Below are 63971 nucleotides of genomic sequence, written 5' to 3'. Positions count from 1 at the left end.
CTACATCGTTCCCTCGCTCACCTGGAGACCGCTGGAAGCACTGTGAGAATCATGTTCTTTGATTTCTCCAGTGCCTTCAACACTATTCTTCCCTCGGTTCTAAAGGACAAGCTGGTGAACTCTGGAGTGGACCATCACCTCACTACCTGGATCCTGGACTACCTCACCGACCGACCACAGTATGTGAGGACTCAGGGCTGTGTGTCGGACAGGGTCGTCTGCAGTACGGGGGCCCCACAGGGAACGGTTCTGGCTCCGTTCCTCTTCACCATCTACACTGCAGACTTCTCCCACAATTCCACCCAGTGCTTCCTGCAGAAGTTCTCTGATGACTCTGCAATAGTCGGCCTCATCACTGATGGGGACGACAAGGAGTACAGAGGTCTGACCCAAGACTTTGTGGACTGGTGCCAGCTGAACTACCTCCAGATCAACGCCAGTAAAACCAAGGAACTGGTGGTAGACTTCCGCAGGCACAAGCATTCTCCACTGCAACCACTGAACATCCAAGGTATGGACATTGAGGCTGTGGACAGCTACAGGTACCTTGGTGTTCATCTGAACAATAGACTGGACTGGACTCATAACTCAGACGCCCTCTACAGGAAAGGGCAGAGCAGGCTGTACCTGCTGCGGAGACTCAGGTCGTTTGGAGTGGAGGGCCCACTCCTGAAGACCTTCTATGACTCTGTGGTGGCTTCTGCTATCTTTTATGGCGTGGTCTGCTGGGGCGGCAGCATCTCTGCTGGGGACAGGAAGAGACTGAACAGGGTGATCCGAAGGGCCAGCTCTGTTCTAGGATGCCCTCTGGACCCAGTGGAGGTGGTGAGTGACAGGAGAACGGCGGCTAAGCTGTCATCCCTGATGGACAACATCTCCCACCCCATGCAGCAGACTGTGACAGCACTGAGCAGCTCCTTCAGTGGGAGACTGCGGCACCCACGGTGTGGGACGGAGAGATTTCGCAGGTCTTTCCTCCCCACTGCTGTCAGACTCCATAATAAAGACTTTAACTGATCAAGCACACACATCCATACATATGCAATAATACTAAGTGCAATAATCCTTTCTGTCATCGTTGTATTTTTACTCAGTTGTATATAGTATTTGTATTTGTATTCTATTTTTATCTTATTGTATATTTATTTTATTTTATTCTACTGTATATAGTATTTTATTTTATTCTATTCTGTACAGTTGTGTACTGTATTTATTCTTATTGTATTCTAATTTTTGCCTCATAACTTTTGCACTGTCCACTTCCTGCTGTGACAAAACAAATTTCCCACGTGTGGGACTAATAAAGGTTATCTTATCTTATCTTATCTTATCTTATCTTATCTTATCTTATCTTATCTTATCTTCCACTCCTTTGTTTGTTACAGCCAGCTTTATAGAAGTGACCCCATCATAAAACCCCCATGGTGTGCTGCAAACTCTGTGTTTGTGTGTGTATGCACGAGGACGTGAGTGCCTGTGTGCGCGCGTACCCGTATGTCTATGTAAGTGCACGTAAGTGAATGTGTGCGCGTACCTGTGTGTATGTGTGAGTGCACGTGAGTGAGTGTGCATGTGGATGTGTGAGTGTTACAGTTTAAGCACTGTGTGTGTGTCTCTGCGTACGTGACTTCCTGACGGTCATAAAAGTAATCTCACCCAAGCTACACCAAATTCCTCTACACAACATAGAAAACAGAGTTAACATATTACAAACACTGAGACCCCCACTCTGCATCCACTGGGCCGTTGGCCTCTTGCTGTCTTACATTTACAGATAAGCATGTGGAGAGTCTCCTGCAAACCTTCTTCCAAGTTATGGCAATTATGAACTTTAATTAAAGGTACAAGCATCAGCATCAACAACCCCAACTGTAGCTTCCTGTCTCCTTTTATGACAGCAGACCCCCAGTGTCAATAAATTCCTTTCCCTCTAAACAATTACACACACTCACAAGCCTACAGCTAACCCAAACTGAAACACAGACCAATCCTTCCTTATTCCTCTGATCTAAACAAATTTAACACATCATATTATAATAATTATTTTCTTGTACTCACACCTGCAGCTTTTTAACAGATTAATTGGTGGCAAAATGTATTATTTCTGTTCCTCCTTTAAAACAATATTACATGCATCGATGTCTTTGCAGCACTGTGTCTATGTACCTCTAACATGCCAGCTTAATTAAATAGTTCTTAAAAAGCTCAGGGTTTTAAGTGTTATATGTAACAAATCTCTTCTGTAAAACTCACACAGTTTGTTTGTCATATTTTCTCTCTCAGGTCTGAATGTCCACAGCATGCTGAAACATGAAGCCATCGTCCTCACTTTGGAAACGGTTAAGTTTCTGGAACGATGAGCGTTACACACCTCTCTACCCGTTTAAACTAACCTACTCTGACTTTCCTTAAAATAAATGACCTGTAATGTACTAACTGACTTAAGTGAGTCACATTTTCTTTGTTTTTATTTTTTGTAACAAGAAAGTCATTAATAAATAACTTGAATGATAAAAAATTGAAAAGTTTAATAAAAGTATGTAAAAACAGCATGCAGAGTGTAATCATCAGCTGAATTTGTATAGAAGGAGACCACTGGCCAAATCATTCCTGATCTTCCAGTGAAGCGCTGAATATTCATGTTTGCTGCTACCAAAAGCCTCTTATGAAAGACTTCCTGTATCTTATTGACTGTTTTAATCTTGTTCACCCATGAGCATGGACATACTTTGGATCTAGTTTTATCTTGTGGTCTGCAGCTATGTGACATTCAAATTTGCAAGCTCAAGTTTTCTAATCACATGCCTGTTATAATCCAAATTTCGGCACCATGTCCTCCAGTTAAACCTCTTTTGCCTGTGCGTGATTTCCACATCATCGCTCCTGCTACTGCTTGACATTTCTCTGCTGTTTATCAGAATATTGGTGCCCCTTCCTCGGACAATTACTTCCTTAAGCCACGTGCTGATCATCTGCTCACTTTGTTCAATGCTGCTTGTTCAAATGTGCTTGATTTGTTACTCCTTTTAAAAAAACTTAGTGTGCTAGACCTAAACCTGATCCCTGGTTAAACAATGTCACTCTGAAAGAAAATGGAAAAAAGATAAACTCCAGATTTCCTTTGATATGTTAAGGGAAGCCCTGTAAAAAAGAAGAAACTATTTGTCAGATATCATCTCTAATAACAGCTACGGGCCCGTGTCTAATTCAAGACCTCTAATTTTGCAATCAACCCTCCACCCACCACACACTTACCAGGGTCTCCAGCCACCTGTGAAAACTTTTTACATTTTTTTTGTCGATAAGGTTGCTACTATCAGGTCTCACATCACTCCTCCAGCTTACAATCCCTCTGTTCCCCCATATTCCTCAGTTGTGTTTGATCACGTTGAGCCTGTTTCTCTGTGTACTCTGGCTGAAATAGTCTCCCATCTTAAGCCTCCTGTGTTTCACCTTAACATTATCCCCTCTCGCCTTTTCACAAAGAAGTCTTTGACATTATTGGACCTAATGTTTTAACCATTATTAATACCTCTTTTCTAATGGGAACCATCCCAGCTAATCTTACGCGTGCCGTAGTGCACCCATTTCTCAAAAAACCCCAAAACAAATATTGATACAACACTTCTCTCAAATTTTAGACTAATCACTAAACCCCCCTTCATGTCCAAAATCCTGGAAAAATTGTCTTCCCTCAGCTCCAGGTTTTTCTGGAAATTAATGACATCTCAGAAACATTTCCACCTGGTTTCAAAGCGCTACATAGCACTGAAACTTTAAAAGTTTACTTTAAAATCTTTTATTAATTTCTGACTCTGGTAATGCTGCCATTTTAGTGCTTTTAGATCTCAGTGCGGCATTTGAGTCAGTGGATCATGTGATTGTCTTATCAAGACTGGAGAGTGTGTGGGTATTAAAATAACTGCACTTGAATGGTTTAGATCCTATTTAACTGATAGAAATTTTTCTGTCAGTTTTGGTGGCTCTTCATCCACATCCACCCCCTTCCATGTGGGGTCCCTCAAGGATCTATCATGGGCCTAGTGCTTTTTTCCCTTTACATGCTCCCATTAGGCTCTATTTTCAGAAAATAGAGAATCTCATTCCACTGTTGTGCCAATAATTCTCAAATCTACTTTCCTCTTAAAAAGGATTCTACAGACTCTATAAAAGTTTTACTAGACTGCCTTGATGACATTAAACCATGGTTTGCATTAAACGTTTTGAATCTAAATGAGATTGTACTATTTGGACCGTCTGACCCTCGTTTATTTTTAAGGGTGACCGTGGCCCTCTGGAAAAGTCCAGAATTCCCTTTGCAAAAAATCTGGGATTGTTCTTTGATGGCAGTTTTTCATTTGAGAAACAAATAAATTCTACTGTAAAAGCAAGCTTCTTCCAGCTCAGGGCCCTTGCAAAAACTAAGAATATTTTGCCATTTGCTGAGTTTGAGAAAGTGATCCATGCATTTATTTCATCCAGGCTTGACTACTGTAATAGTCTTTATTTTGGTATCAGCTAGGCTCTGCTCTCTCGTCTTCAGCTTGTTCAGATGCTGCAGCCCGACTCTTGACAGGGACACATAAACATGGCCATATTTCCCCAGTCTTGGCTCATTTAAACTGGCTTCCAGTACATTATATAATTGATTTTAAGATGTTATGGTCTCTAAATGGATTAGCTCCGTCATACCTCTCTGATCTTTTAACTAAAAATGTAGTCACCTGAAATGGTTGCCATGGTGCCTTGTTCACAAGGTCAGTTTTGGAAGAGATAGACAGCAGAATGAAGGCAAAAGGAAATGTCATCATGAAAATAAAGACAAACCATTTGGTAGGACAAATGACTAATGGAAAAAAAATATCTGGGAAAAGACTTACTCATTTATTTTTCAACAGCACAATGACCCCAAACACACTTTCAGGCTGGAAGTGTGTTTAAGGACTATTTGACCAAGAAGGAGAGTGATGGAGTGCTGCGTCAGATGCCCTGGCCTCCACAGTCACTTGACCTAAACCCAGTTGAGATAGTTTGACTGTGTCAATACCGAAGGACAAATGACTAATGGAAAAAAAATCTGGAGAAATACTTACTGGTGGAGGCTCGTATGCAAGCCATTCCTGAAAAAATACATACAGTCATAAGTTCTTCCAACAAACATTGCTGCCCAGTACAATGAAAAACAGGAAGTTTATAACTCAGATGATTCTATTACTTAGAAACTGACTGTCTCATCCCACAACAATGAAAACAAAGATGGCTGAACATCTATGCGAGGAGTGCCAACATTGAAGTTATATTTTCTAACTTTATCTCCTACTTTGCGCAGTATGTAGGGTCTGTTGGATCTTTACCTTACAATAAAAAGCTCCTGCTATTGTGATTTTTCTCCTGCTATTGTGTAAACTGAACTGCTTGCCAAGCTGGATCAACTCTAACCAGTCGCACAGCATAATTGAGCAGGAATCCTGGTAAACCTACTTTGTCATGATTTCAAGAAACCTATTTTGTTTTGGAACAAGTGGAATGTTATCTTGAAAACAGAGTCGACAGAATACTTCTCTACAGCCAAAAAACAAAAACAGAAAGAAAGAAAGTCGAGGTGTCAGTGAGTACAATTTCCTTCACTCAGAACCTGGGGCAAACTCTGACAGGAAGAGGTCTGGCAGACCCAAAGCCACAACTGAATCAGAGGTTTCTGAGAAATAACAGCTTCCATGGCTCACAGGAAAACTCAAGCTCAACCACAGCTTAATAGTGGTTGTAGTAAACAAGTCTCAGTTTCGAGGATGCTTCCACAGTGTGTGGCATCAACTTTCAACCGTGGAGGTCGAAGTGGGCGCCGGTTTAGCTCAGTGTGTTGAGCGGGAGACCACATGCCATGCATCTGACAGCAGCTGGCCCGGTTTTGAATCTGACCCGTGGACCTTTGCTGCATGTCTTCTCTCTTTCCTTGCTTCCCTATTCTTTCTTCACTGTGTCTATCAAATAAAGCTGAAAAAGGCCAAAAAGAAAAAAGAAAGGAGAAAAAAAAAACAGGAGGAGGAAGTGTGATGGTCTGTAGCTGTTTTGCTGGATCCAGGGTTAGTGACTTATACAGAGTGAGAGGCCCCATGAACCAAAACCACTACCACAGCATTCTGCTGAGCCATGCAATACCCTTTGGTATGGGCCTGCCTAGTTGGTCAGGGGTTCATCCTACAGCTAGATAATGACCCAAAATACAAGTCCAAGCTATTCCAGAACTACACCAGGAAAAAAGAACAAGATGGTAAGCTTGAAACCATGAAGTGGCCAGCACAGTCTCCAGAGCTAAACCCCATCAAGCTAGTTTAGGGTGAACTGGACCGAAGAGTGAAAGCAAAGCAACCTACAGGTGCTGCATGTTTATGGAAACTTCTGCAACAGATATGGGAAGAACTCTCTCAAGAATATTTAATTTCTATTGTTGAAAGAATGCAACGGGTGTGTTCAGCTGTTATTTTTGCCAAAGGTGGCTACTTTGATGAGTCAAAAGTTTAGAATACATTTGCTATATAAATTGATTCCATGATTTCTTTCTCTTTTTTGTAACTCCAATTCTTTATTTGCTTTCATTTCAGAGTGCTATGAGACATTAAACTGCATAATTTTCAATTAGCTGAAAAAAAATGGGGTATTCTAAAACGTTTTAGTGTATCTATATATATAAAATTAAAAAAGACAGAAGTATTGTCTTTTTAAATTATTTTCTTGTTTGTTTTGTCTGGAGATGTTGATCGATTATCAGTTATTGTCTAACGTTTTTCTTTGTTTTGAAGTTGGATGGTGAAAAAAAAGCTTTTTGTCACTTTAACCACGTCCAACCAATGACTGTAGAAAACAGTCTACAGTCATTGCGTCCAACCAATAGATGGTGCCACTTTACTTGAGTGATGTCATCAAGACGCGCCACAAGCACGCCACACGGAAAAGCGTCCTCGACCTTTGATGCAGCCTGTCATCCCCCTTATCATGTTGTTTTCAAATTATTTAAGAGCAGTTTAACAGTGTAAGCTTGTAGAACAAACAAAAAATAGCCGAAATGCTTCGATTTTCTTTCATATTTCGTGGCAGAGGAGTCGCTAAAAGGGTGAGTGACGAAAAACATACCTCAACCGCGCTCTGTATCCTCAAATCACCCAAAGGCAGATAACAGCGTTCTGTCCAAATGGTTGCAATAATAATCTGGAGCCATTTTTGCTGTTATTTAATTTCTTTAGATATAGAAAAAAACGTCCATAGTGCAGCATTATATCTGAGTATGTGTGTATAAGATTAACATAACACCCGTTTGTCTTTGTTTTTAGTGTTTTTTGTTCATCCTCAAGTTTTTCTCTCCCTCTCACTCCTCAGTTCGCTTCCTCGTTCTCTAATGAGAGCGCTCTGCCTCCAAACTTACTGCTGCCCACCAACCTCGTGGATCCTGACAGATTAAGTATGAAGCTTGTGTACTTGATAGATAAATGTAATGTTTGAAAATGGATTTTAAATCAGATTTATTCAGTGTTATTGTTTGTCCTCCAAAAACCAAATATTGTGATTTCCCTGATAACACTGATATCATTGTGGGTGGGATACATGAAAATCTTCCTCACTGACTGCTGCTTTATACCCTCCTGCAGAGCGTCCACCACCTCCTGCAGACTCCTCTCTGCCTCCTCTGAGGAAGTGTGATGCTGCAGTTCCTGCTCACTTGACCCCTGTGCAGATATGGGTGGAGTCTCTGGAGAGACAGGACAGCGAACCTTTGGGTGTGGCTCAACTTCACCCTGATGTGTTTGCAGTTCCTCCGAGGTAACCAAGCTACTATTGACACTTTCCATTCAGTTCTACACATTTCACAGCACCTACTGAAATGTGCAAGTTAATCTTTGTTGTCATTCCTCAGGCTTGATATTCTACACAGTGTTGAAACATGGCAGAGAAATTACAAAAGGATTGTAAGTTACTATTTAAAAATGTCAATTGCATTTGAGTTTTTTGTAATATATATCACATAATCAAGCACTTTAAGCTTAGGAACATTTTATTCATCATGTGTTGCTACATTGAGCTAAGATTATGCTATTACATTTAAATTTAATTTGATACTTTTACAGTTCACATCCGTGGAGAGTAAACAACAGTAAAATTAGAACTTCTTCTGATTGGTTGTTGCTTGCAAAGATGTGTTTTGAACAGCAGGCAGGAGAAACTTCAGCTCAGACAGAGCTCTGTGTCTGAAATGACCACATTAGGAATACGTAACAGTGCATATATGACAGAGGAAGACGATCAAATGCAGAAAAGTTTGAGCTTTATTGCGGCTGATAAAGAAAATGAAAAGTAGACTAATGGCTGTCTTCACATCTCAGAGTCACGCCCACACTAAAGTCAGGTCAGAGGTCAGCGGTGGAGGCAGGAAACCCTGGAAACAGAAAGGAAGTGGACGAGCTCGGCATGGAAGCATCCGATCACCCATATGGAGAGGAGGTGTCTCTTTTTGATCTTATTGTAAAACTTCTGTTTTCATTTTTTCCATGTCTGCTGTTTTCCCTCCTTTTTTCCAAATATAACTGAAAATGAAGATCTTTGTTTCATAGTCCAGCGTGTGCTCGTCTCTGTGTCATGACTCCCAGAAACATGATCACCCTTCAGTGGGGTTGATCTGGAAGGATTCCCATGCTGGAGGCCAGTATGGTCTGACTGGTTCTGTGTTTCATTCAGGTGGAGTGTCTCATGGACCCAGAGGTCCCACCAGTTACTACTACATGTTACCCATGAAAGTTCGAGTGCAAGGACTCAAAGTTGGGCTGAGCTCCAAGATGGCTCAGGTAAGAGAAACCCCTTTGTTTCACCTGAAGAGCAAATGCAGCTGCTAGTGATGTTAGAGGCTCATAACATCTGTAATAAGAGTTGTAAAAACATGCAGTGACATATGACGGTGTCCACAAGCAGCTGTTTTTGTCACCCACTTATCACAAGTGCTGTTGTTATGATGTCACAGAGGCGATAACCCGTACAGATATCTCACACGTGTGAATACAGAAGCCCCACCCACCTATTGTTCAGACCCTTTGTTTGCAGTGGTTAGCCACTTAGAAGAAAGTTGGCTTAAAGAGAGGAGGAGATAAATCCACTTGTTTTAAATGGAGAATTTCTTCACCCTTTATGTTCTCATATCATTTCGTGAGAGTATTTGGTTTGTAGCAGATTGGTGACACTGATGAACTTGTAAGTGTTCAAAAGAAAGAAAGAAAGTCCTTTCTTTATCTGTGACACTATAATTACAGCACATAACAAATGTGAGAATAGGATACATGATGACTTTAACTACATTATTACGTATCCGTAATATTTCTTGACAGCTGAATACTTTCCCCCCTTTTGAACTGCTTGCTGACACAGGATGATCTTCACATTGTGGACTCCCTGAACATCCCCACACCAGACTCTCAGTACCTGCTTGACCTCATCAGACACAGACACTGGGGAGAGTCTGTGTTAATAGTGGATGTGTGAGTATCTTTAGCAGCACTTCTGTACAAATGATCAACTTTCAAATCTGTTTGAATATCCACCACTGGACGCCCACTGTTGCTCAGTGCTCACGTTTTTGTTGTTGCTTTCAGAGGTGAAGACTTTTCTGAAAACATCCTTCAGGCCACGGCAAACTTGAAGACAGTGAACGTCATTCCAGCAATCGGTGAGTTCACACTGAGTGTGACTCAGTTTTAACAGATTAATTGATGGTAAAATGTATTATTTCTGTTCACGCTTTCAAACAATATTTCATGCATTGAAGTCTTTGCAGCACTGTGTCTTTGGACCTCTAACATGCCAGTTTAATTAAACAGTTGTTAAAAAGCTCAGGGTTTTAAATGTTATATGTAACAAATCTGTTATATAAAACTCACACAGTTTGTCATATTTTCTCTCTCAGGTCTGAATGTCCACAGCATGCTGAAACATGAAGCCATCGTCCTCACTTTGGAAACTGTTAAGTTTCTGGAGGATAAGCTGCTCTGGCACGATGAGCGTTACACGCCTCTCTACCCGTTTAAACTACCCTACTCTGACTTTCCTTAAAACAGATTACCTGTAATGTATTAACATAAGTCATATTATCTTTGTTTTTATTGTTTGTAACAAGAGAGTCATAACTCGAATAATAAAAAATACAAAAGTTGAATAAAAGTATGTAAAAACAACATGCAGAGTGTAATCATTAGCTGAATTTGTATAGAAGGAGACCACTGGCCAAATCATTCCTGATCTTCCAGCGAAGCGCTGACCGTTTCTTCTCTGTTGGCATGATGTGGGCGTTAGGCACGTAAACTCTCTGAGGTTTAGGCTGCAAAGACGAGGGGTAAACTGTTTAACCTCTAAAGCTGATCAGGTTTGGTATGTTTTGAGACATGAACTGTGTGGTGGTTCTCAAACTTTTCACTATGAGTACCACCTCATAAAATATGTGGCTCTTTAAGTACCACCCTTATGACCAACATTAAAGTACAGTAGTATAGGCCAGCGTTCCCCAATCTTTTTTGTGCCACGGACCAGTTTAATGTCAGACAATATTTTCACAGGCCGGCCTTTAAGGCGTCGCGGTTAATACAACAAAATAAAATGATATGACCAAGACAAAAACTGTGGTTATTTTGTAAATATAATAATAAATGCAAATTTGCTGTGTAATTGTGTAACTTTATTAGCAACATCCTCCTGAAATGCACCAACAACATTGAGAGTAACATCCTCCTCTCTGCCCCTTAATGCTCACTGGTCGCTGTGGTAATGCGTAAATAGTTCTTTCAAAATAAGACACACAACTACAACACCGGTAAAGACCCAGGGAAACAGAGTTAATGATAAAAACCCTGAAAACCATACATTTCACTCCCGAGCCTCAACTCTCGGGCCCAGTACCAAACGACTCACGGACCAGTACCGGTCCGTGGCCCAGGCGTTGGGGGCCGCTGGTATATGCCTATTTAACACCATATACAGTTGACACAAGACAATTTTATTTCTTATATGAATGTTATTTTTGTGATGTGATAATAACAGCTGTACTGCATTAAACCACATTCCCCTATAAACAGCTGCCCATTGTGTTCTTGGAAAATATTTGCAGAATGTGTAAACATCCAAAGGTAAGATCCAACCACAGAGGGTTAAGACTTTAAAGGACGGACATAAAACAATTAACTCTTGTTTCAGACAAAATCTGAAATAAAGAGCTGCAGGTCATTGCACTGGGGGCATTGCATATTTTTATTTCTTACAAATTAATTCACACTACCAGTCAAAAGTTTGGACACACTGTCTTTGTTTTTTGTTTTTTATTTATGATATGGTATACCATTATATACACAGTGTTTTATTTTGATCTTTGTTTCCACAGGAACAGGAACATTAAAAGCAGCTGGAGTAACTGCTGCTGTTCTCCTGCCAGTCATATTCTTCTGTCTTCCTGTGGATTCAGTGAGCAGATCTGTTACATTATTGTTTGTGAGATAAACTTTGATTTTAACAGTTTATGAATGTCATTATTTTGTTCTACATGAATTGTCCCAACCAGAAAAAAAGAGGATGTCCAAGGAATCTGCTGAATCTGAAGACAGAGCCAACAACAGAGAACAGGTGAAAACAGTCACATCAGTGTTGCACAAATAACCAACATTTTGGTTTTACACTTCCTGTTGGACTCACAAATACTTCTTTGCTGTTGTTCTTTAACTGAAATACATTTGATCACATTTGTAGCTGAGATTTTCTTTTTTCCTATACAGTGTTTACCTGATCAGAGACAGCCAGAGGAGCAGGATGATCTTCAGTATACCAGCATCCACTTCTCCAATAACCAGGCAGATCCTCTCTACTCCAACATCAGAGCAGCTCAGCCTCACAGACACATGCAGGAACAGGAAGTTACTGAGTACACTGCTGTCAGATTTAACAGAGGCAGTGCAGCCAAGAGGTGAGACAGACTGTCCTCTCATGTCTAAGAAACAAACACTGCTTTTACTGTTCTTTTTCACCATTAATGGAAATGATTTCAGTTGATGCTATATCCTCCAAATCATGAAATGTTCTTCTCTGTTTTCAGACACAGAAGTCAGGAAAAAGGAGAGTCAGGCCTGGCGCCTGTGGCCCGGCTGGGCCCCTTCCGGGGGGTGGGGGGCCCTCTGGCCTCTGGGCGTGGGGCTTGGTCCTCTCTGGCACAGCTGGCTGCCGGCAGAGCCCACAGGCACATCACTGCAACCCCCTCTGGCTTCTGCTCCGTGGCTGCTGGGTGACCCCTCATCTGGGGCTCTCCTCAGCTCTTCTCAGGAGGGTGGCACGGTTGCCCCTTTGGTCGTCCTCCCTGGGTTCTCGTACTCTGGGCCCTCTGGATGTCTGGGGCCTAGTTCTCCTTCCATACCTGCTTCATGCACTGGGGGACGGGGCTATTGCTCCCCACACTCCCTAGCAGATCGTTACATGGAGAAACTTTTTGAATACAAGCGCGCTGATCCACACAGGTGTACAAACGGGTGTTCACAGACACAAGCTACACCTTTCTTGGCTGTTACCTTTAGTATCTACTGTTATCTACTGTTAGCTAGTTTATTGTGTGATGGTGTTGTATTTCTTATGTTGCTCTTTTTTGTTTGTTTTCTGTTTTTTTCTTCTGTCGACAGGTGATTCAGGTGTTTTTCTTTCTTCCCCCGTTTCTCACTATCTCTTCTCTCCTCTGTTTTTCTTTCTCTCCTTCTCTTTCTTTCATTCTCCCTGTCCTATCCCCCAGTCATGTCTGTCCCATCTGTAACAACTGAAAATAAAATAAATACATAATTATAATAAAGGTCAATCAAATGGACCAATATAGCAAGGCCATGATGGTAAAGTAAATCCTCTAGGCATCTTTCTTGGCCTTCAGACAACAATTCTGATGGCTAAAGATCCAAACGGGATCCCCCTTAATTTTTTAAGGGACAAGCAGCTATCCAGACCTACCAGGATGTAGGAATCCAATAAAGTCTTTTCACAACAGACATGTCAAAGTGGATCAGCTTCCTCACTTTGTTCAATGATTTCACTCATCTAAATCAGACCATGGATCACACTTTGCTAAATGTACCAATTTCCATGAACTGCAGTAGCTGCTTCAAATGAACAGCCAGATTCCTCGACCGTTCTCTAGTTACAGCTGTCGTGGTCCAAAGAAGACAACATTTAAAAGTGCATCAGCTTCCTCACTTTGTTCAGTGATTTCACTGAACATGAACTTTCTAACATTTTGGTTTTAACCAAATAAACAGTCAGATCAGTGCTCCGTGGGTACTCTGTGACCCCTTAGTGATCATGATGGGGTATTTCGCCACCCCACACCACATTCGTAAGTTACGATGGCAAATACTGGGGTCTCGAGGGAGCCCGAACTCCCGGAGCAAACATCTCTCAACTTCACACAATCATCATCATCATCATCGTCTCCTTCCTCCTTCTCCTTGGTCCTTCTACCCTGCGCTTGCAAACGCTCAGCTTTACAGAGGGTAGTCTTCACGTAAACCGGCCCTCTCCTCAGTTCTCCTGGGCCTCGCTGTTGGACGCTTGGCTTTACAGAGGACAGAGTTCGCGTAAACCGCCCTCCTTGAGGGCCTCAGACTCTCCCTGCCGCCTTCCTACCTCCTTCTGCTCCATTCTCCTGCTCCTCGCAGGCAAGCGCTTAGCCGGGTGGGCCCCAAGTTACACGTAAACCGGCCTTCGCGAGGAATGGGGGTGCTCTCTACTCCGTGGGTACACTGTGACCCCTTAGTAATGGCGATGGGGTATTTCGCAACCCCAATGCACATTCGTAAGTTAGGATGAAAAACACTGGGGTCTGGAGGGACCCCGAACCGTCGGAGGAAACAACTCTCAACTTCACATCATCATCATCATCATCGTCGTCTCCTTCTTGGCAGTGTTCGCGCAAACCGGCCTAAGTAAGGACCTCGGACACTCCCTGGCTCCTAGTTCTCCTTCTCCTCGGTTCTCCTGTGCCTCACTGTCGGACGCTTAGCTTTGGAGAGAGCAGTGTTGGCGTTGGCCTCTATGAGGACCTCGGACGCCCCCTGTATCCTAGTATTAGATTATTCTGTTACTATATGTTACCTTATATATGTAATCAAAGTAGTTGAATTAGAATACTGCTGTAGATCATATTATACCCTTTAATATAGAGCGTGTGATCTGTATGTAGTTTAGTTCTCGTTATACTTTTGAGTTAACAGAACATATTCACATATTAGTTCATTAGATAAGTGTGCATCACTCTGTATCCTTGATCTGCTGGGAATGTGTTACACTGTTTTCTTGACATGCTCTATTGTTGAATCATAAAAAGAAGGTTGTAAGCAGGAGACTTGGTGTCTAAGACAGGGGAGATCGACCACATTCCATACCCCCACCTTTCAGAAGAGCAGAAAGACAGGGAGCCGAGGTCATAACTTAGGCGCTGTAAGAGAGAAAGAATGTAATGTTTAGGCTTTTACGACTAGGTGGGGGCCACCAGAGACTATAAGAAGCTGAGTAACCCGTCACCATTTTGAGACTGCTGTGACCCTCTTCATGCATGTCTCCCCATCATGATGGTTCTAAATGCTCTTTGTGTTGAATTGTATGGAAATAAATGATTGTTGATTGAGCATTTATACACCGAGTATTGTCCTTCCTTCAGCCCAAAGATTCAAAGAATTGGGAGATTTCAACACTAGTCCTCCTGCCTCCTGTTCCTCGGTTCTCCTGCTCCTCGCAGGTGAGTGCTTAGCCTTATGGGCCTCGGGTTACGTGTAAACCAGCCTTTGCGAGGACCGGGGATGCTCTCTACTCCACGATTACTATGGGGTCAAAGTGTACCCACAATGGGGTATTTCGCAACCCCAATGCACATTCGTAAGTTACGATGGCAAACACTGGGGTCTGGAGGGACCCCGAACCGCCGGAGCAAACAACTCTCAACTTCACATCATCATAATCATCATCATCATCAATGTCTCCTTCTCGGCAGTGTTCGTGTAAACGGGCCTAAGTGAGGACTTCGGACTCTCCCTGCCTCCCCGTCCTGCGACCTCCTTCTGCTCCGTTCTCCTGCTCCTCGCTGGTGAGTGCTTAGCCTAATGGGCCTTGGGTTACGCGTAAACGGGCCTAAGTGAGGACCTCGGACTCTCCCTGCCTCCTAGTCCTCCTTCCTCCTTCTGCTCCATTTACCTGCTCCTCGCAGTTGAGTGCTTAGCCTTATGGGCCTCGGGTTACGTGTAAACCGGCCTTCGCGAGGACCGGGGATGCTCTCTACTCCACGATTACTATGGGGTCAAAGTGTACCCACAATGGGGTATTTCGCAACCCCAATACACATTCGTAAGTTACGATGGGCCGGTTTCGCGAACACCCCTATCGGTGAGGACCTTGGGCTCTCCATTGCTCCTCGTCCTCTTTGCTCCTTCTCTGCTGTTGTCATGCGCCTCGCTAGTGAACTGAACACACTCACATGACACCCAGACCTTCACAATAAAACAGGAAATGAGAACACCACACCAAGACGCAGACCTGACACTGAGAGACAGACAGAATGACACATGGAACCTGAACTAAACTAAATGTGAGATACAACCGAGAACAAATCCTTAAACATGAAACTCAAATTATAAACATCATAATCATCATAAACACAACAAGAACAAGAAAACAATCCCTGATGCAAACTAAAACCAAAACATAATAACCTCAAACATGGAATAACAAAAACATGAAACTCCACATACTGGGTCCAACGGACCCAGACCCGTGACAGAGACAACATATTGGACTTGGTCTACACACAGGAAAAAGGAGCATACAAAGCCATCCCCCTCCCCCACATCGGCACCTCTGATCACCTCACTGTTATGCTAATGCCAGCATACAGACAGAGAGTGAAGGTCATCAAACCTGTTATGAAAGAGGTAAGAGTGTGGCCACAGGAGGCCACCTCTGCTCTTCAAGACTGCTTTGGGTCAACTGATTGGGACATATTCAAGGAAGCAGCCACCTACAATAACATCATAGACATCGAGGAGTACACAGACACAGTGAGCTCATACATCACCAAATGCATTGATGATGTAACACAAGTGAAAAGTATCACAACTCGAGCCAACCGGAAGCCATGGCTAACAGGAGATGTCCACAGGCTGCTGAAGGCCAGAGACAAGGCCTTCAGAGCTGGGGATGAAATAGGCCTGAGAACAGCGAGAGCCAACCTGTCCCGTGGCATCAGGAAAGCGAAACAGGACTACACACACAAGATAACCTCCCACTTCAATGATAGCAAGGACGCAAGAAGCCTATGGCAAGGCATCCAGGCTATTACAGACTACAAGCCTGTAGCACGTAGCTGTGAGAGCGACACCACTCTGCTCAACAACCTGAACAGCTTCTTTGCACCCACGCACACTCTCCAACAAGGAAACACTCTCTGAACCAAGAACTGAAAACATTCCTGACTTGCATAGCAATTGCACACACCTGCTGCTATATATATATTTTTAGTATTTCTTTTAGCACTATTTATATTATTATATTACTATTTATTACCTTATTGTTAGGGCTGTTTTTGTTGTGCATCTGCACCTTATTGTTGTCAATGTCTACGCATGGGACAGTGTGAAACGTAATTTCAATTCCTTTGTATGGCAAGTACATTTGAAGAAATTGACAAATAAAAGTATTCTATTCTATTCTATTCTATTCTATTCTATTCTGGGGCTGTCTTTTGGATGAAATAGATGAAATGGTGGATTTCAATGGAGGAAACCACCACACCAACGAGATGTATAAGGCGGCCCAGAAGAAACTCGAAGGAGAAAGGCTGAAGAGGAGACAGGAGGAAGAACAAAGACAAAAAAGCCTCAGTTGTATCGTGAGTGTAATTTCAAATAAAATAAAATAAAACTCAGAACCGTCTTTGTGTTGTATTCTTCTTTTCCTTCTTCTTCTTCATCTTCTTCTTCTTATTATTATTATCATTATTATCATTATTGTGATTATGCTTCATTTTTATGTACTGGGGTATCAATGACCCCCATGCTGCCGCAGCAGCTTCTGTGCGTGGCCCCCAAGTGCTACGTTTTCTTTCCTGATCCCCTGACGAACCCATTAGAATCGCTCTGGGGCACTCTTCGACCCCAAATGATCGTTCTGTTTTTTTTTCATTTTCATTCACCTGTCTCTACTGAGGGTGGGGTACTTTGGGACCCCCGGGGTCTAGGGCTGCCCCGAAGGGGAGCACAAGGGTTAACAGCGGCCTCCCATGGACGAACATGACAGAGACTGCCTGAAACTAGGAGAAAAATTGAAACGGGAGTGGCATTCAGGGAGGGAAACGTGGGTGTACGGGGTGCAGGAGCAAACCCTGATGCGCGGCCTGTGAAATGCGACCCAGGGGTACTTTGGGACCCCCGGGGTCCGGAGCTGCCCCGAAGGGGAGCACAAGGGTTAATAATAATACACACCGTTACAGATCCGAGTGAATGACTTTATTTTCTCTGGAAATACTTCACATATATCAGACATTTTAGGATGATTCATACAGATATACGGTTAGTAGAGATAACTGACTGACATAAGTAATCTGATTACATAAGTAATCTGATTACTTACTTATACTTAGTAATAATACACACCGTTACAGATGCGAGTGAATGACTTTATTTTCTCTGGAAATACTTCACATATATCAGACATTTTAGGATGATTCATACAGCTATACGGTTAGTAGAGATAACTGACTGACATAAGTAATCTGATTACATAAGTAATCTGATTACTTACTTATATTTAATAATAATACATACCGTTACAGATCCTGTCACGGTTTGCCGGGGCAAGCCGTGTGGAGTTGGAGAAAGGACCCAAAAGGCGGCAGCTCTGGTGCAGGTGAGTATTTATTTACAGGAGTGGGTACAAACAGCAATGGTGAGTGAACATGAAACCGGAAACCTAAACTGGGGAAACTAACAACACAAACCAGAAACGTAGATGCAGGGAGGTCTGAGGAAATACATACGGGGAGACGAGGGGAAACAACACAGACGAAGCAGCAACTACCATGACAGAAGACACAACTTAAATACACTCAGAGAACACAGGGAGATTACACGCAGGTAGGGAACACAGCTGGGAGTGATTAACGTGACGAGACTAGGGAGGCAAACTGAAAACACTCACATAAGACGCAGACCTTCACAATAAAAAAGGAAACACATACACGCAATGACATAACACACCATATGATTACATAAGTAATCTGATTACTTACTTATACTTAATAATAATACACACAGTTACAGATCCGAGTAAATGACTTTATTTTCTCTGGAAATACTTCACATATATCAGACATTTTAGGATGATTCATACAGATATACGGTTAGTAGAGATAACTGACTGACATAAGTAATCTGATTATGTGAGTAATCTGATTACATAAGTAATCTGAATACCTACTTATACTTAATAATAATACACACAGTTACAGATGCGAGTGAATGACTTTATTTTCTCTGGAAATACTTGACATATATCAGACATTTTAGGATGATTCATACAGATATATGGTTAGTAGAGATAACTGACTGACATAAGTAATCTGATTGCATAAGTAATCTGATTACTTACTTATACTTAATAATAATGCAGACAGTTACAGATGCGAGTGAATGACTTTATTTTCTAGGGAAATACTTCACATATATCAGACATTTTAGGATGATTCATACAGATATATGGTTAGTAGAGATAACTGACTGACATAAGTAATCTGATTGCATAAGTAATCTGATTACTTACTTATACTTAATAATAATGCAGACAGTTACAGATCCGAGTGAATGACTTCATTTTGTCTGGAAATACTTGACATATATCAGACATTTTAGGATGATTTATACAGATATACAATTAGTAGAGATAACTGACTGACATAAGTAATCTGATTATGTGAGTAATCTGATTACATAAGTAATCTGAATACCTACTTATACTTAATAATAATACACACAGTTACAGATCCGAGTGAATGACTTTATTTTCTCTGGAAATACTTCACATATATCAGACATTTTAGGATGATTCATACAGATATACGGTTAGTAGAGATAACTGACTGACATAGGTAATCTGATTGCATAAGTAATCTGATTACTTACTTATACTTAATAATAATGCAGACAGTTACAGATGCGAGTGAATGACTTTATTTTCTAGGGAAATACTTCACATATATCAGACATTTTAGGATGATTCATACAGATATACAGTTAGTAGAGATAACTGACTGACATAAGTAATCTGATTACATAAGTAATCTGATTACATATGAAATGTGATGACATAAGTAATCTGATTCCTTACTTATACTTAATAATAATACACACCGTCACAGATCCGAGTGAATGACTTCATTTTCTCTGGAAATACTTGACATATATCAGACATTTTAGGATGATTTATACAGATATACAGTTAGTAGAGATAACTGACTGACATAAGTAATCTGATTACATAAATAATCTGATTACTTACTTATACTTACTAATAATAAACACCGTTACAGATCCGAGTGAATGACTTTATTTTCTCTGGAAATATTTCACATATATCAGACATTTTAGGATGATTCATACAGATATACGGTTAGTAGAGATAACTGACTGACATAAGTAATCTGATTACATAAGTAATCTGATTCCTTACTTATACTTAATAATAATACACACAGTTACAGATCCGAGTGAATGACTTTATTTTCTCCGGAAAAGTACTTCACATATATCAGACATTTTAGGATGATTCATACAGATATACGGTTAGTAGAGATAACTGACTGACATGAGTAATCTGATAACATGAGTAATCTGATTACATAAGTAATCTGAATACTTACTTATACTTAATAATAATACACACAGTTACAGATCCGAGTGAATGACTTTATTTTCTCCAGAAATACTTCACATATATCAGACATTTTAGGATGATTCATACAGATATACGGTTAGTAGAGATAACTGACTGACATAAGTAATCTGATTACATAAGTAATCTGATTACTTACTTATACTTAATAATAATACACACAGTTACAGATGCGAGTGAATGACTTTATTTTCTCTGGAAATACTTCACATATATCAGACATTTTAGGTTAATTCATACAGATATACGGTTAGTAGAGATAACTGACTGACATAAGTAGTGTGATTACATGAGTAATGTGATTAGATAAGTAATCTGATTCCTTACTTATACTCAATAATAATACACACAGTTACAGATCCGTGTGAATGACTTTATTTTCTCTGGAAATACTTCACATATATCAGACATTTTAGGATGATTCATACAGATATACGGTTAGTAGAGATAACTGACTGACATAAGTAATCTGATTACATAAGTAATCTGATTACATAAGTAATCTGATTACTTGCTTATACTTAATAACAATACACACCGTCACAGATCCGAGTGAATGACTTCATTTTGTCTGGAAATACTTGACATATATCAGACATTTTAGGATGATTTATACAGATATACAATTAGTAGAGATAACTGACTGACATAAGTAATCTGATTATGTGAGTAATCTGATTACATAAGTAATCTGAATACCTACTTATACTTAATAATAATACACACAGTTACAGATCCGAGTGAATGACTTTATTTTCTCTGGAAATACTTCACATATATCAGACATTTTAGGATGATTCATACAGATATATGGTTAGTAGAGATAACTGACTGACATAAGTAATCTGATTACATAAGTAATCGGATTACATAAGTAATCGGATTACTTACTTATACTTAATAATAATACACACAGTTACAGATCCGAGTGAATGACTTTATTTTCTCTGGAAATACTTCACATATATCAGACATTTTAGGATGATTCATACAGATATACGGTTAGTAGAGATAACTGACTGACATAAGTAATCTGACTACATAAGTAATCTGATTACATAAGTAATCTGATTACTTACTTATACTTAGTAATAATACACACCGTTACAGATCCGAGTGAATGACTTTATTTTCTCTGGAAATACTTCACATATATCAGACATTTTAGGATGATTCATACAGATATACGGTTAGTAGAGATAACTGACTGACATAAGTAATCTGATTACATAAGTAATCTGATTACTTACTTATACTTAATAATAATACACACAGTTACAGATGCGAGTGAATGACTTTATTTTCTCTGGAAATACTTCACATATATCAGACATTTTAGGTTAATTCATACAGATATACGGTTAGTAGAGATAACTGACTGACATAAGTAGTGTGATTACATGAGTAATGTGATTAGATAAGTAATCTGATTCCTTACTTATACTCAATAATAATACACACAGTTACAGATCCGTGTGAATGACTTTATTTTCTCTGGAAATACTTCACATATATCAGACATTTTAGGATGATTCATACAGATATACGGTTAGTAGAGATAACTGACTGACATAAGTAATCTGATTACATAAGTAATCTGATTACATAAGTAATCTGATTACTTGCTTATACTTAATAACAATACACACCGTCACAGATCCGAGTGAATGACTTCATTTTGTCTGGAAATACTTGACATATATCAGACATTTTAGGATGATTTATACAGATATACAATTAGTAGAGATAACTGACTGACATAAGTAATCTGATTATGTGAGTAATCTGATTACATAAGTAATCTGAATACCTACTTATACTTAATAATAATACACACAGTTACAGATCCGAGTGAATGACTTTATTTTCTCTGGAAATACTTCACATATATCAGACATTTTAGGATGATTCATACAGATATATGGTTAGTAGAGATAACTGACTGACATAAGTAATCTGATTACATAAGTAATCGGATTACATAAGTAATCGGATTACTTACTTATACTTAATAATAATACACACAGTTACAGATCCGAGTGAATGACTTTATTTTCTCTGGAAATACTTCACATATATCAGACATTTTAGGATGATTCATACAGATATACGGTTAGTAGAGATAACTGACTGACATAAGTAATCTGACTACATAAGTAATCTGATTACATAAGTAATCTGATTACTTACTTATACTTAGTAATAATACACACCGTTACAGATCCGAGTGAATGACTTTATTTTCTCTGGAAATACTTCACATATATCAGACATTTTAGGATGATTCATACAGATACGGTGGGGCAAAAAAGTATTTAGTCAGCCACCGATTGTGCAAGTTCCCCCACTTAAAATGATGACAGAGGTCAGTAATTTGCACCAGAGGTACACTTCAACTGTGAGAGACAGAATGTGAAAAAAAAAATCCATGAATCCACATGGTAGGATTTGTAAAGAATTTATTCGTAAATTAGGGTGGAAAATAAGTATTTGGTCACCTCAAACAAGGAAAATCTCTGGCTCTCACAGACCTGTAACGTCTTCTGTAAGAAGCTTTTCTGTCCCCCACTCGTTACCTGTATGAATGGCACCTGTTTGAACTCATCATCTGTATAAAAGACACCTGTCCACAGCCTCAAACAGTCAGACTCCAAACTCCGCCATGGCCAAGACCAAAGAGCTTTCGAAGGACACCAGGAAAAGTATTGTAGACCTGCACCAGACTGGGAAGAGTGAATCTACAATAGGCAAGCAGCTTGGTGTGAAAAAATCAACTGTGGGAGCAATCATCAGAAAATGGAAGACATACAAGACCACTGATAATCTCCCTCCATCTGGGGCTCCACGCAAGATCTCATCCCGTGGGGTCAAAATGATCATGAGAACGGTGAGCAAAGATCCCAGAACCACACGGCGGGACCTGGTGAATGACCTGCAGAGAGCTGGGACCAAAGTAACAAAGGTCACCATCAGTAACACACTACAACGGCAGGGAATCAAATCCCGCAGTGCCAGACGTGTTCCGCTGCTGAAGCCAGTGCATGTCCAGGCCCGTCTGAAGTTTGCCAGAGAGCACATGGATGATACAGCAGAGGATTGGGAGAATGTCATGTGGTCAGATGAAACCAAAGTAGAACTTTTTGGTATAAACTCAACTCGTCGTGTTTGGAGGAAGAAGAATACTGAGTTGCATCCCAAGAACACCATACCTACTGTGAAGCATGGGGGTGGAAACATCATGCTATGGGGCTGTTTTTCTGCCAAGGGGACAGGACGACTGATCCGTGTTAAGGACAGAATGAATGGGGCCATGTATCGTGAGATTTTGAGCCAAAACCTCCTTCCATCAGTGAGAACTTTGAAGATGAAACGAGGCTGGGTCTTCCAACATGACAATGATCCAAAACACACTGCCCGGGCAACAAAGGAGTGGCTCCGTAAGAAGCATTTGAAAGTCCTGGAGTGGCCTAGCCAGTCTCCAGACCTCAACCCCATAGAAAATCTGTGGCGGGAGTTGAAAGTCCGTGTTGCTCGGCGACAGCCCCAAAACATCACTGCTCTCGAGAAGATCTGCATGGAGGAATGGGCCAAAATACCAGCTACTGTGTGTGCAAACCTGGTAAAGACCTATAGTAAACGTTTGACCTCTGTTATTGCCAACAAAGGTTATGTTACAAAGTATTGAGTTGTATTTTTGTTATTGACCAAATACTTATTTTCCACCCTGATTTACCAATAAATTCTTTACAAATCCTACCATGTGGATTCATGGATTTTTTTTTTCACATTCTGTCTCTCACAGTTGAAGTGTACCTCTGGTGCAAATTACTGACCTCTGTCATCATTTTAGGTGGGGGAACTTGCACAATCGGTGGCTGACTAAATACTTTTTTGCCCCACTGTATGTGTAATGTGTATATATAGACACGTGTGTGTGTGGTGTGTGTGTGTGTGTGTGTGTGTGATTTACATTACTGTGCTTGAGAGCCACCATCTACCGGAACCAAATTCCCTGTATGTGTCTGCACATATACTTGGCCAATAAACACGATTCTGATTCTGATTCCAGCTCCCGTTTCTGCTCGGTGACAACTCGTACTTTTCCACTCTCCTTTTTCTCCCTCCCTCACTCACAGACACAGAGGCTGTGTCCCAATTCAGGGTCTGCACGCTTGAAGTACGCATTTTAAGTGCGATTACGTCACCGCCACGCAACGACAGCTGTCCCAATTCGAAGTGTACTTCAAATGCATACTCCAAATGCGGTGTCGATTTCCCCAAATATCAAGCGTGGTCCGGTGCACGCTTCGTGGTCCCATATGTCCTACAATTCATAGCGCGGCGGTGGGTGTGGATAATTTTGCTGCAAAATACGGCAGACGTCAGAAGGGAGCGGCCGAAGAGTGAACTGTCAAAAGTAAGCACTGAATATAATGTCACTTATTTATGTGCGAATGTTTAATAACGAAGAACATTAAAACATTACTGTTGGCCACATGTCGGCAAAGTTGTGTGACATTAGTGATGTTTGTACTTTCAGCGTTAACTTGGTTTTAAAGCCTCTACTTCTAAATATATATATAGTCGACCTTAATCTTACAGAGAATGTGATGATTTTATGGATAATTAAAGTCAGTCATGTATCCACAAACACAACAGGCTGAAAGTCAGTGATGCTGCTCGGTTTGCAGTCCTGAATATCACAGCACAAGCAGGATTCACTGCACTGTTAATGTTAGCTATGTTATATTGCTGCCTCTGTTCGGTGGTGTCGAGCCAAACGGACTTTAACGTGTGTTTGAACGAGCTGACGGTTCACTCGTTAAGCTGAAAGAAAGATGCTTTAATCACAGCAGTCACACATGTGTCCACTGCACCATCTGGAACTCTTCTTGTTTACACTCGTAATAACGCAAACACTAAATCCTCCTTCTCTTGTGCTGTTTTGTAGCAGTGTGTACACCTGAGACTGTCACCTGTCTGTCTGTCCTGCACTCTCTCTCTGTTTCTTTCTCTCTGATTGTGGAATAAAAGTATGAACATGTGTTTATAAGTTACACTTGTGTTTGAATCCTGCAGCTTATCACACATTTGATTTCCATGTGTGACGACTGCAAGTGTCCAGAGTGAGGACAGACTGAGGGACCCACTGCTGCACATCATCTGTGAGGCTTTGCAGCCCTGATGATCCACCAGGACAAACTCAGCAGTGTGTGAGGAAGAGGAGGAGGAAGAGCCAGCAGCAGCTGACAGATGGAGAGAATAGACAGACTGTTCCCTGTTTGTGAAGGACTGCTAGAAAAGTTTAACATAACTGTCTGTGCTGAATCAGTCTTATTAGATAATGTTCAAATAATGTGATCATCCCAGTGTTTCCAGTGTGGGAGAAAGTACTCAGAGTACTCAGGGCCTTCAAGTTACACACTATGAAAGGCAGCAACAAGTTTAATGTTCAGAAACCTAAAGTATGTATCAGCAGCAGGATGGAGCTAAAAATAAATGTTTGTTTCAGTTCTATGAAGCTTTGAGTATTTTGGATCAGTAGCTGCTGTGTTTGTTGCATCATATTGCTGTACTTGTTTATATGCTTTATATATTCTGAGCTAAGTTGATCTATAGTGTTACATCATATTCTATAAGGATGTTATGTGTTTGTAGACTTTCTGCCCAGTTTGACCCATTTAGCAGACGTCAGCCTGTTTAAGGCTCTGATATCTATTCTGTATGACTTACAGCAGTTATGACATGGTCTGATTTTCACACCCAATAAAGGAATATTTCATATATCAGTCTACTCTTCATTCTATCAGAAACAGTTTTCACAGCTCGTACATTTTCCTTTTTACACACATATGTAAGCACTGCGCCAAATGTAATAATGGCAACATATTAACCGAACAATATTTGTCTCTTATGTATAATACATCTGTATATACACTTTTGAGTGAAGATTTAAGGTGATAGGAAATATAAATAACTGCAACTTGAATCTTTCAAGTTCAAGCTCACTGCTGTTATATATATATATATATAAATTGCCACTAGGTGTGAATGTGCGAGTGAATGTGAGTGTGAATGGTTGTCTGTCCCTGTGTGTTGGCCCTGCGACAGACTGGCGACCTGTCCAGGGTGTACCCTGCCTCTCGCCCTATGACAGCTGGGATAGGCTCCAGCGCCCCCCGCGACCCTGAAAAGGATAAGCGGAAGCGAATGGATGGATATATATATATATATTTCCAGTCATGTGGTCTCAGCCTCAGATACTCAACTAATCAAAGCGATGTCAAATTCAAATTCAAATTTTATTTGTCACGTACACAGTCATACACAGTACGATATGTAGTGAAATGCTTGGACAACTGCTCGTGACCTAAAGGAAAAAAAAAAAAGGAAAAGGCTATGAATAAGATAGGAAATAAATATGAAAAATTAAAAAGGGTAAATTTAACTAGGAAGGAATAAAATATAAATTAAGGTTAAAAATGAAATAACTGTACAACACAAATTAGAATGAAGGGTAAATTTAACTGGGAAGAATAAGATAAAGATAAATATATAAATTAAAGTTGAAAATAAAATAACTGTACAACAAAATACACAATATAGAACTATATAAGAATGTATGAAGAAATCTAAATAAATATATACACAATAACAGCAGCTGTACAAGTATTAACTGGAAATGAAGAATATAGTGACCAGTGTTGTGCAAAACCAAAGTCCAGAAAGTCCAGTGTGTGTGTAAGAACCATATGTGTGGGTCAGTACTGTGTGGTGGTGTGATTGAGAGACCGTATCGCCTGCGGGAAGAAGCTCCTCCTCAGTCTCTCTGTGTTGGTCTTCAGGGAGCGGAATCGCTTTCCTGACCTCAACAGAGAGAACAGTCTGTTGTTGGGATGGCTGAGGTCCTTCACGATCTTCCTGGCCTTGGTCCAGCACCGCCTGCTGTAGATTGAGTGCAGGTCAGGGAGCTCGGAGCGGATGGTGCGCTCAGCTGACCGCACAACCCTCTGTAGAGCTCGTCTGTCCTGCATGGTGCTGTTCCCGAACCAGGTTAAGATGTTTCCCGCCAGGATGCTCTCTATGGTGCACGAGTAAAAGTTCCTGAGCACCTTGGAGGGCAGTTGGAAGTCTCTCAAGCGTCTGAGGTGGTAGAGACGCTGACGGGCCTTTTTCACCACGGTGTTGATGTGACAGGACCATGACAGGTCCTGCGTGATGTGAACTCCGAGGTATTTGAAGCTGTCCACTCTCTCCACTGGGCACTCGTTGATGACGGGGGTCTGGTAGTTCCTCTCCTGCTTAGTGCTGAAGTCCACTATCAGCTCCTTTGTCTTACTGACGTTTAGAAGGAGGTTGTTCCTCTGGCACCAGTTCTCCAGATTCCTAATCTCCTTCAGGTAGGCCGTCTCGTTGTTATCAGAGATCAGGCCCACCACAACGGTGTCGTCAGCAAACTTGATGATGGTGGTGGAGCTGGTAGTGGCCACACAGTCATATGTGTACAGAGAGTACAGCAGGGGGCTCAGAACACACCCCTGGGGGGCTCCAGTGCTGAGAGTGGCGGAGGCTGAGACATGTCCGCCCATCCTTACTGCCTGTGGTCTGCCAGTTAGGAAGTTGGAGATCCACTGACACATAGATGAGCTGAGTCCCAGATGCTCCAGCTTGGTGGTGAGTGTGGAGGGAATTATGGTGTTAAATGCAGAGCTGTAGTCTATGAAGAGCATTTTAACATAATTCCCCCTTCTAGTGTCCAAGTGAGTGAGTGATGTGTGGAGGAGATGAGAGATGGCATCGTCTGTGGAACGATTTGGACGGTAAGCAATTCAATTCAATTCAATTTTATTTATATAGCGCCAAATCACAACAAAAGTCGCCTCAAGGCGCTTCATAGATACAGAGAAAAACCCAACAATCATATGACCCCCTATGAGCAAGCACTTTGGCGACAGTGGGAAGGAAAAACTCCCTTTTAACAGGAAGAAACCTCCGGCAGAACCAGGCTCAGGGAGGGGCGGCCATCTGCTGCGACCGGTTGGGGTGAGAGAAGGAGACAGGATAAAGACATGCTGTGGAAGAGAGACAGAGGTTAATAACAGATATGATTCAATGCAGAGAGGTCTATTAATACATAGTGAGTGAGAAAGGTGACTGGAAAGGAAAAACTCAATGCATCATGGGAATCCCCCGGCAGCCTACATCTATTGCAGCATAACAAAGGGAGGATTCAGGGTCACCTGGTCCAGCCCTAACTATATGCTTTAGAAAAAAGGAAAGTTTTAAGCCTAATCTTAAAAGTAGAGATAGTGTCTGTCTCCCGAAAGCAAACTGTAGTGGGTCCAGTGTGTCTGGTAGTGAAGAAATGATGAAGTCTCTGACCAGGCGTTCAAAGCACTTCATCACTACTGAGGTGAGGGCTACAGGGCGATAGTCATTGAGAGAAGCAGGGTGGGGTTTCTTCGGGACAGGAACAATGATGGACTCTTTGAAGCATGTGGGGATCACCGACTGAGATAAAGAGATGTTGAATATCTCAGTGAACACAGGAGCTAGCTGGTATGCGCAGTCTCTGAGGATACGACCTGGGATGCCGTCTGGTCCTGCTGCTTTCCTGGTGTTCACTCTCTTGAAGGCTCTCCTTACTTCATGCTCGGAGATGACGAGCACGTTTCCGGTGCTGGCAGTATCTTCCTGTCTGCAGCCGTTAGCGCCGCTAGCACTAGCATCGTTGGAGTCCTTAGCTGCAGCCTCGAAGCGAGCATAGAAAGTGTTCAGCTCGTCTGCCAGAGTCACGGCCGCGTTCGTCATACCGGTTGTTGGTGCTTTATTTCATCCCCCGCACCTGCTTTTTTATTTACATTAGTACATGGGGATCTGCCTGGCCTGGGAGCCACTGCCAGTCCCCTTGGAGACCCACCCCAAATTGCAGCATCTGTTCACGTTTCTTTATCCACCACCATCAATCGTAACTGAGAATGTAGGCCCAGCTAGTGAAATATGTCTTTAGCACATTCTCACGTGAGCATTTATTTTAACAAAATCCCCTTTTATTTCAGCTACATAGGAATACTTTCCTTCATTTTAAAATTCTGTTTTTGTCACAGTTTACTCAATATGTTAGAAAGTGGGCAACAAAATGGCTTCAGTGCAAGAAAGAAACTAGTTCTAATAGTGACCAGTAGAAAAACGCCACAATCGCACTTAAAAAAGGGTACACAAGATTTATTGTTATTTCATTGCAGAGTAGTGGGCTGGGCACTCCTTGCTGCAGTACACAGCATGTGCTGAGTTTCTATTTGCGTTTGTGAGTTTTGTCTGGGTCTGAAGTGAACTGGGATGTCGTGCTTGGAGAAAATTCTCTCAATAAACCTGCTGGATAAGAGATGACAATGTTGTTCTGTATACTTTATTAAGTCCCATAGGGAAATTACCCTCTGCATTTAACCCAGTGAAACAGTGGGCAGCCACCAATCCAGCACCCCAGGAGTAGTGTGTACTCAGATAGCAAGACGACATTGAATTGATGTTGATTTTTCATCCGAGGTATCCAAGGTTCATCCAAGTACCACAAGTGCTCACGAGTACCGCAGGGTAGCCGTTCACTGGATTCAAACCTCCAATCTTCTGATCAGAGGTTGCCGACCCCTGTTCTACAGTATTTCAGCTGATAGGTACTGGTCTGTGTGTGGGGGATTCTGGTAAACTTCAGTGTTGAGACTTCCAGCCTCCTCAATGAGCACAGCACATTTCACCACAGGCAGACGGATAGGCCATGGAGTGAAGCGGACAGCATACGCGCTCACTCTGCTCAATCCAACAACGTGCTTTAATGAACCAGGTTTATTAAGGCACAATGGCAACATAACACAGTAGAACTTAGAATTTTTTTGATGAATGGGTGTAGTCCCTAAAGGTTATGATTACATCTTGTATCTAGAACAAAACCAGACAGTAGTGAGGTTTAACCTGTGTTTCAGTCTGAACGGTAAAGTGTATATAAAGATGGCTTGCCAGCTCCCCAGAAATGAAAGAGTCTCGAAAACGGCTACTGCCACTTGCACTGGCTTATTCCTACTATACTGGCTTAGGTTTTCCACTAACTGACAAAATTGCTTTAGGTGGGGTTTGATGGAACAGAGTACACATAAGGAACAATAAAAAAACAAAAACTATAGACCTAGATATGTGAAGTTACTTTTCTCTTTTTCTGCAGAGGTTTGTGTTTAGTTCGTTTTTGTTCAGAATCTAAAAACATATGCAATTTTTCCTGTGGCTTCATATAATGCGTGTACCAAGAATAGTGCACACATCAGAATTTAAGTCATGTTAATGTCTTCTCACACATCCACTAAAGCTGGGGTATTGAATTAAATTTTCAGGTTTACTTCAACAAAACTTCCCCAAACAAAGGTTCGAAATACTATAAAGTTATACATCCACTGTAGTTAAATGTAGTATGCGTGGAAGCACTATAACAGCAGTATCAGTGTCTTTATATAGTCAACAATAGGCTGGAAAATAAAATGACCAAAGCACAATTCGACAGTATTTTTGCAATGTTTATTAATAATCATCATCACACTGAGCTGATCGCACTCTAATAATAAAATGTTCATTTTTCATTTCAAGTAAAATGAGGTTTGCATTAAAAATACAAGCTTTTAAAAAAAAGTCCTGAAATAAAGTGCTTAATCTGAGCAATTTCAGTGTACATGCAGCTTTACGCAGCTCTTTGACACTAAAACGAGCTGCTGGTAGTCAGTTAAGTTCCAGTTTAGTCCACCATCTGTCTAACAACATGGAAAGACTAAAGAAAGTTGCTGATGATGAAAACATGCTGCGTTTCAGAGTACACCAGTTTGCTTTTTGGCCCCTGCTTGAAAATGAATGGCAGATTTTTTTTTAGAATATAAAAATATCATTTTCATGTGATGTGATCTTTCATGATCTTACAGGATGGTGAACACAATGCATGTGGTTGTGTCACAAATAACAGACATAAAAGTGGCAAAGTACACAACTCTATTACCTACAGTAAGTATGCTTTATTTTACAATCAGAGACAAGACACTGCTGATAGTTTTTGCAAGTTGTCACTGAGGTGGAGGAGGTGGAGGAGGAGGAGGGGGAGGGCGGGGAAAGTCAGAAAAGGGGGCAGAGTTTGGCAGCCAGAAAGGAGTGGAGAAAGCAGGATTGAAGAAAGTTGGAGGAGGAGGAGGAGGAGGAGGAGGAGGAGGAGGAGGAGGGGGGTAGAGAGGGAAGTTAGAGGGAGGAAAATGGTGAGGAGGTGGAGGATAAGGACAGGGAGTAGGGATGAACATAGGGGGGAAATTTGTGTGTCGTGGTGGCTCTGTCTGTTTAAATGAGTGCTGGTGGTGGAAAGAAGGCCTTGTATGTCTTGGTGGGAAGCCCCTTCCATCATGCTTATGTTGCCGCTGCGAAGGGTTCTGAGTACGATTGTCTAGAAAAGAGGGGGAAAACAAGAAATGGTATTTAAAGATGGATGGTATCACCTTCTATTTGTAACACTTTAATCTTCAAAACCTGAAAACCTGCATATAAACTTGTGCTTCTACAGCAGGGGTCAGCAACCTTTAAGACCCAAAGAGCCATTTGGAACAGGTTTCCACGCAAAAGAAAACACTGGGAGCCACAAATACTTTTTGACATCTAAAATTAAGATAATACTGTATATATTGCTTTTTACTTTTATGCTTTGTGTGAACAACTAAGGTGTGTTGCTTATGAAATCCATGAACTGCTACAGAGAAAATTACATTTTATTTATGTAATTAATACATTTTTAACTCTTAAAGAAATATAACAAAAGGAAAGACGCTGAACTAAAATGATCCAAGTAGCAAACAAAAACTGTTATATCGCCTTTGGGCTTTTGGAGCCTTGACCTGACTTTTAAAAATATAATAAAAAAAAAAATAGCACTATGCTGCAAAAAAATGTATTCTGCCTAAATATGTATTTTACCTGGTTAATGTGTGTGGCCAGGTGTGGTCTGCAGCACCGCTGCAGGGGAGGCGGACGCACCTGAGCGGCACCCGCAATCACGCCTCGCCACCTTAACGTCTGTGCTCTCTATGCTGTTGTTGGTATATGTCGGGCTGTGAGCTGAAAAGCTACAGCCGGCTGTGTGCGTACAGCAACAGTGTGTGAAAAGTGGTCAATAAAGAGATGCTGAAAAGCGTGTTCATGCAAACATCGTCGGGTCTGCCGCGATATGTTTACAATGGGGCTGTACTTTCATCTTTACGCAGGACTGTAAGCTGCCATCTGTGAGGCGTGAGCGGTGTTTGTTTTTAACATAGTTCACGGTGGAGAACAGCTGCTGACAATGTGGATCCGAAGATCTTGAAAGTCTCGATAAATGCACGGCGTTTTGGCGGGTACACCGGCTTCCGCGAGTGTGACGTTTATTTTGAGCGATGAAAAAATAATAAAATATAATTTTATTTTTATATTACAATGTCACAACGATCTTCCAATTTAGAGCTACAAGTTAAAAAAAAAACTAACATAAATAAAATACACTTCAGCTAAATACTTATAATTTATTTTCCCAAACCACGCGGAGCCGCACTATAAGGACTAAAGAGATGCATGCGGCTCCGGAGCCGCAGGTTGCCGACCCCTGTTCTACAGTATTCTAATTTCAGCGGATGTCATTATCCATGCTATACATCACATAGAAGAACTGGAGATGTGTTTTTATGGGAGTACCTGTGTGGCTAGTGTCCTTCTTTTTGGCATTTTTCAGTTTCCTCTTTGCTTCCTGCTCTTTCTCATCATCACTATAGTCTAGAGCCTAATAGGCGGAGAGAGAGGAAAAATATATTAATTATAAAAATCTGAGACAGAAGTCATAAAGAAGGAATCCTGAAAGAGGAGTCCTATCGGGATAGGTAAGCCTGTGGGCCTTCGGAGGCAGCCGACGGGTATGGACAGACCAAGCGGAAAGCAGCTCGGGCAGTGGCTGAACCAAAAACTCGAGTGTGGGAGCAACTCGGGAGGGGAAAAGTGCTCTACATGCACAGTGTATAGTGTGGGCGACTGAGGATATTGTCAGCCGGTGGAGGGAATACTTCCTTAATCCCACTGACACGTCTTCCATAGAGGAAGCAACTCTGGGGATGAGGGGGACAACACCGGGGCAGTTAAACAACTCCTTGGTGGCAGGGCCCCTGGGGTGGATGAAGTTTCTGAAGGCTCTTGATGTTGTGGGGCTGTCTTTGTTGACAAACCTCTACAATGCTGCGAGAAGATAAGGGGCAGTATTTCTGGACTGGCAGACCGGGGTAGTGGTTCCCATCTTTAAGAACGGGGGCTGTAGGGTGAGCTCCAACTATAGAGGGATCACACTCCTCAACAAAACTGTGGTATGCAATGATGGAGTATAACAACCAAAGCCAAGAATAAAGTGATAAAACAAATTTAAAAAGAAGTCCACAAAGAGTTGGGCAGCAAGTAGCACTAGTATCCACTCAGCAAACCCAAAACATCTGTGTGAATATGACTCAATGAACAATGGACGTTGTTGGATACATACCTCTTCTGGCGGTTCTTGGTCATTTTTCCAGGATGCATCTGATCCCTGTAATCTGCACACAAATATTTTCATTTGAACATAACAAACAAACACACAGACATGAGCTTAGCCTAACAGATTCCATTCACTGAATCAAAAGTAGCTTACACACAGTCAACACAGAAAACTAAATATCTATATGCCCCTGTACACCACTGAAATGGATTGGAAGCAAAGGAATCCAAATGTGACTGTATTGCAGAGTTGGACCTTCGTGATGGTGCCGGAGACAGCCAGCTCTGTGTTTCAGTGCACTCTGATAAACTGCCATACAACCAGAACTTCTCAGACCAGAGATGAGCTCATGAACATCAGAGCTACATCTCCTGATGACTTATTTATATCATTCATCACCTCATCTGCTGATATTGTGACCATTTTGGTTCACAAAGTGAGACACTGTAGGTGAGCAACAGCCTCTCTTGTCAAACACAGAGGGCAAGAACCATATTGCAGGTGCTGACTCTCATACCAGCCGTTTCATACTCTCCAGTGCATATTAGAAGACATGATTATGAACCAACAGAACCACATCAGTAGTGTACTGAGACCAATACTTATGGTGCTAATGGTGTACTTACAGTCTTAGCTGCTGTGTGAGGATGTATCCCGTGTACTCCTTGATGGCTGGTGCATAATAAAGGGTAGTACCCTCTTTCAGCCCTTTACTGATAATCTGATCCACAGAATTAAAACGTAAAACATACATTGGGCTGGACACCGGGCCAAATACCTCAAACACCTGAAACAAAGAAACAGTGCAACACTGTCATATCATTGGGTGTAAAGGCCTTTACAAAACTGAAACATTAAGTACATTTCAGATTATACAAAGAGGCCTTTTTCAGGAAACACAAAATCAGTTAACAATTTTGTTGTTCTGCAGCAATGGAGGTTGATCAAGCTTCTACAGCTATTCCTATTTTTCTGGATTACTTCCAACCCCTTCTGTCTGCATAAAAGCAGTGCTGGAACACACTGTGGTACCATACCCTCCTGAGCATCAGTTGAACTGTATTGTACTGCAGAAAGTAGTGTGTTGTTACACAAATTGTGAGAAAAAGACAATTAACAATGGAAGAGAGACACACCATCATGTCACTTATCAATGTTGGTTTGTCCTACAGAGAAACTGTCGTAGTAAGCAAGTCTCAGTTTCAACTGTGAAGACAAGACTTCAAGCTGCAGGGAGGATGAGTTGAAGCAAGAAAGCCATTGCGAAGGCATCAGAATAAGACAAAGAGGCTTGTCTGGGCCATGGCACACCACCACTGGACTACTGAAGACTGGAGGAAGGCATTATGGACTGATGAATCAAAATTTGAAATCTTCGGTTCATCATGCAGGATCTTTGTACGCCGTCGAGTCGGTGAAAGGATGGTTCCACAGTGTGTGGCATCGACTGTCAGACATGCAGGAGGAAGTGTGATGGTCTGGGGTTGTTTTGCTGGATCCAGGTTCGGTGACCAGATTGAGGTACCTGGAACCAAAACAGCTACCACAGCATTCTGCAGCATCATGCAGTACCCTCTGGTATGCGTCTAGTTGGTCAGGGGTTCATCCTACAGCAAGATAATCACCCAAAACATAAGTCCAAGCTAGGGCTGTGCGATATGACCAAAATCTCATATCCCAATATAAGACATCTATCGTCCCGATAACGATATAAATCACAAAAATTTAAAATTTTCTGTAAATTCTGTGAATCTCGGGCAGCTCAACTTGCGTGAAGTGTTTCCAGCTGGGCGTCCTGTAGCTGGAGTCGAGTGTTTTAACGATGCATGAAACGATACATTTTTAGTCATAAGTTGTAACAGCCGCCGTTTTCTTTGTGAGTATTTATTACACGGCGTGCTGCGGGGAAAAAGCCTGTTCTAACGTTTGAGTCTAAGGTTTATTTTTTAGCACCTGGCGGCTCTTTTTTTGCTTCTCATCCATAAACTCTCTGCATACTCTTTCACGTGATTCAGTTTATTTTGAAAAGTCTCAACAGGATCTTGAGCTTTATTGTGAAAGGTTTATGTGGAAAATAAACAAGCGGACACGCAATGGTTTTACCGTCGTTGTTGCTAACGACAACGCATAAAAATAGGCGCTTGTCTGTCCGTAGTGTGGTTATATTAAATATAAGAGAAAGAGAGAACTTTAAGAAATTTATATAGCCACTACAGTGACCATCAAAACGATGAGAAAATATATTGCTGTAAACAGTTTATTTTGCGACACCACGAAACAAACGATAGCGTAAAATAAAACGATAGACGTTTTTATATCGTCATCCGATATATATCGTTATATCGAACAGCCCTAGTCCAAACTATACCAGAACTACCTCAGGAAAAAAAGAACAAGATGGTAAGCTTGAAAACATGGAGTGGCAGCACAGTCTCCAGACTTAAACCCATCGAGCTGGTTTGGGATGAACTGGACGGAAGAGTGAAAGCAAAGCAACCTACAAGGTCCACATTTATGGGAACTTCTGCAACAGATATGGGAACAACTTTCTGAAGAATATTTGATTCCTATTGTAGAAAGAATGCCACGGGTGTGTTCAGCTGTTCTATCTGCCCAAGGGGACTACTTTGATGAGTCAAAAGTTTAGAATACATTTTGGTCTATGAATTGATTCCATGATTTCTTCTTATTTGTACTATGCTTTCATTTCAGAGTGCAATGAGACATTAAACTGCATAATTTTCAATTTTAAAAAAAAAAAAGAAAAAAGAAAAATTGAGGTTTTCTACATGCAACCTGTAATGTATCAACTCCTCCACTTGGGGCAATAGGCATTCCATCCTTTTCCGGCTGAGAGCCATGGTCTCAAACTTGAAGGTGCTAATTCCAACTCCCGCTGCTTCATACTTGACCACAAACTGCTCCAATGCAAACTGGGTCACCACCTGATGAAGCTAACATCATCTGCAAATTTTCAATTAAAAAAAAAAAAAAAAAAGAAAGAAAAAATTGGGGTGTACTAAAAGTTTTAACTGGTAGTGTACGTACACAGACCTTTTGCAGAAAATTAATTCTACAAAATTAAAAAAAAAAAAAAAAAAAAAAAAAGGTTTCTGGGTTCAACCCATTTTCAAGCAGGGATAATTTCACGGTTTGATCAAGGAGTTGAAGCTGTATCACGGCCTCTTTTGTACGCATTTCAGGATGTCAGTGAGGCAGTTTGAGCTCGTTAGCAGAGACGGGGACCATACCCGAGGAGGCCGAGAGCCGATTATGAGCTGTTCTGCGACACAACAATCAAATGTTCCGTCATACTGAACACTTTGATTGCATCAGCACTGGAAAAAGTTGTGAGTGGTCATATATGTTTATATGCACCTGAAGCGCCGTAAAAATTAAACCTGATGTAAAAATAAATGCTGCAAATTTTTCATGTGTAATTATGTGTTTGGTGTGAACGGCTGCATTAAGAATAGTTGAGTCTGAAAAATATTTTTAAATGCACAAAACGTTTGCACGCATTTTACTCGTCCAGTGTGTAAAGGCCTTAAAACCACACAGGCAACTTATTGCATTCTACAAAAGAGAAGCTTCTGTTGGCATCCTTACCTTGGCTGCAGCCTCCCGATCAGACTTGAAGATAATGCTGCCATCATTAAGAGGGGGCGTGTCTTTCAGGGACTGGATAATAACTGCAGTGACAGAAGCAGTGGTAAAAGACAAAGTTGAAACACAAGCCAAAACTGTTCCTGCTCTTCCTCTGGTAGACACTAATGTAGCCTTAAAACAATCTGTGCCTATATTTACCAAGCTGCTGTATAATATTCGACACGGTGCCCAGTGGCTGCAATTCTGCTTCTTCTGGTAAGGTAATACATACTTCCTCCACTGCCGGAAGTTCCTGCACACAAACAACATGACATTTAGACATAAGGCTGAAGGGCGTTCAGAATTCAGGACACCCCCCCCCCCAAAAAAACCCCAAAAACAAAACACATGGTGGCAAAGTGTGGACAATAAGACGCTAATAGTGGTTCTTGTTGGTTGGAATGTAATAACTAACAATGCTCAATGTGGCATTAATGCTGTTGGTATTTTTACTTCACATCACATGACATCATTACAGGAACAATCACATATAAAATCTAGACATTTTATTACTTCCCATGAGTAATTTTTATTCATTTAATTCTTATTAAACATTTCTGCCAAAATGTTGGTATCAGACTTAGTAACGAGTCACTCATTATCCTGTTGCTCCCTCTGAGATTTTCAATAACGCAGGCCATCTCTGCTTGGGAGGTTAATGTAGCTCTAGTTCCCCATGATAAGTATACTGTGTGAGGCAAATGATGAAAGATTTACCTCTTATTGTAATTACTGATCATAAATGCAGGGATTTTATCCAAACAAGTAAAATCTTTTTAAGTGCTTTGTCAGTCTAGAACCCAACTTCCGGCGCCCCCCGTGTGCGGCAGCCTGTTACAGCAGCTCTGCTCATTCTGAGTTTCTTTCTTTCTTATCTTTTTTCTCGTAATTTTTTTATAACTAACGTATTAGTAATTAGACTCTGCAACCATGTTCTACTGTTTTGTGCTAGTCCTGGTCGTTTTTCTCAGTTTATTTCTACTTTTTTCACCCGTGTCTGGGGACCCAGAGCAGAGATCCTTTGTTTACAGTAAGGATCAGCTGTTAGCGCTGTTATTCCCAGCGAGCTGAGGAGGAAAAGACGGGGGTGTCGTGCTGGGAAGGAGCGCCGTCGCCCGAGAAGGAGACGTTATCGACCATCTCTTCCTTCTGTAATTATTGGAAACGTAAGATCTTTGCCCAATAAGATGGATGAGCTCATGTCGCTAACCTGGTCACAGAGGGAGTACCGGCAATGTAGCATCATGATGCTAACGGAGTCGTGGCTAACATCGCTAACTCCGGACACAAGCGTGACACTACCGGGATTTCAGATGCTGCGAGCGGACAGGACCAGAGACAGCGGTAAGAGGAAAGGAGGGGGACTGGCAGTTTTTGTGAACGACAGATGGTGTAACCCTGGGCACATCACTGTAAAAGAGCAACTCTGCAGCAGAGACATTGAGCTGTTAGCCGTTAGCATGCGTCCGTACTACCTGCCCCGGGAGTTCTCGCATGTTATCGCGATAACAGCGTATGTCCCCCCCTCGGCCAACGCGGATGCAGCCTGTGACTCTCTCCACTCTGTGGTCAGCAGACTGCAAACACAATCACCGAGAGCCCTTCTCATAATATCAGGGGACTTCAATCATGCCTCACTGGACTCCACACTGCCCACCTTCACCCAGTATGTGACCTGCCCAACCAGAGTCAATAAAACACTGGACTTACTGTATGCCAATGCAGAAGAGGCATACAGTTCATCACCTCTCCCTCCCCTGGGCAGATCTGATCACAACCTGGTGCACCTTGTCCCTGTGTATGAGCCCTTAGTGCGCAGGGAGCCACCAGCCACCCGCACAGTACAGAGATGGTCAGAGGAGAGCGAGGAGGCTCTTAAGGATTGTTTTGAGTCGACTGTGTGGGAGGTGATTTGTGATGACCACGGTGAGGACATCGACAGCCTTACTACATGCATTACTGACTATATAAACTTCTGTGTGGATAACACTGTACCTACCAGGACTGTACGGTGTTTCTCCAACAACAAACCTTGGATTACCCCAGAAATTAAAACCGTCCTCAAGCAGAAGAGGAGGGCCTTCAAATCCAGAGACAAAGAGGAGTTGAAAAGGGTGCAGAGAGAGCTGAGGGGACTGATAAGGAATGGGAAGGAGAGCTACAGGCAGAAGATGGAGAACCAGCTTCAACAAAACAACGTTGGTGAAGTCTGGAGAGGCCTCAGAACCATCTCGGGCCACAAACAGCAGAACTCTCTGCCTGGGAGGGATGTGAGATGGGCAAATGAACTGAATCATTTCTTCAACAGATTTGACTCAGCCATGAGGCAGTCTGCAACATCGGCTGCAGACTCACCCACCCCCACTGCTGCTGTTCCACCTCTGACACTTCACACCTCCTCTATTCACCCTGCTCACTCCCCCCCACCCCCAACAACAGCATCCAATACACACTCAACACAAGGCTCCAGCCTGTCTCTCTCAACCACCCAGGTTAGGAGGGAACTGAGGAGGATTAATGGCAAGAAGGCAGCGGGTCCAGATGGCATCAGCTCGAGGGTCGTCAGGTCTTGCGCGGACCAACTGTGTGGGGTGATGGAGCACCTCTTCAACCTGAGCCTGAGGTTGGGAAGAGTCCCACAGCTCTGGAAAACCTCCTGTGTTGTACCAGTGCCAAAGACTTCACGCCCCAAGGACCTCAACAGCTACAGGCCGGTGGCTCTGACATCCCACCTGATGAAGACCCTGGAGCGGTTGGTCCTGGCTCAGCTTCGGCGCCTAATAAGCTCATCACTGGACCCACTTCAGTTTGCCTACCAGCCTGGCATTGGAGCGGATGATGCCGTCATTCACCTCCTACATCGTTCCCTCGCTCACCTGGAGACCGCTGGAAGCACTGTGAGAATCATGTTCTTTGATTTCTCCAGTGCCTTCAACACCATTCTTCCCTCGGTTCTGAAGGACAAGCTGGAGAACTCTGGAGTGGACCATCACCTCACTACCTGGATCCTGGACTACCTCACCGACCGACCACAGTATGTGAGGACTCAGGGCTGTGTGTCGGACAGGGTCGTCTGCAGTACGGGGGCCCCACAGGGAACGGTTCTGGCTCCGTTCCTCTTCACCATCTACACTGCAGACTTCTCCCACAATTCCACCCAGTGCTTCCTGCAGAAGTTCTCTGATGACTCTGCAATAGTCGGCCTCATCACTGATGGGGACGACAAGGAGTACAGAGGTCTGACCCAAGACTTTGTGGACTGGTGCCAGCTGAACTACCTCCAGATCAACGCCAGTAAAACCAAGGAACTGGTGGTAGACTTCCGCAGGCACAAGCATTCTCCACTGCAACCACTGAACATCCAAGGTATGGACATTGAGGCTGTGGACAGCTACAGGTACCTTGGTGTTCATCTGAACAATAGACTGGACTGGACTCATAACTCAGACGCCCTCTACAGGAAAGGGCAGAGCAGGCTGTACCTGCTGCGGAGACTCAGGTCGTTTGGAGTGGAGGGCCCACTCCTGAAGACCTTCTATGACTCTGTTGTGGCTTCTGCTATCTTTTATGGCGTGGTCTGCTGGGGCGGCAGCATCTCTGCTGGGGACAGGAAGAGACTGAACAGGGTGATCCGAAGGGCCAGCTCTGTTCTAGGATGCCCTCTGGACCCAGTGGAGGTGGTGAGTGACAGGAGAACGGCGGCTAAGCTGTCATCCCTGATGGACAACATCTCCCACCCCATGCAGCAGACTGTGACAGCACTGAGCAGCTCCTTCAGTGGGAGACTGCGGCACCCACGGTGTGGGACGGAGAGATTTCGCAGGTCTTTCCTCCCCACTGCTGTCAGACTCCATAATAAAGACTTTAACTGATCAAGCACACACATCCATACATATGCAATAATACTAAGTGCAATAATCCTTTCTGTCATCGTTGTATTTTTACTCAGTTGTATATAGTATTTGTATTTGTATTCTATTTTTATCTTATTGTATATTTATTTTATTTTATTCTACTGTATATAGTATTTTATTTTATTCTATTCTGTACAGTTGTGTACTGTATTTATTCTTATTGTATTCTAATTTTTGCCTCATAACTTTTGCACTGTCCACTTCCTGCTGTGACAAAACAAATTTCCCACGTGTGTGACTAATAAAGGTTATCTTATCTTATCTTATCTTATCTTATGTGCATGACCCAATGCTGTGTTTTGCCCCTTGACTGCCTCGACTTCAGTTTCTGTCGTTTGAGGGTCTCTCTGGATTCAGTTTTGCATTTAATAACTGAAAAACATGCTCTGTCCTGCCACTGAAAAACAGACCTGAGCTGCTGTTGCGATGTGTTTTGGGTCATTATCCATTTGCACTGTGAAGTACAAACGAATGTACCCTCTTAGCTGCCTTTAATTCGTACTTTGTTGAGGTACATTTTAAAACTTAAAAGGTTAAGTCTTTTGATTTATCTATATTTAAATAACCTCCAGAAACAAATGTTATTTTCAACCATATCATTAAAAAAAAAAAAAAAACAAAACACAACAACAACAACAACAACAACAACAACAAAAAAAACAAAACATGTTGAATGGTTAATTTGAATCAGTAGGCACTATATGGTATATTGGTATATAGCCAAAGCTATTATTATTAGATTTTCTTCACATTGCCCAGCCCTAACACAAACCATTACCGTCCCTTCAGTGTTACAATTAATATTAGACTACAGTGGTCCCTCGCTATAATGCTGTTCACCTTTCGCAGATTTTTTTTTGGTGCAATTTTGCATGCTTTTTTTTTTTTTTTTTAAAAACAGCACATTTTGTTCTGCATCCTGATTGGCTGTAGACCATTGTCAATCAATCTCATGCCATGTCTCCTTGTACAGTACAGAATGTGTGCAGCTTGCCAAATTTACATAAATCTTTGATCGCTAGCAGTGTGACTCTGAAGTGCTGTACTGTACGTTTTTTAAGTTTTATCCCCATCAAACACACGAATGTCGACGAAACGTCGTCATCTGCCGGTTCCTTTGGTTTCATTCTATAACACTGAACTTATTTTTCTACGAAGGTTTGAACTTTGAGAGCGAAGTGTGAAAAATTTCATGCCTGTCTGAGAAAAGTGTATAAAGTGTGTAGTGTGGGGTTTTACAGCCTTAAAACATCTATAATAATTGTGAAAAATAAAGTTGGCTACTTCGCAGATTTCACCTATTGTGGGTTATTTTTAGAACGTAACTCCCGCGGTAAAAGAGGGACCGCTGTTTTAACAAGAACACACATACATACAATTACAGACTGACCTCGAGCAGAATCTCATCTCGCGTTTTGATGGGTGCTGGTTGGCTGAAACCTTCATCAACTTCTTCCACAGCCGCAGGTGCAGAGGGAGAAGAGAAGGATGAAGATGATGAGGAAGAGCTGTCACTGAGGACAGGAAAAGAGCATTAGCGACACCCGTCTTTGTTTTACCACGCTGACAGCTGTGCGTTTTCATACCTGTCCGAGTCCTCAGAATCCTCGCTGCTCTTATGCGTGTCTAAAGACACGGTTGCTGCTATTGAGTGCCTTTGTGCATCTGCCCTTTCTTCTTCTAAAAGTGTTTGTGTGTTTGACACCATCTCAGCATTGTCAGAGGTCACCAGGACATCTTCTAGTTGAGATGTTACTGTAACCTCCATATCCTCGTCTTTTACAGCTTCTGCCGGTCCATTTCCCTCTGTTAGGTTCTCATCCATCTGTAACATTATCTTGAAATGTGTTTCAAAATCTGTTACTTTAAATGTCATTTTATTTATACAGCCCCAAACTACAACAACTGCTGCCTCAAGACACTTGATAAATCACTATCTATTGGGGTGATAAGGTACTATAGGGTCTTTAAAATAAGACAGGGACTGATCATTCAAGACAATGTACGCGAGGAGCAGGATTTTACATTTGACTTTGGATTTAACAGGGATATAATTAGGAGGAGTCAGTACGCTCTCTCTTTCTAATCCCTGCCAGTACGCTGCAGCATTTTGGATCAGCTGAAAAATTTTCAGGAAGTTTTAAATACAACCTGATAATAACGAATTGGGGGTTAGGATAATAACTGGCTACTAAAACTTTACTGATATAGAAATATTTTGTTAATACCAGGGTTCATACGCCTTTTTCAGGGTCAAATTCAAGCACTTTTTAGGCACCTACAAGGTCCCTTTTCAAGCTAGCTTTTCCAGCACATGCCACCCCCTCAAAAAATAGAATGCATTTGTCAATTCGCATCACCTCAGTAAGACCATGTGAAAATTAAAACAAATCATCCTAGGTGAACTTAAACACCTTTGTTCACCTTTTGTTAAGAAATAGAAAAACGCACCACACAAAAATACTGCAAAAGGAAACAGTTGCCTTATATACACAGTGTATAAACTCAAAATGCACATTTCACTTAAAAATTAAGATGTGACAATGTGAACAAATCAATCATTATGTACAATTCCAATGTATTTTGTATCTCCCTTAAATAAACAAGCAGCCTTAAAGTATGAAATATTCATATACAAATACACATATAAATGTGTGTACTGTCTCAGTGGCTGATTGTGCCCCACAGGCCTCAGTGTGAGCTTGAAGACATTTATGAGTTTTAAGTAGTTTAACCCTTGTATGGTGTTCGGGTCTGTGAGACCCGTTTTCAGTTTTTTTCAAAAGAAAAATTAAACAATTAATTATTTTTTCAACCTGAAATTCATTGGCTTTGGCTTATTTTCTGTGAAGAACATAAATCCGAACTAATTTTCAATGACCTCATACTGTACCTCCCCCCACGCATTTACATTACATACAAGGTGTTCGGGTCCACTGGACCCAGGTCTAATAAAAGTGTTGAAAGTGCAGGTCCTGTGTTCCCACACTCTGTCTTCCTCCTTTCTGGTGCTGCTGATAGTGTTTTCTTCCCCTCCTGCTCCCACACAAAGTTGCAACATTGTTGAAAATTCAACTACCAACACCGTCTGCTCTTACATTCCCGCACATTTTACCCTCTTTCTTGAGGGATCCAAATTTTATTTTCTCATACCCTGTCCCACCTGCAAATTAGGGGCATAATACTATAAATAAGACTTTGCCAGTGTGGTTCTTTATCACAACTGATCAAGATGGCAAAAGATTATCTGCTGCGAGGGCCATCCAATTGATTTTGGAAGAGAGAGGAGCTTCGGATGATGATGTTGACAAAGAGGTTTCAGAATATTTCACATTTCTGAAAATTCAGAGTCTGACAGGGACTTTGAAGAAGAGGAGGTTGAGCATCATTTAGTAACAAAACGAAGACGAGTACCCCATCAGCAGCCAGCTCCAGGACCAAAAAAAGCCCACCAGACAGCAAGTGAAGAAATATGGATGTCAATAACTGGTGAAATTGAATGGTCTTCTTGCCCAAGAAATGAGCCACCCTACAGAGCTGTTACTGTGATAAGCCAGGGCCAACACGGCTGACAGTTACTCATGTGCAGGACATCAAGTCTTCATTTGAGCTTTTCATCCCAGATTCCATCCAGAAAATTATTCTGGATTGCAGTAATCTAGAAGGAAGGTGTGTTTTTGGAGAGAGGTGGAAGGAGATGGACCAAATTCATCTAAGAACCCCAAAGGCCTACTTTGGGGTTCTCATCCTTGCAGGAGTTTTCAGGTCCAAAGGGGAATCCACAGAATCCCTGTGGGATGCAGAAACCGGCACGAACCTTTCCGTGCATCAATGTCTCTGGAAAACTTCCACAAAATTTCCAGGATTATTCGTTTTGATAACCGAGACAACAGACCAGCTCAACGGCAGAGAGACAAGCTAGCTGCCATCAAGACAGTGTGGGATAAGTGTGTGCACCACCTCCCCCTGTTTTACAACCCTGGGCCTAATATCACCATTGATGAGCGGCTGATCCCATTTAGTTGTGAAACATATTGCTTCACGTGTAAATGTGTTGTGTCTTTCCACTCACTCCACTTGATTATAACTGATTTATTTTTTTTATAACATTTTATTAAAAAAAAAACAAAAAAAAAACGAGAAGCACATTAATTCATAAATGTGATCTAACAAAGGTAAAGGGAAAAAAATAATCATGTTTGCTGTTCATATGGCTTGTAATTGGGATGAAGTAAACATCTGTTGAGTAATTTAACATAAAATTGTTTGATAGTGTTAATTTGGAAAGCCAAAACTCTAGCGGGTCCACCAGACCCATGAACACTGGCTGAGTAACAAAAATACAAACACCACACAAGGGTTAATGTGCAGGTGCTGAAGATAAACACATTTTGAATGAAAGCCGGGGAACTTTGGTAGCACAGAAACAAGTGGCTATTCTTTGTGACCATATGGATCACTCATATTACCATTATTTCAAATACTCCAAAAAGCTGGGGTCCAGGATATAATTGGCCGTTTTTGACTACTTTCATTTGGCCTCTATATTTCACCTTTAAAAACTGTTTATCTTGCCAATCTGTTATTTTCTCATTTTGACAAACTGTATCAGCACAATTTATCTAAATTCAGACAAAATTTAAAATACGAGTAGAAAGTGATATTTTTGACTGTAAAAACCACAGGCATGTTTACACTGTAATCTGCCTTTGGTGGCTTTTTTGCATATCTCTCTCTCTCTCTCTCCCCCCTCAAACAACCAAATGCCACATGTTGCCATATCATTTTTTTGATTGGTCGACATGGTACATTTTTCCACCAGTAGGGAAGGAGTGTTTTTTTCTTTTTTCACCAATGACTGTTGTCTTTCACTCACAAGCAAAGCGTGTTTGCTTGCACTCTCCTTAGAAAACGCAGTTTTTACAGTTTCTTCCCGGAGTAAACGCCACTGTTTTATTAAAAACAAAAAACATCGGTTTTACCTGGCCTATCAACACAATTTAAACACTGGCATATAGTTTGAAGTCTGCACGTTCGACCCAAGTTGAAATGGAGACTCTGGGTCCGTCGACCCCAGAGGGTTAATCAGAAAGCCTTAAGTTAGCTAGTGATGTATCAGGCTAATGTTTAAAGCTTTCACTTGAGCAAAGTAACTCATATCACTGCTAAGTAATGTTAGCTAAGTTCACAGCATATTCCATAATAGCGCTGCCATACTGCATCACACTCAGTGCATTTCAAACATTTCTCCAGCGAGTTTGATAGCTAGCAAAATAATAATCATAATTTTTTAAAAACAGCATGTGTAATGTATATGTCAAGAGATATATTCTTAAACACTTCTTCAGCTGAGAGTCAGAGAGTGGAGACACACAGTTTTAATTGCATGCAAGGGCGGTCACAGAGCACTCGCACAAGAGTGAGGGCTCCGGGACTCGCGCTCTGCCACTGCCCTGGTCTTTATTTATATACAACAGTAGGTGCATTCGTTTATTACATTGGAATGTGGATGTGTGTGTGTGCCAGGAGATGCTTCTCTACCTGGCACGAAGTGAAACTGCTCGTTAAGCTCTTATCTAGCAGGTACTGCTCCTTCCCTGCATAACGGGTCACAGTTAACTATAACAACAGTCTGAATCATAAAAAGGTCATCATGCCGTATTCTATCATTTGCAGACTTATATTATTAAAAGATTACCGTATTTTCACGACCATAAGGCGCACTTAAAAGTCTTAGATTTTCTTCAAAAAGTACGGCGCGCCCTATAGCGCAGTGCGCCCTGTGTGTTGTAAGGAGGACGTAGTAGAGAACACCATGAGAACGCTAAAGGGTGAAGTGTGGGGGCAACCCTGAAAATGGCAAAGAGACACGCTTATGAAGCACAGTTTAAACTGAAGGCCATCAGCTACGCGGAGGAACATGGAAATCGAGCAGCGGCGAGAGAATTTAAGATTAACGAATCGATGGTTCGCAAATGGAGGAAGCTAGAAAACAAGCTCCGGCAGGTCAAGAAAACGCAGCTGAGTTTCCGCGGACATAAGGCGAGGTGGCCCGAGTTGGAGGAAAGACTCGAGCGGTGGATCATCGAGCAAAGAACGAGCGGGAGAAGCGTTTCGACGGTCACCATTCGGCTAAAAGCAGTTTCACTTTCACTTTTTATGAAACGGTGCCATTTTTCCATCCGGACCAGGACTACGGTAGCGCAGCAACTTCCAGCGGATTATAATGAAAAGCTGGCCATCTTCCGCTCCTACTGCAGCAAACACATCGGCGACAAAAACATCCAGCCCAGCCACATCACAAACATGGACGAGGTCCCGCTCACTTTTGACATCCCGGTGAGTCACACTGTAGAGAAGAAGGGGACCAGCACGGTAGCGATACGCACAACGGGGCACGAAAAGTCTTCTTTTACTGTTGTGCTTGGCTGCCATGCTAATGGACAGAAACTGCCGCCTATGGTGATTTTTAAGAGAAAGACTTTGCCTAAAGAGAAGTTTCCAGCAGAAATCATCATTAAGGCAAATGAAAAGGGCTGGATGGATGAGGAAATGATGAAAGAGTGGCTGAGGGAGGTGTATGTAAGGAGACCAGGTGGTTTTTTCCACGCATCACCATCGCTGTTGATCTGTGACTCTATGCGTGCCCATCTCACAGCCGATGTGAAAAAACTTGTGAAGCAAATGAACTGTGAGCTTGCTGTCATTCCGGCAGGCCTGACAAAGGAGCTCCAACCGCTGGACATCGGTGTGAACCGCTGGACATCGGTGTGAACCGCCCGTTCAAAGTAAGGCTGCGAGTGGCCTGGGAGCGATGGATGACCGATGGGGACCACAGTTTCACCAAGAGTGGAAGGCAGCGCCGGGCGAGTTACGCCACAATTTGCGAATGGATTGTAGATGCTTGGGCTAACATGTCTGCTGGCACTGTTGTTCGAGCTTTCGCAAAGGCCGGCATCATTTCCGAGGAGCCGCACGGCACGGAAAGTGACTCTGACAGTGAAGAAAGTGAACCTGGCATGTTTGATGGAGATTTAGCGCAGCTGTTCAATTCAGACACAGAGGATGAGGACTTCGATGGGTTTGATTGATGATAAAAATGTGAGTACCAAACTTTGTTTTGCTCCTGCTTTATTTTTAAATACGCACACTTGTATGCTTGTGTGTTGTTGATGATGACGATTACTGGTAATAAAAATGTGAGTAAGGTACCGAACTCAGGTTTGCTCCCGCTTTATTTTTAAATATGCATACAGTACTTGTATGCGCCCTATGGTCCAGTGCGCCTTATGTGTGTGTTAAATACAGTAATGGCACACATAACTGAGACTGCGCCTTTTAGTACAGTGCGCCTTATGGTCGTGAAAATACGGTATACTGACTACTAAGTACAATTTTCTATTGACAGTACACGTACTGGAAAATTATTTACTAGGACTCACCTATCATGCGTCTGGAGAGCGCAAACTCCGCCATTGTTGTTTTCCATCAAACACTCATTAAAACAGCGACCTACAGGTATGTTAGCGCACTCATCCCCGACTGTCCGAGGGAGGGGCGGGGTCACACGTTGAAACAGACGGAGGCGCAAGGCAGCCCAGGTGGGGAAATTTTGCCTCTACATTTTGCGACTCATTTTATTTCTCTATCTGATAAGAAAACTATTCAATCAGGTGTGATAAATACATTTTACAGGGTTTATTTATCGGATAAAATACGTTAAATGTCACCGTTATTATTTGCTGGCCAGGAAACAGCGGGGGTGTCCAAATTCAGAGGCTGCTTCCACCTGAGGACCCGGCCTCCGCGGTCTAAAGAAAGCCGGGTAGTACGTCACGAGCTCCCTCGGTGGAGTGAAACTCTGCCGTCTGCTCCTTGCTATTTAAAATATAACCCGGGCGCTGGCGTAAACTCTCGACCGTCTCACACTTTTTCTGTTTGACGTTTATTCAGCTGTGTGAAAACCCCAGAAGAACCCACCCAAGGGATTAATAAAGTTACATTTAATTTAATCTAATCTAATAACTTTAATCTCAGCCAAACCGATTTACTCACAAACAAATAAAACACTGAAAAAGCCAAACAATAACATTTTTTAAGTTATCAAAGTGACTTATATATCATGTTTAACCTGAGTAGTGAAAGACCGCGGGGGTTTGAAGACGATGTGTCGGTCAGCTCAGATATTTGAAGTTTACACAGCTACATTCTCACCTGAAAATATGTTAAAAGTTTTTTTTTGCGACCCAGAAAGAGAAATAAGAGTAATATTAAAACTAAGTAGCTGCCGCCATTGGTGGAAACTGGAATTCTGCGATATGGTTTTTTAATTTTGTTGTCCAGGTGGAAATTCGGGAGAATGGTAGCTCCGGGGTTCTCCCGGAAAAATCGGGAGGGTTGGCATGTATGGTTGTGGCAACATCACTAACCTTGTCAAACACCTCAAAGTAAATCATATCACAGAATATGAGGCGCGTATGTTGAGACGAACTGAAGAGGAGGAGAGGGACAGGTGCTGCTAGGGCGAGACAGACGTCTCTCACAGAGTCCTTTAGTGCTGCAGGCAGGCAAGGTGTTCAAATAGCCACAACTTCAGTTTTTTTATTTCTATATGATGAACCCTGCATTATTAAGTGATAAGAACAAGTAATCTTATGTCCTGTAATCATTATGACGCTATAATTTGAGATACAATAAATAAAATACGTTTTTGTACAAAGTATCGTATCGGATCAGTATCGTCGATACCACCCTGAATATTACTTGGTATCGGATCGGAAAGGAAATCAGTGGTATCGCACATCACTACTCCAAAGCCTTTCATGTCTGTCACGTGTGCTGGGGGTAAAGCACAGGGTGCCAGTAGTGGACCTGCAAATTCTTTTTTTTGTATTCTATGGCAAATGCCAACTGGGCTCCACAGTGCTAAACACTGAGCACAGGACCCACTTGAGGATGTCAGGCCCTGAGGCCACCCTCTTGAGGCTGGTTTCTGACAATCTGGTCAGAGACATTCACACCAGTGGCCTGCTGGAGGTCACTGCTCTGGCAGTGCTCATATTATTCGTCATTCCTCAAAGGAGCAGATACTAGTTAGGGACCTTCTACGGCCCTGTCTAGCTCTGTCTCCTGGAGTTTCCTCCATGCTCTTGAGACTTTACCGGGGGACACAGCAAAGACACATATTGATGTTCCATGATGGAGGATTTGGACTGTGAAACCTGTGTAGGTTCCAAGTATTGCCTGCTGCTACCAGTACTGACACCCTAGCCAAATGCAAAACTAGTCGGACACACTATGAGGTGACTAGTTTGCCCAGATAATTATAAAAAAAAACATAATAATAACAACAACTATCTGCAAAACTACGTCCACTTATATAACACAGCCCTTCATTGTCATTGCACGTGTACAACGGCATTATGGAGGCCGAGGTCTCAGGAGACGTGAACTCGGATCGCTGGATTCAAAGTCAACAGCGCTAACCATGACACCAGGTCAGTTTCTGGTCAGTTTCATGAGTACAAAGGTGACCAACGGTCAAAAGTAACCTCCAGGCCACACCAAGCCAAACACACGTTTGCACACGTAAATAAGTGTATTGTTTATGTAAACACGTGTACTGTTTACATGCAGAAGCTAAACATAGCTAACGTGCTATTCGTTAGCCCCGTTTAACTCCCACAGAGGTACTACAGTCAAAAACCAGTATGAAGAACGAAAACTTCCCACAGCAAATTCGACACAAATATTATAAAAAGTGGACCGAGTAGTTTAATGATATTACTACCTGATTACTTGTGGAGCTCCAGAACCACGTTGCAAAAAGTCTCCCGGAGAACCACGCAAGCTAACTTCAGGGAAATGAGCGACACTGTATCCGTTACGTACCTTCAGTTTAAAAGCATTGCGACGAACTGGAACACAATGAGAAGTCATACGGACGTAAATTAGTGCAAACTTCTCAAAGATAAATACTAAAAGCAGGGGTATTGAATAAGTCTTGTGGGGCTCTTAGCGATTTAGGTTTAAGGAATTCAAGTGTTCCCCATTTTATCCCATTTGATAACCTAGCTTTGGGATAGCATTTTATAAAATGCTATTTTATTGTTCCATTGCTGTAATAATAGTTCCATTAAGAATGCCGTCATAAAATGGATATGGTATGAATTGTATCCTTATTTGTACTGTATAGTTAGGTTTAAATAAGTTAAGAAAGTGGTCCAAAGTATTCTTCTATTTTATTTTGAAGGTTAGAATTGCTACATCCGCTGGTTATGTTTGAATTTGACCAGCTACAGCCACATGTTCGTGTGTAACACGTGGGGTTGTATTTTGCTGTGGGTTTTGTATTAAACTACAATTTAAATTCTAAAGTAAAAAGTAGAAGTCGGGTTGGCTCTAAATGGTCTCACAGTATAAAAGCTTTAAAATCTAATATGCAGAAGCACAAATACTCACAGTGCAGAGTCATGTAAATTATTAAACTGGCTATCATAATTGTTGATATATTAATGTGTATATCACTTTAATGGATACTTGTTTTTGTTTTGAGAACTGTAGCTCTTGTGGCTTTTGTCATCATTGTTTGTTTGCTTGTTTAGTAAAATAAGGTTAGGAGATAATTCTGTTCTTTTTTGCAACTATTATTATGTTTTTAATACTAAAACATCAGCTGAGAATATAAAAAATATCTCTTGATGAACACACAGTAAGCTGCACAAAGGAAGTTGGCACAGGGTGTAAGTACAGGTAAGACCACTGGGTGGCACTACAACACTCTTTAATGTGACTGAGCTATGAAAACAAAATACATTACATTTAAGAGAGGCTTTAAGCCTCTTACCAAAATTAAATGCTTTAACTTATATATGAGATTTGTTTTTCCATATTTACTTTATTTAAAAAAAAAAACACTGACATGTTACAACTACAGGTACACCTTTCTGTCAAACTCTGAAATCATTTGACAAGGAGGGGAGCCAACATGACTCACTGATGAGGTGTAGAGTGTCAGTAAAAGATACTTTGTGATTAAGCAAATCTCGTGGTCCAAGAACTGTGTTAAAAGCTTTTGTTCTTTTCCAAAGCATTCTTTGGCAGCAGGGAAACTTAAATACAGCATAAAATAGGGAGATGTTTGCTGGACTCACTCCATCCAGCTCCTCCGGAGCCCCCTCTTGTAAAGGTGGGTGTAATTTATAATTTACAATTTATATTAGTATTGTCTTGTCTTCTTTATTTCTTTATATTTTTCTAACATGCTTACTATGACTGAGGGAGCTCTGCAGACGAATTCCAATGTGCCTTGACTGCTGGTTTTATGCACAAATGGCAAATAAAGAACCTTGCACCTTCCTGAATGCCAAGTTTCAAATATCTCAAAAAAGGACTACCTTTTGACTTGACACACATTTCTAGGTGTACATGAATATATTTGGGAAATGGACTGGTTCTTTTCTACTCTTCTGAGCACTCTTTGTGCATTCACCCCTATTCGCACAAGCACATTTTCTTAGTGCTTTCTAACTAACATTCACACACACATTCATACTCCGATGGATGCATCAAAGAGCAATTTGGGGTTAGTATCTTGCCCAAGGATATTTGGCATGCACAGTAGGGGAAGCCAACCTTCCAATCAGTAGATGTCCTGCTCTACCGCCTGAGCTACAACCACCATCTTGAGCTGGTATTGTTGGCTCTATACATGACTCACCTCACCAGAATTGTGCTTGTGTCTGAATCCAAGTGGATGGCAAATGAAACATCAATATGTCTTATACGACCTCTGCGTCCTATGATATTTCCTATAATAACACTGTGTAAACAATTATTCCCATTGTGTCACAGGACAATACAGTTGGCACACATCATAACTGAAATAAAAATTCATCTGTGCAGTCAAAGAAAACCTTGAACACAGTTCCCACTAAATGACAATTGCTCAGTCAATTCTACATGCACACTGCACAACAAAGCCGGAATGTACAAAAATAAAATGAATGCAGGCTATCAAGGTCATTTAGACATTGTTTGAGAGAAATAGGAATAGAACTCTTGTAGGTCATACTTTATTATTAGCATCACAGAGAAGCTTGTCACCTCAGTCAGTGCTTTTGTTTTGAGCATGTAATGTCGCTTTGGCTCAACTGGCTCACAGCAGAAAAGTCATTCTCACGACTCTTAATGCAGTTCTCAAATCAATAACACATTTCCTCACCCACATCAAGGATTCTTATTGTCTTCACACACACCTTTGCTGTTTCTACACATGCTTCACCACTAAAGATATTTTGTTACTGTATTGATGCACTTCACACTTGAAACTGACAACTCATCAAACAGTTTGTACTTTTGTCAGGCACAGCTCTAGATCGCTCACTTTCTTGAATACTGTCCAGCATTGCATTGCAGTGGAACAAGTGTACCTAATAAAGTGGTTGCTGAAGGTATGCCGCGTGACTTTACTGGACTATACAGTAGTTGGTGCTATGTTCTCAGACTGTATGTATTTTCTTTGTCTTTTCCTGATTCGTGTAATTTCACTAGTATTTGGCTTTTCTCTATTTCAGCAATTTTGTAAAGTTTCACAAAAATCCTTCACATTTATTTTTTGTTTCTGAAAAATGATTACAGTAGGGCTAAGTGCAGTAGATGCCATCATTCGGCATAACCCTCAGCTTTCTCAGTTTGCTAAGGACACTAAGTTGGAGAACACCATAACTGCCTGGAGAGAGCAAGTCAGGGCTGGTGAGCTTACTCTCTCACTCACTAAATCTTCCCCATCGCTGCTTCAGCAAGACACACACTCCCCACCTGCCTCTACGCTGCCACGGACTTCCTCTCCTTCCACACGCCAGCCAGGACCTTGTTCACCTGTCCGTTCGCCTGCCTTTTCCTGGCAGCTATTCAATTCAATTCAATTCAATTTTATTTATATAGCGCCAAATCACAACAAAAGTCGCCTCAAGGCGCTTCATAGATACAGAGAAAAACCCAACAATCATATGACCCCCTATGAGTAAGCACTTTGGCGACAGTGGGAAGGAAAAACTCTCTTTTAACAGGAAGAAACCTCCGGCAGAACCAGGCTCAGGGAGGGGCGGGGCCATCTGCTGCGACCGGTTGGGGTGAGAGAAGGAAGACAGGATAAAGACATGCTGTGGAAGAGAGACAGAGATTAATAACAAATATGATTCAATGCAGAGAGGTCTATTACAGTTTTTTACAGACGCTAGGACACATTTCCCAATACTTAGGTCACTTTTGCAAAACTCTTCACACAATTCTCCTAACTGACCCTCACCTTGGCAAAGCAGTTCATTTCACATTCAAAATGCACTACAACTACCAAAACACTTCATTCAGGTCTCAAATAAACTCATTCTTCCAGAACACTAGCAAAGGTTGACAGCCGACAAACACACTTTGTCACCCACAAAACAATGACCTAAAAAACACTAACAACATGTAGCATTACAGTGTTTTCTTGTGTAAAACAAGGACACATCTCTGTTTATAATTTCAATATATGTTACTGGAATGGATCAGACATCATGCAGAATTCGTTAATATTTGTTTATGTATTTTTATCTTTTTTGCACTAAGTAATCCCAAAATACAAAAATTTGTATACACACACCATCCACTGATACACATACAATAGTAATGCTAATCTACTCGGTCTTCTCCATTTGGCCACAGGTTCTCATCCACATCACATCTTATGTCATCTAGGGCAACACACCTAGGAAAGAATCTTCTGGCTGCCAGAATTGAAGGAGTTGAAAAATTGAAGGAGTAACACCTGTGTAGATGTTCATCCACAATGAGAATCAGCTGTGGCTGGTTAAACTGCATTTTTAGATTTAAAATATGTTTCAATGAAATATTGCTGTTGGATTTTGCTGTCTTATTCAGTTTTGCATTGTGTTATTGTTTTGGCCATAAGTTTAACAGTTTTGAAAACAGTATGTAAGCACATGCAAAGTGTCCTGTACGTACAAAGGTTTTTGGCAGTTGTTGTGTCTGAGTGAGAAGATAATTCATGAAATTTGAGAGATGTAGTCATTGAATGCATTTTGTGCCAAAACAATGATAACTGATCCTCAGTTTAGCCCACATAGACTTCTGTTGTGCTCACTGTGTGAGGAGTTTTGCAAAAGTGACCTAAGTATTGAGAAATGTGTCCAAGCGTCTGTAAAAAACTGTAATACATAGTGAGTGAGAAAGGTGACTGGAAAGGAAAAACTCAATGCATCATGGGAATCCCCCGGCAGCCTACGTCTATTACAGCATAACTAAGGGAGGATTCAGGGTCACCTGGTCCAGCCCTAACTATATGCTTTAGCAAAAAGGAAAGTTTGAAGCCTAATCTTAAAAGTAGAGATAGTGTCTGTCAGGGGTGTCACTAGGTTTTAAGGACAGGGGGGGCTTAGCCCCCAAGAGATGCACACGACATGAACGAACGTAGTGAATGAGCATAAAATTTCACAAACAGAAAACAAAGACTGAGAAATTGTTTTCCTACTTTTTTGGACAGATTAAACATCCTAGGCCACCAATAGATCTATTGTTTTATTTCAGTCTGCTTTATAATACAGTACAACAAAAAAACAGAGGAAATGTGTTTGCTGCATCAATAACAAGAAAAAAACTGAAAATAAAAAAGTACATTTTTCTGGCTGCAATCACCAGTTACTTGGTGGGTGGAAGCATCAAAGAATGACGTCTGTTTTTAAGAGTGGCAAATCGGTCAATCACTCTGTTGTGACTCAGATGCTGAAGCGTGTCTTTTTCAATAGACATGACTGCAAGACTGTGAAGTCTTTTCTGACCCATTGTTTGACGCAGCCAGGAGTGCAGCCGACGCAGTGCACTAAAGGACCGTTCGCACGAGCAGCTGCTGACAGGCACTGTTAGGGCAACTTGGATGGTTGCCTTCAGAGAGGGAAACATGTCTGAATCAAGGAGGTTGTACACAGACAACATATTTTTGGGTGGACATCCAGCCTCTGTTTTCCGGGTAAGAAAGTTTCTGGCCACCAGAACCTCCTCTTTTTTCAGGTCAAGTCTGTAGTGCTTTGCAAGTTCATTCAAGTGTGGTTCACTCAAGAAGTTCTCAGATTTAGGACTGCATGCCTGGACGCCTTTTAGCAGCCCTGCATCTACACTGCAAAATCTTTGATCAAGCTCGCCAACCATCCGATCCACACAAGGGAAAAGTAACTCTCTTTTCAATGTGTCTGAGTTGTTCAATTCAGTGCGTGAACCCACAGTTGCCTCCAGGACAAAATCCTCCATTTTCCTCTGTTTGTGCCTTGTCTTGGCACCTGGTTCAAGGATACTGTGGGTGTTACACAGGGCCTTGGTTTTCTCATACAGCTCTGTAGCAAATGCATCTGAGTGTTTGCCCTTAAGTGTGTCACACACAGCTTGTTTGCAGATAAAAGCTTCTGCCAGGTCTAAAGTCTCTTTCTGCAGGAATTTGTGGAGTCCTTCGGTTACAGACAGAATCGACTGAAACATCAGTAGTGCATAGACTGCTGAGAACTTGTAGAGCTTTGCTCTGAGACCAACAGCTATGGGGGATCCAATTGCAGATAGGCACTCCAAAATGGCAGGCAATGTCTCAAGAACTGCACTGATTGATCGCAACTGACATGCCCAGCGAGTGTTTGAAAGTTGCACAAGCTCAGTTTTTGTCAATCCAAGCTTTGCCTGAGTCTCCATGAACTTATGATGATTGACTAGGGAGGTGCTGAAGAAAGAATACACACACGCCAACAAGCTGAAAAGCTCCACAGCCTCTGGGACAGCCTTGCAAGTATTGCACAAAACCAGGTTGAGTTGATGAGCATAACAATGCACATAGATAGCCTCAGGATGGAGCCTTCTAAAATGTGCTTGTACACCTCCAGTGGAGCCACTCATAACGGCTGCACCATCATATGTTTGTGCTACACACTTAAGCTCTGCAAGACCATAGTTTTGGATCTGCTGCTGAATCTCATTTGCAATGGACTGGGCATCAAATGATTTTATCTCTGCAAGTGCAAGGAAACGCTCCTTCACTGCCCCCTCTGACACGTACCTGACACAAACAGCTAACTGCTCTGCCTTTTTATCCCTTGCCTCATCCACCATGATGGAATAGACTTTAGACTTTGTCATTTCAGATACAATGACACTAGTAACTTCCTGGGCACAACAGTCAATCATGTCATTCTGGGATGTTGGTGAGATATACTGTGCATTTGATGGGGGATTATGTTTTTGAAGAAAAGGATCAAACTCCTTCAAAAGCTCCATGCACGCAAGAAAATTCCCTCTGTTTGGGCTGTCTTCACCTTCATCATGACCACGAAAAGGGAGTCCCTGTCTCCCTAACATAGAGGTGACTGCAACAATTCGTCTGAGATACTCTCTTCTTTCGACTATCTCACTCACATTTGCAGTTGCTATCATCTGTGCAACGTTTCCCTGTTTGCTAGTTCCCTGGTAGCTTTTCCATGTAACAACACTGTCCTTATGTGTTTGTGCCATCTCATGCTTGCCAAAGATGACTAAAGCTTTCTTCCAGTTCTTGCAACCGTTACTGACCAAACTATCATGTTTGATGTTTTTGCCAAACACTCTACATGGGAAGCAGAAAGCTGCATTCTGGTTGACTGAATATTCTAACCAGTTGTGCTTTTCAAACCAGCTGTGGTTAAATGCTCGCTTCTGTGTACCAAAAGTATCATGTGGCTAGCTCTTCAGCTTCACCTGTCTGGGCCCTGTGTCTTTGTCACCTAAATCAAACCCTGTAGTAGAATGAGTTGCTGCAGCTGCTTCATCATTTTCCCTCTCTTGGCCTGTTTGCTCTCCTCTCTCTGTAATAACTTGATCTTCCTCTGCCTCTCGATCCATTTGCTGCAGCTCCTCTGTCTCTCCTTGCTCTCTCTGACTTGAACTTGCCTGTTGACCTTTTTCTCCCTCAGCCACTCCTTCTGCCTCACCCTTCAAGATACATTAAAACATACTGAATTGTAATGTAAATTGCTAATATCATGACTTCTGCTCCCGCTCCACAGTAATTTGTTGCTCCCAAATATTTTGAAGTTACAAACATTATATTTTGAGCACGCATGTGACTAAAATGGTTGCAATTTAAAGCCCTGAAAAATATTACTAAATTACTTGAATTGAAGTAATATTAAAATAGAACCCTCAAAAATATGTGAGTCAGGCTAATTTGACTTATATACATATCTCTCTCTTTGCTCTCTCCACTTTCTAACCTTGACTCTCCTAAATAAAAGCTCAAGTTAAACAGGTCTTATATGTTGTACCGTGACTGAAATGTTTCATATTTCATATCCATATTGAGTCCCATAAAATTCTAATCAGACTGTCTCCATCACAAATGACTCCATCCTTTGACTCACCTCTCCAGCAGACGTCTCTCCCCTCTGCCTCTCTGTGCTCCTCTGCCCTGACTCCTACAGGTTAATGGGGATGGAGTGATTATTATTATTTCCACTGATGATAACCATACCTGAATGAGCTCAGCTGGATTTTTCAGAGCTAAAACGAGTGACAGAAATTAACATTATGCTAACAATTTAACTTAGTGCGCTAGCCAGGTTTTTATTTACAAAATGGGGAGCACCTGGTTCATTATTTACATGGGACTCTCTGCTGTTAGCTGGAGCTAACTAATTGTTACTACCAGCCAGTGATGAAGACTTACTTTCTTGAAAAACTTGCGTATATCCATGATTTCTTGCCGTTTGCCACATGCACGCTAGTGTTTCTGCAGGTGTATACGAGCGGAGTGTAAAGTAGCAGTGAAAACGAGGACTGGATTTTCAGTCATGTGGATGTCCCCTGTGAACAACTGGAAGGGATTGGATAACGAAGCACTGACGCTACCTTAACAATGTAAAGCGAAAGGGACCAACCGAGTTATGATCATATTTGTGTGAATAGCGACAGGTTTATATTATTATTTCTTTAAACTCATATTCCTGCATCTTTATATTGAATTTGTCTGCAAGTTCTGTAAAAAAAAAAATCGAATAAGTTAAAAAAAAAAAAAAAAAAACCCCACCAAATTATTTAGGGGGGCTTAAGAATATTTTAGGGAGGCTTCAGCACCCCTAAAATAGGCCTAACGACGCCACTGGTGTCTGTCTCCTGAATCCAAACTGGAAGCTGGTTCCACAGAAGAGGGGCCTGAAAACTGAAGGCTCTGCCTCCCATTCTACTTTTAAATACTCTAGGAACAACAAGTAGGCCTGCAGAGCGAGAGCGAAGTGCTCTAATAGGGTGATATGGTACTACAAGGTCATTAAGATACGATGGGGCCTGATTATTTAAGACCTTGTAGTGAGGAGCAGGATTTTGAATTCAATTCTGGATTTAACAGGAAGCCAATGAAGGGAAGCCAAAACAGGAGAAATATGCTCTCTCTTTCTAGTCCCTGTCAGGACTCTTGCTGCAGCATTTTGGATTAGCTGAAGGCTTTTCAGGGAGTTTTTAGGACTTCCTGATAATAATGAATTACAGCCGTCCAGCCTGGAAGTAATAAATGCATGAATTAGTTCTTCAGCGTCACTCTGAGACAGGATATTTCTAATTTTAGAGATGTTGCGCAAATGGAAGAACGCAGTCTTACATATTTGTTTAATATGTGCGTTGAAGGACATGTCCTGGTCAAAAATGACTCCAAGGTTCCTCACAGTGTTACTGGAGGCCAAGGTAATGCCATCCAGAGTAAGAATCTGCTTAGATACCATATTTCTAAGCTTTTCAGGGCCAAGTACAATAACCTCAGTTTGATCTGAATTAAGAAAGTTAGCGCCAATCCAGGTCTTTATGTCTTTAAGACATTCCTGCAGTTTAACTCATTGGTGTGTGTTATCTGGCTTCATGGATAGATAGAGCTTGGTGTCATCTGCATAGCAGTGAAAATGTATAGTATGTCTTCTAATGATACTGCCTAAGGGAAGCATGTATAATATAAACAGAATTGGTCCTAGCACTGAACCCTGTGGAACTCCATAATTAACCTCAGTGTGTGAAGAGGATTCTCCATTTACATGCACAAACTGGAGTCTATTAGATAGATGTGATACAAACCACTGCAGCGCAGTACCTGTAATACCTACAGCATGTTCTAATCGCTCTAATAGGATATTATGGTCGACAGTATCGAACGCTGCACTGAGGTCTAGCAGGACAAGCACAGAGATGAGTCCACTGTCAGAGGCCATAAGAAGATCATTTGTAACCTTTACTAAAGCTGTTTCTGTGCTGTGCTGAGCTCTGAAACCTGACTGAAACTCTTCAAATAAGCCATTCCTCTGCAGATGATCTGTTAGCTGTTTGACAACTACTCTTTCAAGGATTTTTGATATGAAAGGAAGGTTGGAGATTGGCCTATAATTAGCTAAGACTGCTGGGTCTAGAGATGGCTTTTTGAGTAAAGGTTTAACTACAGCCACCTTGAAGGCCTGTGGTACATAGCCGATTATTAAAGATAGGTTGATCATATTTAAGATCGAAGAATTAATTAATGGCAGGACTTCTTTGAGCAGTTTTGTAGGAATGGGGTCTAAAAGACACGTTGATGGTTTGGAGGAAGTAATTATTGACGTTAACTCAGAAAGATCAATTGGAGAAAAAGAGTCTAACTTAACATCGATGGTACTAAGAGTAGCTGTAGATAATATTACATCTGTGGGATGATTATTGGTAATTCTTTCTCTAATGATAAAAATTTTATTTGTGAAGAAGTTCATGAAGTCATTACTAGTTAACGTTAAAGGGATGGTTGGCTCAAAAGAGCTCTGACCTTTTGTCAGCCTGGCTACAGTGCTGAAGAGAAACCTAGGGTTGTTCTTATTTTCTTCAATCAGTGATGAATAGTAAGATGTTCCGGCTTTGCGGAGGGCTTTCTTATAAAGCAGCAAACTATTTCTCCAGGCTAAATGATGATCCTCTAAATTTGTGACACGCCATTTCCTCTCCAGATTACGAGTCATCTGCTTTAGGCTACGTGTTTGAGAATTATACCACAGAGTCAGGTACTTCTGTTTAGAGACCTTAGTTTTCACAGGAGCTACAGTATCCAGAGTCGTACGTAGTGTTGTTAAAATTATTAACAACAGGGCTATGTGGTCGGAGGATCAGGAGGAGGTCTCCATTTCTCCACCGGTTCCTGTTCCCTCATCCAGAAGGAAACAACGCCACTGTCACTCCTCTCCTCAATCATCTGTTCTGCCACCTGTTGTTCCTGCTGGGGGTTCTGGAGAACCGCTCCAGCCGTCTTCTGTCTCCGCGGGAGGGTCCGAGGAACCGCTTCAGCCACCTGTTCACGCTGGAGGGTCCGAGGAACCGCTTCAGCCGCCTGTTCCCGCTGGAGAGTCCGACGGGCTCATCCTGCTGTCTGTTATTCCCGCGGGGGGTTCTGGAGAACCGCGCCAGCCATCCTCCGTCCTCGCTGAAGGGTCCGAGGAGCCTGTACAGCCTTTTGTCTCCGCTGAAGGGTCCGAGGGGCCCTTTCAGCCTTCCGCCTCCGCTGGAGGGTCCGAGGGGCCCGTCCAGCAGCCTGTCTCCGCTGGAGGGTCCGAGGGGCCCGTCCAGCAACCTGCCTCGCCTGCAGCGCCACCACTTGCGGCTCCCACACCGTCGCCTGCAGCGCCATCCTCGTCTGGTCCAGCCTCTGAGTCTTCATCCTCGTCTAGTCCAGCCTGCGAGTCTTCATCCTTGTCTGGTCCCGCCTCCGAGTCTTCAGCTTCGCTTGGTCCCGCCTCCGAGTCTTCAGCTTCGCCTGGTCCTGCCTCCGAGTCTTCAGCTTTGCCTGGTCCAGCTTCAGCTACAGCTTCAGCTTCGCCTGGTCCAGCTTCAGCCTCGTCATCCTCGCCTGCAGCAGCCTCTGCTTCAGCCTCTGCATCACCTAGTCCAGCCTCCGTGTCTTCGCCTTCAGCGTCGCCTGGTCCTGCCTCACCCCGTCTTGCTTCGTCTGCGCCTGAGGTCTCCATGCCGTCTAGTTCTGCCTCCCCTCGCCCTGTCCGGCCTGCACGTCCTCGCCCTGTCCGGCCACCTTACAGGCCATTGGCTGGACATCGTTGCCGTTGTTGCGGCTGGCCTCCGGACCTGAACTGTTTTGGACTGTTGTGCTGTCAACCTCCGGGCCGGCCCCCTGAACTTTGTAGAAACTGTTTTTCCTGGCCGCCTGTGCCTGTCGTGAGCCTGTTTTTGTTCTGTTGTTTTCCGGGCTCCAGTGTTTGCGCTTTTTTTTGTTTCTGGCTCCTTATGTTTAGTTTGTTTTGGCCAGCCCTTTTGGCGGGAGGGGTGGGGGGTGGGGGTGAGTTTATTATATTATTTATCATTTCTAGTTTTTGGTTTTTGCCTGTGTTCTGTCTTGTGGTTTACGTCTCGGTTCCCTCTGTTGCAGTGCCTGCGTGTGAATCTGTGTCTTTAGTTCAGTCTGTGTTGTTTCCTGTTTTATTTTGAAGGTCCATGTCTGATGTTAATGTATCTGGTTTTTCTTCCCCTGTTTCGTTAGGCCTGATTTGCCCCAGCTGTGTTTCCCTCTTGTTACTCATTCCCTGATTGTATGTATTTAAGCCCTGTGTTTCAGTTTGTTGGTGTTGTGTTCTGCCCTTGTCTAGCTGTGTGTTCTGCCTGCGTAAGTGTATTTTGTATTCCTAGTTTTGTTGCCCTTTTGAGTTCAGCATTAAAGCTGTTTTGAGTTCACGTTCCGCCTCCGAGTGTCTGCACATTGGGTCCTCCTACTACCACTCCTGCCTGCACGTAACAAAGACTTGTATAGGTTGATGGTGACTGGACTGAAACATTTTATTTTGTTTGTTTTTTTGTTAGGTAAAAATCTAGTATATCGAAGTATTCTAAGGTTTTAAAAAAACAAACAAAAAACCATTCCGGGTAGAGTAAATGTCACAATGAAATAACGTACCCTACCCCACATTTACATTCCAGACTTTAAAGACATTAGACTAATGAGGCAGACATTCTTTTTTTTTTTTTATTTGCAACATTTCAACATCTGTCTCTTGTGTAAGAATGTTATATTAATGTGACATTCACAATAATATGAACATGACATTAATGTGAATTATTGTCACATTATTGTGAATTAATGTTGGAAACATCTTTTCAGATAAGCACAAGACCTTTCAGAGGAAAATTTCAGACTTATTATATAGTTTCAATGGTTTATGATTTAAGATGTTTTCAAGACTCAAAGTAGGTTTTAGATAGCACAAATAAAAATCTCCTTGACTGCTCTGCCTAGTATTAATCTGTTGACGAGTTAGTGAAGGATGTTTACGTTGAAGAGCCAATTAGGATTTACGGCTCCAGCCACAAACACACATAAACAGTTCCATGTACAGATAACACACTTGTCCTGCAATAATAGAGACTGTGGCTGACACAAATAAAAACTTTAGCTGCAAGTTAAAGTGTAGTGCATCTAGGTCAGAAAAAAACTGATTCTTACAACTTATTCCTTCCAGCAGCTTCTAAGAGTCACAGTAAAAACACAGGAGCATATAATGTTCCATTTCTGACTGTGGAAAAAAACAAAACAGTTTGTTACAATTTCTGACCCAGCCAAAGTGAAACAATTACTTTCATATCAGCTCAAATTCCACAGGCGTCTGTGATTACATGAAAAAAGAGCATAGCATTCCAATTAGGCAACACACACAAACACTGATGAGGATGAATACACACACTCAGAGGGAAAGAGAGATTGGTTGTCAGCGCATACAACCGTGATCTATTCTATGTGGGGGGTCTGAGCTCTTAATGTTTGGATGTACTGTGTGCATGTGTGTAACACTGCACTA

The 63971-nt window shown here is 42.0% G+C and overlaps 4 protein-coding genes across 5 annotated transcripts; 2 read left to right on the top strand and 2 right to left on the bottom strand.

Annotated features, from left to right (window-relative positions):
- Nucleotides 1–6918: 6918 nt before the first annotated feature.
- LOC146571861 (large ribosomal subunit protein uL4m-like) lies at nt 6919–10211 on the top strand. Its single transcript, XM_085275835.1, has 9 exons — nt 6919–7111; nt 7375–7456; nt 7644–7815; nt 7910–7961; nt 8376–8493; nt 8728–8834; nt 9409–9518; nt 9633–9706; nt 9944–10211. The coding sequence occupies exons 1-9, from the start codon at nt 7064–7066 to the stop codon at nt 10087–10089; spliced, it is 909 nt and encodes a 302-aa protein (XP_085131961.1). The 5' UTR covers nt 6919–7063; the 3' UTR covers nt 10090–10211.
- A 147-nt stretch (nt 10212–10358) lies between these two features.
- On the top strand, nt 10359–12302 carry LOC146571860 (uncharacterized). 2 transcript variants are annotated; one of them, XM_085275836.1, is made up of 4 exons: nt 10359–11487; nt 11585–11646; nt 11796–11983; nt 12113–12302. In XM_085275836.1, the coding sequence occupies exons 1-4, from the start codon at nt 11352–11354 to the stop codon at nt 12300–12302; spliced, it is 576 nt and encodes a 191-aa protein (XP_085131962.1). In that variant the 5' UTR covers nt 10359–11351. The 2 variants fall into 2 exon arrangements, with proteins under 2 accessions (XP_085131962.1, XP_085131963.1); XM_085275837.1 differs by having other exon boundaries at nt 10359–11646.
- An 18222-nt stretch (nt 12303–30524) lies between these two features.
- naf1 (nuclear assembly factor 1 homolog (S. cerevisiae)) lies at nt 30525–51158 on the bottom strand. The gene is made up of 9 exons (XM_085275832.1): nt 50894–51158; nt 42690–42940; nt 42494–42617; nt 37349–37442; nt 37151–37233; nt 34168–34328; nt 33548–33599; nt 32722–32806; nt 30525–31447 (listed from the first exon to the last, which is right to left on the bottom strand). The coding sequence occupies exons 2-9, from the start codon at nt 42935–42937 to the stop codon at nt 31080–31082; spliced, it is 1215 nt and encodes a 404-aa protein (XP_085131958.1). The 5' UTR covers nt 42938–42940; nt 50894–51158; the 3' UTR covers nt 30525–31079.
- Nucleotides 51159–55627: 4469 nt separating this feature from the next.
- LOC146571858 (zinc finger MYM-type protein 1-like) lies at nt 55628–59431 on the bottom strand. Its single transcript, XM_085275833.1, has 3 exons — nt 58841–59431; nt 58536–58589; nt 55628–58107 (listed from the first exon to the last, which is right to left on the bottom strand). Exon 3 carries the CDS (start codon nt 57649–57651, stop codon nt 55804–55806), a length of 1848 nt encoding a protein of 615 aa, XP_085131959.1. The 5' UTR covers nt 57652–58107; nt 58536–58589; nt 58841–59431; the 3' UTR covers nt 55628–55803.
- Between the last annotated feature and the right edge of the window lie 4540 nt (nt 59432–63971).

The sequence above is a fragment of the Mchenga conophoros genome, linkage group LG6 (genome assembly GCF_057382185.1).
Source record: "Mchenga conophoros isolate Kocher_MC1m ecotype Shallow Benthic linkage group LG6, M_conophoros_male_GT1.1, whole genome shotgun sequence".
Classification (NCBI taxonomy): Eukaryota; Metazoa; Chordata; class Actinopteri; order Cichliformes; family Cichlidae; genus Mchenga; species Mchenga conophoros.
Note: the sequence above shows the minus strand (reverse complement) of the source record. Positions and strands in the feature narration are given on the sequence as shown.

What these genes read in the sequence shown, in the direction of transcription:
- LOC146571861 (XM_085275835.1), top strand. Translation starts at nt 7,064, where the DNA reads ATGCTTCGATTTTCTTTCATATTTCGTGGCAGAGGAGTCGCTAAAAGG. An exon ending in AGAGAAATTACAAAAGGATT is followed by an intron (nt 7,962 to 8,375) that starts GTAAGTTACTAT and finishes TTCACATCTCAG; the next exon opens with AGTCACGCCCACACTAAAGT. An exon ending in GAACGTCATTCCAGCAATCG is followed by an intron (nt 9,707 to 9,943) that starts GTGAGTTCACAC and finishes TTTCTCTCTCAG; the next exon opens with GTCTGAATGTCCACAGCATG.
- LOC146571860 (XM_085275836.1), top strand. Translation starts at nt 11,352, where the DNA reads ATGATATGGTATACCATTATATACACAGTGTTTTATTTTGATCTTTGT. An exon ending in TCTGTCTTCCTGTGGATTCA is followed by an intron (nt 11,488 to 11,584) that starts GTGAGCAGATCT and finishes TGTCCCAACCAG; the next exon opens with AAAAAAAGAGGATGTCCAAG. An exon ending in AGAGGCAGTGCAGCCAAGAG is followed by an intron (nt 11,984 to 12,112) that starts GTGAGACAGACT and finishes CTCTGTTTTCAG; the next exon opens with ACACAGAAGTCAGGAAAAAG.
- naf1 (XM_085275832.1), bottom strand. Translation starts at nt 42,937, where the DNA reads ATGTTACAGATGGATGAGAACCTAACAGAGGGAAATGGACCGGCAGAA. An exon ending in ACCAAGAACCGCCAGAAGAG is followed by an intron (nt 32,807 to 33,547) that starts GTATGTATCCAA and finishes TCCGCCTATTAG; the next exon opens with GCTCTAGACTATAGTGATGA. An exon ending in GAAGGACACTAGCCACACAG is followed by an intron (nt 31,448 to 32,721) that starts GTACTCCCATAA and finishes CCTCTTTTCTAG; the next exon opens with ACAATCGTACTCAGAACCCT.
- LOC146571858 (XM_085275833.1), bottom strand. Translation starts at nt 57,651, where the DNA reads ATGGCACAAACACATAAGGACAGTGTTGTTACATGGAAAAGCTACCAG.